The sequence below is a fragment of the Coenobita brevimanus genome, chromosome 1 (genome assembly GCF_032717465.1).
Source record: "Coenobita brevimanus isolate Jiangsu-jjx chromosome 1, ASM3271746v2, whole genome shotgun sequence".
NCBI lineage: Eukaryota > Metazoa > Arthropoda > Malacostraca > Decapoda > Coenobitidae > Coenobita > Coenobita brevimanus.
In genome coordinates, this window is record NC_136954.1 from 52,412,655 (window position 1) to 52,484,743 (window position 72,089).

General features: G+C 47.4%; 1 protein-coding gene across 1 annotated transcript; it reads left to right on the forward strand.

Annotated features, from left to right (window-relative positions):
- Window positions 1–44,815: 44,815 nt before the first annotated feature.
- Window positions 44,816–46,882, forward strand: LOC145397385 (uncharacterized). The gene has a single exon (XM_080270498.1). The coding sequence runs from the start codon at window positions 44,816–44,818 to the stop codon at window positions 46,880–46,882; it is 2,067 nt and encodes a 688-aa protein (XP_080126624.1).
- Window positions 46,883–72,089: the final 25,207 nt, after the last annotated feature.

A 72,089-nucleotide genomic window follows, 5' to 3' on the forward strand; every position in this document is an offset into this window, starting at 1 on the left:
GTGGGCCCCGGACCGACCTTCCATACACCAGTTCAAAGGGTGAGAATTTCAATGAATGCTGTGGGGCTTCTCAATAAGCAAACAGAAGAGGAGCAATGAACCGCGGCCATTCCTTTGGCTGTTCGGCGGTCATGCGCCTCAACATCTTCTTGAGAGTTCCATTGAACCTCTCACACAACCTGTTACACATGGGATGATACGGCGTAGTCCGTAAATCTCGGATGGACAGCAACCTGAATGCTTTGTTCATCATTGCTGAAGTGAACTGCGAACCCCGGTCGCTTAAGACCTCCTTAGGGATACCTACACGACAGAACACTTCAATTAATGCCTCAGCAACAGTGACGGCCTCTGTATTCTTAAGGGACACGGCTTCAGGCCACCGTGTGCTGAAATCAACAATAGTGAGGATATACTTTGATCCATCACTAGCCCTAGGGAAGATTGGCCCAACTCTGTCAACTGCTACTCTCTCGAATGGTTCAGAGATTATGGGCATTGGTTTCAATGGCGCAGGAGGGACACGTCCCTGGTCAGTGGTACGCTGACACACATCACAGGAACGTACGAGCCTTGTTATTTCCCGTCCCATTCCTGGCCAGAAAAAGTCAGCATGGATGCGGTCAGAGGTCTTCTTTTGACCCATGTGACCTCCCATCGCTGAACAATGACCTAATTCAAACACTGCTCGGCGATACTTTGCAGGAACGACAAACTGCAGTCGAACCTCACCCTGGGGTGTTCGTGACTCACGGTAGAGCCGTCCTTGTTTGCGAAGGAACTTGGCTCGACCTCCCTGTGAATACTTAATCACTCGACCCTTTTGTTTGTTCCGCACGGCAGCAAGTGTAAGGTCAGAATGTTGTTCTTGTAAAACAAGTTGACTACACATCAGATCTTGCGGCGATTCATTGATCACTGGGGTGACACAGTCTGGAGCCTCAACCATGGCTCGTGTTACCGCAGCAGCCGAAGTCTGAGTAGCGTCATCATCGGAGCAACTATCCTTGACACCGGAAATATTGCCGATGATGAGTTCAAATAAATGTTCTGGCATGACAACTGCGAGTGTCGTACCAGTATAAAATGGAGATGCCACCTGGATACATGCCTCAGGGAACGATCTCACTGATCCATCAATAAGGTTTGCATGGATCTGTCGACCTGTATACTGCTCAGGCCGAACTAAACTCTGCTTGACAGAGCAACCTGAGGAACCATTATCTCTCAGGACCATCACAGGAATGTCTCCCACAAACCCTGGCTGAACAAGAAAGGTACTGTCACCTGTGGGAGGGTCTGTGGAGGAAGCAGCTAGCCACTCATGAGGCTGCTGAATTGATGTGGCAAACATTGTGCCTTGTGAATTACATTGGGAAGCTGGAACATTGGCCATCTGTGGAGGGGGGTTCACTGTCACTGTGGGACTAGTGAACTGTGAGGAAGTACCCATACTGGTAGGGACGTGACCACCGTGCTGCTGCTGAGGAATGAAGGCTGCATTCGCTTCCTGCCTCTTTTGAGCTGTTGGTGAAAAACTTTGTCCCGACGGTCGGTTGTGTGGCTGATACTGCTGCTGATTAGGGTACCTGTTGTACCTCTTCCACTCAGGTTTCTGAGTGTTTTGCCCCTGGTCCTTCCACTGCGGTTTTGGACCTTGGCCATTATTCTGAGAATGGCCTTGTTGCTGGGATTCAGTCTGAGACAATTTCCCAGACTTATCAGGTTTTCTGTTCCAGGTGTTTTGTTTACGAGTTTGATATCCGTATGCAGTAAAGAATGTGTCGGCCTTTTCTACCATTTGGCTAGCATCTTTCACCTGGCAGATCTTAAGCTGTGCTATGAGCTCAGCAGGCCACGACCTCTCTAGCTGTGTACGCAGCATAAGGTCTATTATCCCCTCACGCGCGGAAGGAGTTTCATCCTTCTCCATCCACTCACCTAAGTAAGCAGTGAGACGGTCGTGGAACTGAACAGCTGTCTCCTTGTCTTGGAGACGAGCTCGCATGAACTGAACTTTGGCGTCGTCTACTGTGAGACCATACGCCTTAAAGAGTCCAGCTTTCATCACTTCATACATGAGATTGTCTCCACGAATTCTGTGGAGAATATCGAGGGCAGGGCCCTCAAACAGGCTAAGAAACTGAAGCAGCTTAGCTGCATCATCGAGCTGGTAAAGTTGACCCATGTCTTCAAATCGAGCTATGTATGGCTTGATTCGCTCGCCTTCCTTGTATGAAGGAAGCTTGATGCGTGGGGTCGCCAGGACATGTGCAGGGAGAACGCTCGTGGAGCTTTGACCAACTGCACCAGATGTGTCTGAAGCCAAGGAATCTCGCTTGAGCTTCAGCACTTCAAGTTCATGTTTTTCTCGTGCCTCTCGCTCGGCACGTTCGTATTCACGTTGTTCCCGCACGTGTTCTAAGTCGAGTTCTCGCTGTTTCTGCTCGTGTTCGCGCTGTTCTCGCTCGTATTCACGCTGTTCTCGCTCGTGTTCGCGTTGGATTCTACGCTCGTCACGAGCATCTTTCTCACGTTCCTGCTCGATATTAAACCGTGAGAGGACGTAGGTTTGTATTTTTTCTGGGTCAGTGAGGCCCATATCTTTGGCTTCCTGTACATAAGCACTGGCTGCCATCGTGCTAGCTCAATTTAGATAACTAGCGACTCAGTACTGACTGTTACTTCGCAAAAGAATGCTAATAAACACAAGTAAAGAGTACAGACACAAGATAGTGGTGACGAGTCTTATCTAGTTAAATGGATAAGAATAAAGCAAAAATGCAAATGACTGGGAAGACTCAATAATTAACACAATGGGTACGGCGACTTCCCAGAAGCGAATAAAATCGTCTGGCGTTACCAAGAATAAAGTACTAAATAATGTTAAGTACTCTGTGGATTAATAAAGCAAAAATTCACTTCGTAAATTAACGGTAAACACCAGTAAACTTGTGCCTATAAACTTTAATGATAAATATCTAAATCTGAAAGAGTGAGCACTATCTCGTGAATAGCTTTAAAGCTAGGAATTAATATCCTGGCAAGGTCGCCAATTGTCATGGGGTTTTTAAAATACAAGTAATTATTAAAGGATAATGATAATGATATTGAAGAGCAGGGACAATGATTGTCTTGCTAAATCAAGCAACGATTACTTTACGCTGGCCTGCTTCGCACGATTCTCTAACAACGAGAATTTATAAACTTTCTCAACAGTACACAGCAGAGACTAATCACTCAATTGCTGTTTTTTAGTACTGTTAGCCTCTGGAGAAAGTTACTTCACCCCTGACAATAAATAACTAATACTAATAATAGTATCAGGGTCTTGCTGATGCTTAACTCCTAGGAGGCACAACGGATTTTAAGTTTAATACAAGACTGGCCTAAGTACCAGTTATGAGTAGCAAAACGTTTATGCAAGCTAGGAGCTATATGGAAAATAAGCTTAATTGTGGAGAAATGAAACAAGAGTTTACATTACATTAAGCTCAAGGAAAAGAACTGGTAAATTTATTGATTACAAAAATAAATTGAACGTTACACTTCAAATGAATTCAAATAAAGAGATCGTACTCACTCACACAAGAGCTAAATTCTTACGCCTAGGAAAACACCTTAATTAAACTCTTAAGTCTAGGAAAATACAAAAGGGAAATACTGGTCGATGAATGCGGTGTATCACCAACCAGGTGGGAGCACTGGGGAACAGTTCTAGCGGAGCTTGGGTGCTAGCTGACCTCTCCTCTCACACTTCTGGAGCACAGGACCTCTCTCCGTCACAACAAACACTCGACTGAATAAGTTGTGGGAAAGAAAAGCAGAGCACTAGGCCGCATTTTTCTAACGGTTGAGTGAGCGAAACGTGCTCAAAACAAATCGCTCAGCGGAAGCGCCAATGTCTCACACAATGACGATCACTTATGACACTAACAAATTTATTTGAAAGGACTCCCGCCGATGAGCGGTTAACTGAACGATAAACAGTGAGTTTTCCACTAATAGTTCGTGGCTTCTCACAAAAGGGAAATGTCGCGAATTTGATTTGTGACATAAGGGTGCGTGAGTTAGAAGTAAGTGCCAAAACCTCTCCAGACGATACTGCAATTTCGCCGCAGACTGAACTGATAAAGCTGCCTAAGTTACCTGTTTTTCATGAGAAACATGATAATATCGACGCATATTTCTCTGGTATAAATGCTTTGCAACGAACGCAGAGTGGCCTAAGGACTTATGGGCAATAAGTCTTGCTTCACTTTTGCAGGTCAAAACCTTAGACTTATATCACCACTTAGCTCCATCGCAGGCTGAGAAGTACAGTGAAGTGAAAGCAGCTTTGCTAAAGGGGTTTGACTGTTCTGCAGAGGGTTTTCAGATGAAGTTTCGACAGTGCATATTTAGTAAAGGTGAAAATGCTAGACAGTTGGCTGCTAGATTACGGAAATTACTTGAAAGGTGGCTAGAGTTAGCAGAGTGCCCAAAGGATTGTAAGAGTTTGGAGGATATTTTGTTGAGAGAACAATTTCTAGAGGCTTGTGATAAGTGGTTGTGTATTTTTCTGAGGTCGAGATCTTTTAAGAATCTCGACGAAATGGTTGAAGCAGATGACCGGTATATTGAAGCACACGGTGGACTTATGAACAAACCTTACCACAGAGTTCGTCAAACCAGCATACTTCGGATAACCGAGAAACTTCCAGTGTTCCTAAAGCTGCCACTAGAATTCAAGGATCCTGTTTCATGAAGAGAGAACCTCTCACCTGAGAGTCCCGGGTTCGATTCCCGGCATATTGGTAATTTATCTGATGATTTATCCTGTTTCATATGCCACAAGTCAGGGCATAAAGCGAAGGACTGCTACTCTAGACATAATGAACAAGTTAAGCAATACAAGAAGGAACCAGCAGCTGCATCAATGAGCAGCAGTGACCATTGCCAGAGTAGTCGGAATTTGCAGTCATCGAAGAAAGCCGCAGCCTTTGTTCCAGTCGACCCTAAAGAATTAATGGATAAGCAGGGGTGGACTGTAAAGGACGGCAAAAGGTTTTAGGGTTGTGTGTGGAGGATCACATACTGATGGAAGGTGCTTATTGAATACGGGATTAGGAACGGTTGAAGGAACAACTGTGGAGGTTATGAGAGATCCAGGGTGCACTACTGTTTTAGTGAAGAAATCATTGGTGCCTGAAAAGAACTTTACTGGGAAATATATGTGATAATGGCTAATTCCGAGGTGTATGCTTACCCCGAGGCAGAAATATACGTGGACACTCCATATTATGTGGGAAGGACAGTAGCATCGTGCTTGGAAAACCCACTGTATGATCTTATCATTGGAGAAATACCGGGAGCCACTCTTGGAGAAAAACATGAGATAGTAGAACCTGCAGTAAATTGTGCCGTGGCAACTAGAAGTCAGGCTACTAGACAAAAAAAGAGTACCTAAACTAAAAGTGGCTGAAGTGACTAACCTGATGAAAAATACGACTCTGAAACAGGCTCAGGAAGAAGACATCTTATTAGGAAGGCTTAGGAGATATGCTGAGGAAGGAAGAATATTCAGGAGAGAAAAGAGAAACGAAATGTCCAGATACGTACAGAAACTGGGAATATTGTACAGGATAGTAGAAGTTAATGGTAATGTTTTTTGAGTTGGTAGTTCCGGTATCCAGTTTCCTGCTATACTTTAATTGGCTCACTCGGGTATTATGGGAGGTCATTTAGGTATTGGGAAAACTCGTGACAGAGTAAAGGACAAGTTCTTCTGGACGAGAATTTCTAGGGATGTGGAAAGGTATTGCAGATCGTCTGATGTATGCCAACACACCACCGATAAGCGACGAGATAGTAGGGCCACGTTAGGAGAAATGCCTCTTATTGGTGAACAATTTGCTCGTGTGGCCGTAGACCTGGTAGGACCCATTGAACCTCACTCTTCTAACGGCTCACGGTATATTTTGACGGTGGTGGATTTTGCAACCAGGTATCCGGAGGCAGTGGCATTAAAAAACATCGATACCAGTAGTGTGGCAGAAGGCTTGGTCAGTATATTCAGCCGAATAGGTATCCCAAGGGAAGTATTGTCAGACAGAGGGACTCAGTTCACCTCCGAAATCATTAAGGAAGTGTTTAAACTCTTCTCCATACAACAATTCACAACGACTTCTTATCACGCAATGTGCAATGGACTCGTTGAAAAATTCAACGGAACATTTAAGATGTTGAGGAGGATGTGCAATGAACAACCCAGGGAATGGCATAGATATATTGACCCACTACTTTTCGCCTGCAGGGAGGTACCCCAGAAGAGTACAAAGTTCTCTCCGTTCGAACTAGTCTATGGACATACAGTACGAGGACCTTAATCTTTGCTGTATGATCTTTGGGAGGAGAGAGTTACTGAGCCAGAGATGAGGTCAGTGTATGAGTATGTGATTAACCTATGGGAAAGGTTGGAAGAAACCTGCAAGATGGCACTATCTGAACTAAGGTATGCAATGGAGACGGCGAAACACTACTATGATGTCAAAACTAGGGACAAACGCTTGAAAGTAGGGGATGATGTTTTACTGTTATTGCTCACAGACAGTAACAAGTTACCCCTACAGTGGAAAGGGCCATATAAAGTGGTGGAATGTTCCAACAAGTTGAATTATATCATTGATGTAAATGGGATCCACAGGAAATTCCATATTAATATGCTTAAAAGATACATCCAAAGGACACCCGAACTCCTGCAGCAGGCCGCTGTTGCTGTGTTGGAGTGTGAGGATGACAGACAGGGGGATTTCAGTGTGTTGCCAAGTACGTGCCAGAAGGAGAGTTGGCGTGATGCTACAGTCAATGCGGAGCTAAATCCAAAGAGGCAAACTACAGTGAGAGAAATTCCGCAGTTGTATTCAGACGTGCTTACGGTCATCCCAGGTAAAACCAGTGTTCAGCATAACATTATCTTCGTGTCCAGAGATTGCACGATTAAGGTCTTACCCTATACCTTAAAACTTAGAGAGCAGAGGATGAAATTAAGACTAACGGCAAGGTCCACCAAATGTGAGTTTGATAAGGCGACTGTATAGTACCTAGGGCATGTTATTGGACAAGGGTACATGAAACCAATACCGGGAAAGATTAAATCCATATTGGAAGCACCTCCACCTACCGCTAAAAAAGAAGTCCGTTCTTTCCTAGGCTTATCGGGCTATTACCGCAGGTCACCTTGACGTGGTGGTGGGGCTTGAAGCATGGTTGGCAGTGCCTCCTACTTGGGAGGCAAGCCTACCTTTGTAGGGTTTGGCATTTGTCAGCCTTGTGGACCAAGCACCCCCTACATCACTGGTAGAGGAGGCCTACTGGTGATGTCAGTCCCTGCCCATCTGTCATCTAGGGCAGGACTGTTGCCTCCCCACGTGTTTGCCGTGCGTGGCGTTCCGTAATGCTGGGAGATTGGAGTCCTGGTGGTTGAGCAATGATGCATGGTGCGCCCTGCAGCTAGCAATACACCTCTTTGGTCCCTTATTCTGGCTAGACGGGTGGCCTGGTTGGGCCCGACCAGGTCAATCGGCTGGTCACTGGCTAGCCATCCAGGCTAGTCACCTAGTGGCTTTTGGGTCAAGCGGGCACTGGGGGACCTGGTGGCTCCTATCGTCCTGGAGTCACCCTTGTCAGGGTCCCTTGGTGGTTACCTGCGTATACTTCCCCACTACCTATGGGGTCGCCAGTGGTGCTTTCCCTGGCATATGGCCTCCACTTGTTGGGCTCCATGGTGGGTGGAGGGGTGGGGGAATGAAGGTAGTTTTTTTGATTATGGCTTGTAAAATTTCATCAGCTGACGACCCTGGTTCCGTCCCTGACCATCCTTTTCAGTCTCCCTCCTGTGCGCCTCCTGTGCCTCTGGCCGGTAAGGCCCATATTGCCACCCTGGAACCATACCTGCCTGGTTCCAGTGGTTTACGGTCAGTGGCCACTACAAAGAGGAGCCGGCAACAGACAATAACATATAGTGGACATGCCCGTGAGGTCCTGCCGGGTGTGTTTGAGAGGGTTGATTTTGCAAGGTACTACACCATTCGTACTTTGGATGGTCAGCCCATTGGGAATTTGGATATTTTTACGGTTCATCGGCGCATTATGTCAATCTGTGGGAGAGAGCCGAAGATTTCATCTCAGGGGGATGGTAGCCTACTAGTGGAGGTTACATCCCCTGAAGAGGGTTCCCGGCTGGCTGCCCAGTGTAAGGACCCGGATGGGCTATTTACTTGTGTCCCTCATGCTTTTTTCAATCAGAGTCGAGGTGTTGTTTTCTCAAAAGACTTACTCCGCTACAGTGAAGAGAAGCTGCTTGAAGAACTCCAGGTCCACAGGGTGGTTAAAGTGGAGAGGTTTCAGAAGAAGGTTGATGGTGTACTTACCCCAACTCCATCCTTGTTGCTGACGTTCGACCGTAATGTTCTCCCTTCATCCATCAAGGTGGCTTGGTTGTCCCTTAGGGTCAAACCCTTTGTACCAAACCCACGACGCTACTACCACTGTCAGATGTACGGGCATGTTGGGCGAGTCTGTCGTCGTTTGCAACAGGGCCTCCCAGTGGTGTGTGTCAGTTGTGGAGAATCCACTCATGCAGGACAGGACTGTCCTGGACCTGTTTCTTGTTTGCACTGTGGCGAGGTACATCCTGCTTCATCTAAAGATTGTGCCCGGTTTTGCTTGGAGAAGGAGATCCTCCTCATCCGTAATCGTGATAAAATAAGCTTTTCTGAGGCCAGGAGTAGAGCCATGTCATTTGTTTTCCGTAACGGAGTGTCTTATGCGTCAGTTTTGTCCGGTCATAGCCGTCCTCATCGTCCTGTCCAGCAGCAGACTAGAGTTCCTCCTGTTGTGTCAGCTCCTATGCCTTCATCTGTTGATCCCATGCCAGTGCAACAATCTCCCACACTTGCGACGGTTGCCGCTACAATTCAAGACTCGACCTCTACATCTATGGTATCCCCTAGTAGTCATGGTGCACATTGTTCATTTGCTAAACGTCATCGTGGTTCCTCAGAGTCTTTGAGTCTTGAAGATCCTCCAAGCAATGTGTCGGTCGTGGAGTCCACATCCTCTGTAGTTAGTCCATCTGTGCAACAGCCCTCGGACCCTGCTTCTGGGTCTTCGGGGGCTTCTGGGGTGTCAGGTCAGTCTGGCACCTCTTCCTCCGGGGAATCGTATGTTCTTCCTCTGGTTACCTCGGAGGATCCTGTCCTGCCCCCTCCACGTTTGGAGGCCAGGACCCCAATCCCTCCTGCTCGACCTCTTGGTTCACTGGGGGCCCCGGTCAGGGTTCGGAGTTGCTCTTCCTCTCCTGCTGGGCAGCGACGGGTGTCTGTGAAGTCTCCCAACACTTCGCAGACCCCAGGCCCTCGTTCTAGCCATGCTGCTGCCCGTGGCAAGCCCCTTAGTGGGCGTATCCACATTCCCAAGAAGATTGTCTCCCAGGGTCGCTCAGTGGTTTCCACTAAGTGACCCTTTCTTTTGTGTATATAGTTCCTCGATTTTAATATTTTTAGTATTTTTTTATGAATTTCTGTTTATCCCTCTCCCCTGCCCCTTTTTATTTCAATAGTTTTAATGGCTAATATTATTCAAGGGAACTGCCGTGGTTTACGAGCCAACTGGGAGGAACTCCGTTGGCTTCTGGCTGAGTATTCACCTGTATGTGTTTGCCTACAAGAGACAATGGTTGGTGATGCTGCGCCTCCCAGTCCACCTGGTTACCAGGTTTTTTATTCAGATCCTCTTCCTGGACAGGGTTATGGTGGGGGTGTGGTTATTCTAGTACGCAGTGACATACCTTTCACTGCTGTGAATCTTAACACTCCACTGCAGGCTGTTGCTCTGCAGATTTTCCTTCCCCGTCATTATACTGTGTGCTCTTTCTACCTCCCTCCTAGTGCCTCTATTGAGAGGGTTGATCTTGAAAATCTTATTCGTGCACTTCCCTCACCCTATTTCTTGCTGGCTGACATGAACAGTCATCATCCCCTGTGGGGTGGCTCCACAGCTGATGCTAGAGGCACTATGTTACCCTCCATTGTGGATGATGTGGACCTGCACATTTTAAATTCTGGTGAAGTTACTTACTTCCATAGTCAAACGGGTATTTTTACTTCTATTGATTTGTCTCTGTGCTCTGCAGGGGTAGCCCTGAATTTTACATGGTCTGTGTTACCAGACATACATGGCAGTGACCACTTCCCTATTTTATTAAGATCGACACAGAGTGCGCCTCGGCGTCGTCTTTCCCGCTGGCGCTTGGATAGGGCGGTCTCCGGTTTTTGAGGAGCCGTGTTCCCTGAACCGATGTGTGGAGGATTTTGTCAGCACTGATGCTGCTGTTGAGTATTTCACAGACTTACTACACTCGGCGGCACTGCAGAGTATTCCGAGAACAGCTGGTCACTTTCCTTGCCGTCCAGTTCCCTGGTGGACTGATGAGTGTGCTTGTGCTGTTCGGGCTAAACGTGCTGCTTTCTCCCGACTTCGTCGTCACCGAGGTGACCTTGGTTACTTAGCGGCATACAGGAGGGCCCGAGCTCATGCCCGGCGGGTTATGAAGGAGGCTAGGAGGAAGTCTTGGGCATCAATTTCTTCACAGACTCCTCTCACAAAAGTGTGGAAACGGGTGAGGAAGATTTCAGGGAAATTTCCTGTTCCCTCTCCTCCTGTTTTATCTCATGCAGGTGTGGTGGTGGCTCATTCTTCGTCTGTTGCAGAGATATTTTCAGCTCATTTTGCTAATGTCTCTAGGAAGGACACCTCATCCCCGTCGGCACGCCGCCGACGGCACCTGGAATCTTTGGGCATTCCATCTACTGCGGAGGAGTCGTATAATGTTGCTTTTTCTGCTTTTGAACTTCAGACGGCATTGTCGCAGTGTCGCGACTCATCTCCAGGATTGGAGGATGTCCCATATGCCTTCTTACACCACTTGCCTGATGCAGCCCTTCATTTTCTGTTGTCACTGTATAACAGAATTTGGTGCAATGGTGGGTTTCCGACCTCATAGGGTGTTGCTGTGGTTCTCCCCATCCCTAAGCCAGGTAAGAATCACTTGCAGGCCACTAATTATCGCCCTATCTCGCTGACATCTTGCCTTTGTAAGGTCCTCGAAAAGATGGTGAATAGTCGGCTCATGTGGTACTTGGAGAAGGATGGTTACTTGTCTCCAGTCCAGTGTGGGTTTCGGAAGATGCGGTCGACCACAGATGCTCTCCTTTCTTTAGAATCTTCCATCTGCCAGGCTTTTGCAACTAACCAGCATCATATCACACTGTTCTTTGATTTGGAGAAGGCGTACGACACTTCCTGGCGTCATGGTATATTGCAATCTCTTTATGAGTTTGGTCTCCGTGGGCAACTCCCCACTTTTATCAGGGAGTTTTTATCTAATCGTTTTATTCGGGTACGAGTCGGGAGTGAGCTGTCTACTGCACGTCCCCTTGAGGATGGTGTACCACAAGGGAGCATACTAAGTGTTACCCTTTTTGCAGTGGCAATTAACAGCGTTATTTCTGTGCTCCCTGATGGTGTTCGTGGCTCTCTCTATGTTGACGATTTATCAATCTCTGTCACTGCCTCACGGATGTCAATGGCAGAAAGGAGGATGCAGATGGCCCTCAACCATGTCTCTAGATGGGCTGATGAACGAGGTTTTCGATTTTCTTTCAAGAAGACCGTCGCCATGCATTTTTGCCGCGTTCGTGGAGTCCACCCTGACCCAAACCTTTTTTTAGATGGGCGTCGTATTTCGTGTTTAAAGAAAACCCGGTTTTTAGGGCTGATTTTTGACAGCCGGTTGACTTGGGTCCCTCACTTGAAATACGTAAAAGCTGAGTGTCTTGGAGCATTGGGTCTCTTGAAAGTTTTAGCGCATTACTGGGGAGCTGATCGCATGACCCTCCTCCTCTTGCATCAGTCTCTGATTTTATCCAAACTTCATTATGGATGTGAAGCTTATTCCTCTGCCTCAGAAGCCCAGCTTCGTATTTTAGATTCCATACATCATGCTGGTGTTCGTCTCGCCACTGGGGCATTCCGATCTTCCTCGATTTCGAGTTTGTTGGCTGATGCTGGTGTCCTTCCTCTAGACTTGCTCCGCTCTTCCCTTTTGATGAGATGTTCGTATCGCTTATCTCGTCTCCCAGACTCTGTGCCCTTTCTCAAAGTCTCTCAAGATTCTCGGTCACCTATTTTTGCCACTCTGCCATCCTTTCCAAAATCCTTTGGTTTCAGGGTGCAGTCGATTATGTCTAGCTTCTCTGTTCCTTCTGTGCCAATCACTCCCCACCGTGTCCCAAGGGTGGGCTACTGGCTTCTCCCCAGGGTGACATTTTGTTGTTTCTTCTCATCCAGTAAGGCCTCCCTTCCTTCTCAGGTTTTATTTTCTCCGTTTTTAGAGCATGCCTCTTCTTATGGGGACTCCATACCAGTTTATACTGATGGATCTAAGTCTGATGCGGGTGTGGGCTTTGGTGTGGTGTTTCCCACCTTCTGTCGAGGTGGGAGCCTCCCTTTGACTGCTTCTGTTTTTACGGCTGAGCTGACTGCTATTTTATTTGCCCTTCAGATTCTCTTCACTCTCCCCCATACTGCTTTTACTGTTTTTAGTGACTCATGAAATGCTCTTTCTGCAATGGAGTCTTTTAATCCCTCTCATCCTTTGGTTTTATCCATTTTAGAGTGGCTTTTCCTTTTAGGGCGTCGTGGACGTCGTGTAGATTTCTGTTGGGTTCCAGCTCATGTAGGAGTGGCAGGGAATGAATGAGCTGATCAGCTGGCCAAGGCGGCAGCGGCTCGTCCCCCTCTTGCACAGTCCCCTCTGTATCGTCTGCCTGCTGCAGATATGCGCTCCTTTATTGCCTTCAGGGTTTGGTGCTGTTGGCAGGAGCATTGGGATGCTGTGGGTGCCAATAAGTTGCGCTCAATTTGCCAGAAGGTGAGCTCATTCAGTTACCAGGGCTTCCCTCGTCAATGGGAGACTGCTTTGTGCCGCCTCCACATTGGCCACACCCGTTTCTCTCACGGTTTTTTAATGGAGAGGGCTCCTCCTCCATTCTGTGATGACTGTCTGGTTCCCTTAACTGTTCGGCACTGTTGGTGGAGTGTCCTAGTCTTGAGGATTTGCGGCGTCGGTTCCTCTCTGACCACCAAACGGATGGAGGTGTGTATCATCTTTCCTCCGTGCTTGGGGAGGATGCCTGTGCCTTGGGAGGGGCAACCCTCTCCATTGTGAAGGAGGCAAGACTTCTTAAGGATATTTAGAATTTCTTCTTTTTTATTGTGTGGCGTATCCTTTATTTTTTGTTTTTTGCTTTTTACTTCTTTGTTATACGGCGGCATATGACCCTGGCAGTTGCGCCGCCATGATCATTATAAAAAAAAAAAAAATTACCGCAGATTTATCCCCGATTATGCTACAATAGCAACCCCATTAACAGAACTCACTAAGAAGACCGCGATGAACAAAGTAAAGTTGGAGAGGAAGCATCAAGAAGCATTCGATAAACTTAAGGGAGCACTCACAAGTGAACCTATACTTAAACTAGTGGACTCTTCGCTCAGATGCATCTGACACAGGACTGGGAGCAGTTCTTCTCCAAAAGCGTGACGGAGTGAAGTGGCCTGTGTGCTATGTCAGTAAGGATTTGTCTCAAGCCGAGCAGAGATACTCTGTAGTAGAGAAGGAGTTGCTGGCAGTCGTCTGGTCAACGAAGAAGTTTTATCAGTATCTCTATGTAAGAGAGTTTATACTGGAGACGGATCATCGCCCTCTTGCATATTTGGATACTGCAAAGGATTTAAACAGACGACTGATGAGATGGGTTCTTAAACTCCAGGAATTTACCTTTACAGTAAACTACATCAAGGGAATTGATAATGTTGACGCGGATTTTTTAAGCTGCAGAAGTTGAGAAAAAAAAAATATTTTTTTTTTCTTAAAGTTGCGTGGCATTGTTAGGAAACAAAATTGCCTGTTAATTAACAAGGTTTAGTAAGGAAAGTGTAATAAGATTGCCTAATAATTCCGAGATCTGAGACACGGATCAAACTTTGTTCATAGCAGCTCTGACTTCTCGAAAAGTGTGTTCCGGAGGTATCGTCGGGATCTTTGATAGAGACGAGGGCAGACGAGGACCAGCCGCAATCAGGGTGAGACTAGCAGCAGATCACCACGCCCTCGGCTGCACCTCCCAGCCAGCCTTCCACCCCGGTTGACCTCAGTGTAGGAGGACTGGGAACCAGTGGATAAGGCCTATAGTGCATTGTGCTGGGGCACCCGGCGTGTGTGGGTGTGCGTTCGCGAGTGGTGACGGGGTGAATGCCGCCATGGGTTCGAACTGTGTGGAGCCCTGAGCATTGTCTGGAAGCCCCGAGGATGGTGTGGAGGCCCCGAGGATGGTGTGGAGGCCCCGAGGATGGTGTGGAGCGCAAGGATAGAACTCCGAGAATTTAAGTGTTTGCCTAGGGGTGGTGTATTATTTAGGGTATTGGGTATTTTGTTTCCAGTGACATAAATGTGTAAAATGTAAATTAACTCATTAATATGTAAATACATTTATGTATCAAAGGTGCTTGACACTCTATTACCTGCTCGTAGTAAGGTCGTATCCCCAAGAACCCTACAATTTGGCGCCCAAACAGGGACTAGCTTATTCAGTGTTGGGTAATGAGTGATTTTGAGCAATGGAAGTGCAGCGTAAAGTGGATGTTGGCCGTGAACTTGGAATTAACGATGAACAATTACGTAAGTTTGTCACTGACAGACTGTAATGGGAGAGAGAAAAAGAAACAAGCAGAACGTGAAGAAAGGAGGCAAGAAAGAGAACTGAAACGGGAGGAACTAAGGGTGCGTGAGTTAGTAGTAAGTGCCAAAACCTCTCCAGACGATACTGCAATTTCGCCGCAGTCCGAACTGATAAAGCTGCCTAAGTTGGTGTTTTTGATGAGAAACACGATAATATCGACGCATATTTCTCTGGTATGAACTCTTTGCAACGAACGCAAAGTGGCCTAAGGACATATGGGCAATAAGTCTTGCTTCACTTTTGCAGGTCAAAACCTTATACTTATATCACCACTTAGCTCCATCAGAGGCTGAGAAGTACAATGAAGTGAAAGCAGCTTTGCTAAAGGGGTTTGACTGTTCTGCAGAGGGTTTTCGGATGAAGTTTCGACAGTGCACATTTAGTAAAGGTGAAAATGCTAGACAGTTTGCTTCTAGATTACGGAAATTACTTGAAAGGTGGCTAGATTTAGCAGAGTGCCCGAAGGATTATAAGAGTTTGGAGGACATTTTGTTGAGAGAACAATTTCTAGAGGCTTGTGATAAGGGGTTGTGTATTTTTCTGAGGTCGAGATCTTTTAAGAATCTCGACGAAATGGTTGAAGCAGGTGACTGGTGTATTGAAGCACACAGTGGACTTATGAACAAACCTTACCACAGAGTTCGTCAAACCAGCATACTTCGGATAACCGAGAAACTTCCAGTGTTCCTAAAGCTGCCACTAGAATTCAAGGATCCTGTTACATATGCCACAAGTCAGGGCATAAAGCGAAGGACTGCTACTCTCGACATAATGTACAAGTTAAGCAATACAAGAAGGAACCACCAGCTGCATCAATGCCCCACTGTAGGGGGTCACCTTGACGTGGTGGTGGGGCTTGAAGCATGGTTCGCAGTGCCACCTACTTGGGAGGCAAGCCTACCTTTGTAGGGTTCGGCATTTGTCGGCCTTGTGGACCAAGCACCCCCTACATCACTGGTAGAGGAGGCCTACTGGTGATGTCAGTCCCTGCCCATTTCCCATCTAGGGCGGGACTGTTGCCTCTCCACGTGTTTGCCGTGCGTGGCATCCCGTAATGCTGGGAGACGGGAGTCCTGGAGGTTGAGCGATGCTGCATGGTGCGCCCTGCAGCTAGTATACACCTCTTTGGTCCCTTATTCTGGCTAGACGGGTGGCCTGGTTGCGCCCGACCAGGTCAATCGGCTGGTCACTGGCTAGCCATCCAGGCTAGCCACCTATTGGCTTTAGGGTCAAGCGGGCACTGGGGGACCTGGTGGCTCCTAATGTCCTGGAGTCACCCTTGTCAGGGTCCCTTGGTGGTTACCTGCGTATACTTTCCCACTACCTCTGGGGTCGCCAGTGGTGCTTTCCTTGGCATATGGCCTCCCCTTGTTGGGCTCCATGGTGGGTGGAGGGGTGGGGGAATGAAGGTAGTTTATTTTGAATATGGCTTCGTATAAATCTTTTCCAGCTGATGACCCTGGTTCCGTCCCTGACCATCCATTACAGTCTCCCTCCTGTGTGCGTTCTGTGCCTCTGGCTGGTGAGGCCCATATTGCCACCCTGGAACCATACCTTCCTGGTTCCAGTGGTTTACGGTCAGTGGCCACTACAAAGAAGAGCCGGCAACAGACAACATCTTGTAGACATGCCCGTGAGGTCCTGCCGGGTGTCTTTGAGAGGGTTGATTTCGCAAAATACTACACCATTCGTACTTTGGATGGTCAGCCTATTGGTAATCTGGACATATTTACTATTCATCGGCGCATGTGTCAATCTGTGGGAGAGAGCCGAAGATCCCACCTCAGGGGGATGGTAGCCTCCTAGTGGAGGTTACATCCCCTGAGGAGGGTTCCCGGCTGGCTGCCCAGTGTAAGGACCCGGATGCACTGTTCACTTGTGTTCCCCATGCCTTTTTTAATCATAGTCGAGGTGTTGTTTTCTCAAAAGACTTATTGCGTTACAGTGAAGAGAAGCTGCTTGAATAACTCCAGATCCACAGGGTGGTTAAAGTGGAGAGGTTTCAGAAGAAGGTTGATGGTGTTCTTACCCCAACTCCATCCTTGTTGCTGACGTTCGACTGTACTGTTCTGCCTTCATCCATCAAGGTGGCTTGGTTGTCCCTTAGGGTCAAACCCTTTTGTCCCAAATCCATGACGCTGCTACCACTGTCAGATGTACGGGCATATTGGGCGAGTCTATCATCATTTGCAACAGGGCCTCCCAGTGGTGTGCTTCAGTTGTGGAGGATCCACTCATGCAGGATAGGACTGTCCTGGACCTGTTTGTTGTTTGCACTGTGGCGAGGCACATCCTGCTTCATCTAAAGACTGTGCCCGGTTTTGCTTGGAGAAGGAGATCCTCCTCATCCGTAATCGGGATAAAATAAGCTTTCCTGAGGCCAGGAGTAGAGCCATGTCATCTGTTTTCCGTAACGGAGTGTCTTATGCGTCAGTTTTGTCCGGTCATAGACTTCTTCGTCGTCCTGTCCAGCAGCAGACTTGAGTTCCTCCTGTTGTGTCAGCTCCTATGCCTTCATCTGCTGATTCCATGTCGGTGCAACACTCTCCCGCACTTGAGATGGTTGCCGCTACAGTTCAAGACTCGACCTCTACATCTATGGTATCCCTGGTAGTCATGGTGCACATTGTTCATTTGCTAAAAGTCATCGTGGTTCCTCAAAGTCTTTGAGTCTTGAAGATCCTCCAAGCAAGGTGTTGGTCGTGGAGTCCACATCCTCTGTAGTTAGTCCATCTGTGCAACAGCCCTCGGACCCTGCTTCTGGGTCTTCGGGGGCTTCTGGGGTGTCAGGTCAGTCTGGCACCTCTTCCTCCGGGGTATCGGATGTTCCTCCTCCGGTTACCTCGGAGGATCCTGTCCTGCCCCCTCCACGTTTGGAGGCCAGGACTAATCCCTCCTGCTCGACCTCTTGGTTCACTGGGGGCCCCAGGCAGAGTTCGGAGTAGCTTTTCCTCTCCTGCTGGGCAGCGACGGGTGTCTGTGAAGTCTCCCAACACTTTGCAGACTCCAGGCCCTCGTTTTAGCCATGCTGCTGCCCGTGACAAGCCCCTTAGTGGGCGTATCCGCATTCCCAAGAAGATTGTCTCCCAGGGTCGCTCAGTGGTTTCCACTAAGTGACCCTTTCTTTTGTGTATATAGTTCCTCCATTTTAATATTTTTAGTATTTTTTTATGGTTTTCTGTTTGTCCCTCTCCCCTGCCCCTTTTTATTTCAATAGTTTTAATGGCTAATATTATTCAATGGAACTGCCGTGGTTTACGAGCCAACTGGGAGGAACTCCGTTGGCTTCTGGCTGAGTATTCACCTGTGTGTGTTTGCCTACAAGAGACAATGGTTGGTGATGCTGTGCCTCCCAGTCCACCTGGTTACCAGGTTTTTTATTCAGATCCTCTTCCTGGACAGGGTCATGGTGGGGGTGTGGCTATTCTAGTATGCAGTGACATACCTTTCACTGCTGTGAGTCTTAACACTCCACTGCAGGCTTGCTCTCCAGATTTTCCTTCCCCGTCGTTATACTGTGTGTTCTTTGTACCTCCCTCCTAGTGCAACTATTGACAGGGTTGATCTTGAAAATCTTATTCGTGCACTTCCCTCATCCTATTTCTTGCTGGCCGACATGAACAGTCATCATCCCCTGTGGGGTGGCTCCACAGCTGATGCTAGAGATACTATGTTAGCCTCCATTGTGAAGGATGTGGACCTGTACATTTTAAATTCTCGTGAAGTTACTTACTTCCATAGTCAAACGGGTATTTTTACTTCTAATGATTTGTCTCTGTGCTCTGCAGGGGTAACCCTGAATTTTACATGGGCTGTGTTACCGGACTTGCATGGCAGTGACCACTTCCCTATTTTATTAAGATCGACACAGAGTGCGCCTCAGCGTCGTCTTCCCCGCTGGCGCTTGGATAGGGCGGTCTGGCCGGTTTTTGAGGAGCTGTGTTCCCCGAACCGATGTGTGGAGGATTTTGTCAAGCACTGATGCTGCTGTTGACTATTTCACAGACTTACTACACTCGGCGGCACTGCAGAGTATTCCGAGAACAGCTGGTCACTTTCCTTGCCGTCCAGTTCCCTGATGGACTGATGAGTGTCCTTCTCCTGTTCGGGCTAAACGTGCTGCTTTCTCCCGACTTCGTTGTCACCGAGGTGACCCTGGTTACTTAGCGGCATATAGGAGGGCCCAAGCTCATGCCCGGCGGGTTATGAAGGAGGCTAGGAGGAAGTCTTGAGCATCATTTGTTTCTTCAATTTCTTCACAGACTCCTCTCACAAAAGTGTGGAAACGGGTGAGGAAGATTTCAGGGAAATTTCCCGTTTCCTCTCCTCCTGTTTTATCTCGTGCAGGTGTGGTGGTGGCTCATTCTTCGTCTGTTGCCGAGATATTTGCAGCTCATTTTGCTAATGTCTCTAGGAAGGACACCTCATCCCCGTCGGCACGCCGCCGACGGCACCTGGAATCTTTGGGCATTCCATCTACTGCGGAGGAGTCGTATAATGTTGCTTTTTCTGTTTCTGAACTTCAGACGGCATTGTCGCAGTGTCGCGACTCATCTCCAGGATTGGAGGATGTCCCATATGCCTTCTTACACCACTTGCCTGATGCAGCCCTTCATTTTCTGTTGTCACTGTATAACAGAATTTGGTGCAATGGTGGGTTTCCGACCTCATAGGGTGTTGCTGTGGTTCTCCCCATCCCTAAGCCGGGTAAGAATCACTTGCAGGCCACTAATTATCGCCCTATCTCGCTGACATCTTGCCTTTGTAAGGTCCTCGAAAAGATGGTGAATAGTCGGCTCATGTGGTACTTGGAGAAGGATGGTTACTTGTCTCCAGTCCAGTGTGGGTTTCGGAAGATGCGGTCGACCACAGATGCTCTCCTTTCTTTAGAATCTTCCATCTGCCAGGCTTTTGCAACTAACCAGCATCATATCACACTGTTCTTTGATTTGGAGAAGGCGTACGACACTTCCTGGCGTCATGGTATATTGCAATCTCTTTATGAGTTTGGTCTCCGTGGGCAACTCCCCACTTTTATCAGGGAGTTTTATCTAATCGTTTTATTCGGGTACGAGTCGGGAGTGAGCTGTCTACTGCACGTCCCCTTGAGGATGGTGTACCACAAGGGAGCATACTAAGTGTTACCCTTTTTGCAGTGGCAATTAACAGCGTTATTTCTGTGCTCCCTGATGGTGTTCGTGGCTCTCTCTATGTTGACGATTTATCAATCTCTGTCACTGCCTCACGGATGTCAATGGCAGAAAGGAGGATGCAGATGGCCCTCAACCATGTCTCTAGATGGGCTGATGAACGAGGTTTTCGATTTTCTTTCAAGAAGACCGTCGCCATGCATTTTTGCCGCGTTCGTGGAGTCCACCCTGACCCAAACCTTTTTTTAGATGGGCGTCGTATTTCGTGTTTAAAGAAAACCCGGTTTTTAGGGCTGATTTTTGACAGCCGGTTGACTTGGGTCCCTCACTTGAAATACGTAAAAGCTGAGTGTCTTGGAGCATTGGGTCTCTTGAAAGTTTTAGCGCATTACTGGGGAGCTGATCGCATGACCCTCCTCCTCTTGCATCAGTCTCTGATTTTATCCAAACTTCATTATGGATGTGAAGCTTATTCCTCTGCCTCAGAAGCCCAGCTTCGTATTTTAGATTCCATACATCATGCTGGTGTTCGTCTCGCCACTGGGGCATTCCGATCTTCCTCGATTTCGAGTTTGTTGGCTGATGCTGGTGTCCTTCCTCTAGACTTGCTCCGCTCTTCCCTTTTGATGAGATGTTCGTATCGCTTATCTCGTCTCCCAGACTCTGTGCCCTTTCTCAAAGTCTCTCAAGATTCTCGGTCACCTATTTTTGCCACTCTGCCATCCTTTCCAAAATCCTTTGGTTTCAGGGTGCAGTCGATTATGTCTAGCTTCTCTGTTCCTTCTGTGCCAATCACTCCCCACCGTGTCCCAAGGGTGGGCTACTGGCTTCTCCCCAGGGTGACATTTTGTTGTTTCTTCTCATCCAGTAAGGCCTCCCTTCCTTCTCAGGTTTTATTTTCTCCGTTTTTAGAGCATGCCTCTTCTTATGGGGACTCCATACCAGTTTATACTGATGGATCTAAGTCTGATGCGGGTGTGGGCTTTGGTGTGGTGTTTCCCACCTTCTGTCGAGGTGGGAGCCTCCCTTTGACTGCTTCTGTTTTTACGGCTGAGCTGACTGCTATTTTATTTGCCCTTCAGATTCTCTTCACTCTCCCCCATACTGCTTTTACTGTTTTTAGTGACTCATGAAATGCTCTTTCTGCAATGGAGTCTTTTAATCCCTCTCATCCTTTGGTTTTATCCATTTTAGAGTGGCTTTTCCTTTTAGGGCGTCGTGGACGTCGTGTAGATTTCTGTTGGGTTCCAGCTCATGTAGGAGTGGCAGGGAATGAATGAGCTGATCAGCTGGCCAAGGCGGCAGCGGCTCGTCCCCCTCTTGCACAGTCCCCTCTGTATCGTCTGCCTGCTGCAGATATGCGCTCCTTTATTGCCTTCAGGGTTTGGTGCTGTTGGCAGGAGCATTGGGATGCTGTGGGTGCCAATAAGTTGCGCTCAATTTGCCAGAAGGTGAGCTCATTCAGTTACCAGGGCTTCCCTCGTCAATGGGAGACTGCTTTGTGCCGCCTCCACATTGGCCACACCCGTTTCTCTCACGGTTTTTTAATGGAGAGGGCTCCTCCTCCATTCTGTGATGACTGTCTGGTTCCCTTAACTGTTCGGCACTGTTGGTGGAGTGTCCTAGTCTTGAGGATTTGCGGCGTCGGTTCCTCTCTGACCACCAAACGGATGGAGGTGTGTATCATCTTTCCTCCGTGCTTGGGGAGGATGCCTGTGCCTTGGGAGGGGCAACCCTCTCCTTTGTGAAGGAGGCAAGACTTCTTAAGGATATTTAGAATTTCTTCTTTTTTATTGTGTGGCTTATCCTTTATTTTTTGTTTTTTGCTTTTTACTTCTTTGTTATACGGCGGCATATGACCCTGGCAGTTGCGCCGCCATGATCATTATAAAAAAAAAAAAATTACCGCAGGTTTATCCCTGATTATGCTACAATAGCAACCCCATTAACAGAACTCACTAAGAAGACCGCCATGAACAAAGTAAAGATGGAGAGGAAGGATCAAGAAGCATTCGATAAACTTAATGGAGCACACACAAGTGAACCTATACTTAAACTAGTGGACTGTACTAATCCATTTATTCTTCGCTCAGATGCATCTGACACAGGACTGGGAGCAGTTCTTCTCCAAAAGCGTGACGGAGTGAAGTGGCCTGTGTGCTATGTCAGTAAGGATTTGTCTCAAGCCGAGCAGAGATACTCTGTAGTAGAGAAGGAGTTGTTGGCAGTCGTCTGGTCAACGAAGAAGTTTTATCAGTATCTCTATGTAAGAGAGTTTATACTGGAGACGGATCATCGCCCTCTTGCATATTTGGATACTGCGAAGGATTTAAACAGACGACTGATGAGATGGGTTCTTAAACTCCAGGAATTTACCTTTACAGTAAACTACATCAAGGGAATTGATAATGTTGGTGAGGATTTTTTAAGCCGCAGTAGTTGAGAAAAAAAAATTATTTTTTTTTTCTTAAAGTTGCGTGGCATTGTTAGGAAACAAAATTGCCTGTTAATTAACAAGGTTTAGTAAGGAAAGTGTAATAAGATTGCCTAATAATTCCGAGATCTGAGACACGGATCAAACTTTGTTCATAGCAGCTCTGACTTCTCGAAAAGTGTGTTCCGGAGGTATCGTCGGGATCTTTGATAGAGACGAGGGCAGACGAGGACCAGCCGCAATCAGGGTGAGACTAGCAGCAGATCACCACGCCCTCGGCTGCACCTCCCAGCCAGCCTTCCACCCCGGTTGACCTCAGTGTAGGAGGACTGGGAACCAGTGGATAAGGCCTATAGTGCATTGTGCTGGGGCACCCGGCGTGTGAGGGTGTGCGTTCGCGAGTGGTGACGGGGTGAATGCCGCCATGGGTTCGAACTGTGTGGAGCCCTGAGCATTGTCTGGAAGCCCCGAGGATGGTGTGGAGGCCCCGAGGATGGTGTGGAGGCCCCGAGGATGGTGTGGAGGCCCCGAGGATGGTGTGGAGCGCAAGGATAGAACTCCGAGAATTTAAGTGTTTGCCTAGGGGTGGTGTATTATTTGGGGTATTGGGTATTTTGTTTCCAGTGACATAAATGTGTAAAATGTAAATTAACTCATTAATATGTAAATACATTTATGTATCAAAGGTGCTTGACACTCTATTGCATGCTGGTAGTAAGGTCGTATCCCCAAGAACCCTACAATTTGGCGCCCAAACAGGGACTAGCTTATTCAGTGTTGGGTAATGAGTGATTTTGAGCAATGGAAGTGCAGCGTAAAGTGGATGTTAGCCGTGAACTTGGAATTAACGATGAACAATTACGTAAGTTTGTCACTTAGAGACTGTAATGGGAGAGAGAAAAAGAAACAAGCAGAACGTGAAGAAAGGAGGCAAGAAAGAGAACTGAAACGGGAGGAACTAAGGGTGCGTGAGTTAGTAGTAAGTGCCAAAACCTCTCCAGACGATACTGCAATTTTGCCGCAGTCCGAACTGATAAAGCTGCCTAAGTTGGTGTTTTTGATGAGAAACACGATACTATCGACGCATATTTCTCTGGTATGAACTCTTTGCAACGAATGCAAAGTGGCCTAAGGACATATGGGCAATAAGTCTTGCTTCACTTTTGCAGGTCAAAACCTTAAACTTATATCACCAGTTAGCTCCATCAGAGGCTGAGAAGTACAATGAAGTGAAAGCAGCTTTGCTAAAGGGGTTTGACTGTTCTGCAGAGGGTTTTCGGATGAAGTTTCGACAGTGCATATTTAGTAAAGGTGAAAATGCTAGACAGTTGGCTGCTAGATTACGGAAATTACTTGAAAGGTGGCTAGAGTTAGCAGAGTGCCCAAAGGATCATAAGAGTTTGAAGGATATTTTGTTGAGAGAACAATTTCTAGAGGCTTGTGATAAGGGGTTCTGTATTTTTCTGAGGTCGAGATCTTTTAAGAATCTCGACGAAATGGTTGAAGCAGGTGACCGGTATATTGAAGCACACAGTGGACTTATGAACAAACCATACCACAGAGTTCGTCAAACCAGCATACTTCGGATAACCGAGAAACTTCCAGTGTTCCTAAAGCTGCCACTAGAATTCAAGGATCCTGTTACATATGCCACAAGTCAGGGCATAAAGCGAAGGACTGCTACTCTCGACATAATGTACAAGTTAAGCAATACAAGAAGGAACCACCAGCTGCATCAATGCCCCACTGTAGGGGGTCACCTTGACGTGGTGGTGGGGCTTGAAGCATGGTTCGCAGTGCCACCTACTTGGGAGGCAAGCCTACCTTTGTAGGGTTCGGCATTTGTCGGCCTTGTGGACCAAGCACCCCTACATCACTGGTAGAGGAGGCCTACTGGTGATGTCAGTCCCTGCCCATTTCCCATCTAGGGCGGGACTGTTGCCTCTCCACGTGTTTGCCGTGCGTGGCATCCCGTAATGCTGGGAGACGGGAGTCCTGGAGGTTGAGCGATGCTGCATGGTGCGCCCTGCAGCTAGTATACACCTCTTTGGTCCCTTATTCTGGCTAGACGGGTGGCCTGGTTGCGCCCGACCAGGTCAATCGGCTGGTCACTGGCTAGCCATCCAGGCTAGCCACCTATTGGCTTTAGGGTCAAGCGGGCACTGGGGGACCTGGTGGCTCCTAATGTCCTGGAGTCACCCTTGTCAGGGTCCCTTGGTGGTTACCTGCGTATACTTTCCCACTACCTCTGGGGTCGCCAGTGGTGCTTTCCTTGGCATATGGCCTCCCCTTGTTGGGCTCCATGGTGGGTGGAGGGGTGGGGGAATGAAGGTAGTTTATTTTGAATATGGCTTCGTATAAATCTTTTCCAGCTGATGACCCTGGTTCCGTCCCTGACCATCCATTACAGTCTCCCTCCTGTGTGCGTTCTGTGCCTCTGGCTGGTGAGGCCCATATTGCCACCCTGGAACCATACCTTCCTGGTTCCAGTGGTTTACGGTCAGTGGCCACTACAAAGAAGAGCCGGCAACAGACAACATCTTGTAGACATGCCCGTGAGGTCCTGCCGGGTGTCTTTGAGAGGGTTGATTTCGCAAAGTACTACACCATTCGTACTTTGGATGGTCAGCCTATTGGTAATCTGGACATATTTACTATTCATCGGCGCATTGTGTCAATCTGTGGGAGAGAGCCGAAGATCCCACCTCAGGGGGATGGTAGCCTCCTAGTGGAGGTTACATCCCCTGAGGAGGGTTCCCGGCTGGCTGCCCAGTGTAAGGACCCGGATGCACTGTTCACTTGTGTTCCCCATGCCTTTTTTAATCATAGTCGAGGTGTTGTTTTCTCAAAAGACTTATTGCGTTACAGTGAAGAGAAGCTGCTTGAATAACTCCAGATCCACAGGGTGGTTAAAGTGGAGAGGTTTCAGAAGAAGGTTGATGGTGTTCTTACCCCAACTCCATCCTTGTTGCTGACGTTCGACTGTACTGTTCTGCCTTCATCCATCAAGGTGGCTTGGTTGTCCCTTAGGGTCAAACCCTTTTGTCCCAAATCCATGACGCTGCTACCACTGTCAGATGTACGGGCATATTGGGCGAGTCTATCATCATTTGCAACAGGGCCTCCCAGTGGTGTGCTTCAGTTGTGGAGGATCCACTCATGCAGGATAGGACTGTCCTGGACCTGTTTGTTGTTTGCACTGTGGCGAGGCACATCCTGCTTCATCTAAAGACTGTGCCCGGTTTTGCTTGGAGAAGGAGATCCTCCTCATCCGTAATCGGGATAAAATAAGCTTTCCTGAGGCCAGGAGTAGAGCCATGTCATCTGTTTTCCGTAACGGAGTGTCTTATGCGTCAGTTTTGTCCGGTCATAGACTTCTTCGTCGTCCTGTCCAGCAGCAGACTTGAGTTCCTCCTGTTGTGTCAGCTCCTATGCCTTCATCTGCTGATTCCATGTCGGTGCAACACTCTCCCGCACTTGAGATGGTTGCCGCTACAGTTCAAGACTCGACCTCTACATCTATGGTATCCCCTGGTAGTCATGGTGCACATTGTTCATTTGCTAAAAGTCATCGTGGTTCCTCAAAGTCTTTGAGTCTTGAAGATCCTCCAAGCAAGGTGTTGGTCGTGGAGTCCACATCCTCTGTAGTTAGTCCATCTGTGCAACAGCCCTCGGACCCTGCTTCTGGGTCTTCGGGGGCTTCTGGGGTGTCAGGTCAGTCTGGCACCTCTTCCTCCGGGGTATCGGATGTTCCTCCTCCGGTTACCTCGGAGGATCCTGTCCTGCCCCCTCCACGTTTGGAGGCCAGGACCCCAATCCCTCCTGCTCGACCTCTTGGTTCACTGGGGGCCCCAGGCAGAGTTCGGAGTAGCTTTTCCTCTCCTGCTGGGCAGCGACGGGTGTCTGTGAAGTCTCCCAACACTTTGCAGACTCCAGGCCCTCGTTTTAGCCATGCTGCTGCCCGTGACAAGCCCCTTAGTGGGCGTATCCGCATTCCCAAGAAGATTGTCTCCCAGGGTCGCTCAGTGGTTTCCACTAAGTGACCCTTTCTTTTGTGTATATAGTTCCTCCATTTTAATATTTTTAGTATTTTTTTATGGTTTTCTGTTTGTCCCTCTCCCCTGCCCCTTTTTATTTCAATAGTTTTAATGGCTAATATTATTCAATGGAACTGCCGTGGTTTACGAGCCAACTGGGAGGAACTCCGTTGGCTTCTGGCTGAGTATTCACCTGTGTGTGTTTGCCTACAAGAGACAATGGTTGGTGATGCTGTGCCTCCCAGTCCACCTGGTTACCAGGTTTTTTATTCAGATCCTCTTCCTGGACAGGGTCATGGTGGGGGTGTGGCTATTCTAGTATGCAGTGACATACCTTTCACTGCTGTGAGTCTTAACACTCCACTGCAGGCTTGCTCTCCAGATTTTCCTTCCCCGTCGTTATACTGTGTGTTCTTTGTACCTCCCTCCTAGTGCAACTATTGAGAGGGTTGATCTTGAAAATCTTATTCGTGCACTTCCCTCATCCTATTTCTTGCTGGCCGACATGAACAGTCATCATCCCCTGTGGGGTGGCTCCACAGCTGATGCTAGAGATACTATGTTAGCCTCCATTGTGAAGGATGTGGACCTGTACATTTTAAATTCTCGTGAAGTTACTTACTTCCATAGTCAAACGGGTATTTTTACTTCTAATGATTTGTCTCTGTGCTCTGCAGGGGTAACCCTGAATTTTACATGGGCTGTGTTACCGGACTTGCATGGCAGTGACCACTTCCCTATTTTATTAAGATCGACACAGAGTGCGCCTCAGCGTCGTCTTCCCCGCTGGCGCTTGGATAGGGCGGTCTGGCCGGTTTTTGAGGAGCTGTGTTCCCCGAACCGATGTGTGGAGGATTTTGTCAAGCACTGATGCTGCTGTTGACTATTTCACAGACTTACTACACTCGGCGGCACTGCAGAGTATTCCGAGAACAGCTGGTCACTTTCCTTGCCGTCCAGTTCCCTGATGGACTGATGAGTGTCCTTCTCCTGTTCGGGCTAAACGTGCTGCTTTCTCCCGACTTCGTTGTCACCGAGGTGACCCTGGTTACTTAGCGGCATATAGGAGGGCCCAAGCTCATGCCCGGCGGGTTATGAAGGAGGCTAGGAGGAAGTCTTGAGCATCATTTGTTTCTTCAATTTCTTCACAGACTCCTCTCACAAAAGTGTGGAAACGGGTGAGGAAGATTTCAGGGAAATTTCCCGTTTCCTCTCCTCCTGTTTTATCTCGTGCAGGTGTGGTGGTGGCTCATTCTTCGTCTGTTGCCGAGATATTTGCAGCTCATTTTGCTAATGTCTCTAGGAAGGACACCTCATCCCCGTCGGCACGCCGCCGACGGCACCTGGAATCTCTGGGAATTAGTTTTCCATCTACTGCGGAGGAGTCATATAATGTTGCTTTTTCTGCTTCTGAACTTCAGACGGCATTGTCGCAGTGTCGCAACTCGTCTCCAGGCTTGGATGATGTCCCATGTGCCTTCTTACACCACTTGCCTGATGCAGCCCTTCATTTTCTGTTGTCACTGTATAACAGAATTTGGTGCAATGGTGGGTTTCCGACCTCATGGGGTGTTGCTGTGGATCTTCCCATCCCTAAGCCGGGTAACGATCACTTGCAGGCCACTAATTATCGCCCTATCTCGCTAACAACTTGCCTTTGTAAGGTCCTCGAAAACATGGTGAATAGTCGGCTCGTGTGGTACTTAGAGAAGGATGGTTACTTGTCTCCAGTCCAGTGTGGGTTTCGGAAGATGCGGTCGACCACAGATGCTCTCCTTTCTTTAGAATCTTCCATCTGCCAGGCTTTTGCAACTAACCAGCATCATATCACACTGTTCTTTGATTTGGAGAAGGCGTACGACACTTCCTGGCGTCATGGTATATTGCAATCTCTTTATGAGTTTGGTCTCCGTGGGCAACTCCCCACTTTTATCAGGGAGTTTTTATCTAATCGTTTTATTTGGGTCCGAGTTGGGAGTGAGCTGTCTACTGCACGTCCCCTTGAAGATGGTGTGCCACAAGGGAGCATACTAAGTGTTACCCTTTTCGCAGTGGCAATTAACAGCGTTATTTCTGTGCTCCCTGATGGTGTTCGTGGCTCTCTCTATGTTGACGATTTATCAATCTCTGTCACTGCCTCACGGATGTCAATGGCAGAAAGGAGGATGCAGATGGCTCTCAACCGTGTCTCTAGATGGGCTGATGAACGAGGTTTTCGATTTTCCTTCAAGAAGACCGTTGCCATGCATTTTTGCCGCGTTCGTGGAGTCCACCCTGACCCAAACCTTTTTTTAGATGGGCGTCGTATTTCGTGTTTAAAGGAAACCAGATTTTTAGGGCTGATTTTTGACAGCCGGTTGACTTGGGTCCCTCACTTGAGGTACGTAAAAGCTGAGTGTCTCAGAGCATTGGCTCTCTTGAAAGTTTTAGCACACACATACTGGGGAGCTGATCGTAAGACCCTCCTCCCCTTGCATCAGTCTCTGATTTTATCCAAGCTTCATTATGGATGTGAAGTTTATTCCTCTGCCTCAGAAGCCCGGCTTCGTATTTTAGATTCCATACATCATGCTGGTGTTCGTCTCGCCACTGGGGCATTCCGATCTTCCCCGATTTCGTGTTTGTTGGCTGATGCTGGTGTCCTTCCTCTGGACTTGCTCCGCTCTTCCCTTGTGATGAGATGTTGGTATCGCTTATCTCGTCTCCCAGACTCTGTGCCCTTTGTCAAGGTCTCTCAAGATTCTCGGTCACCTATTTTTGTCACTCGGCCATCCTTTCCAAAGCTTTTTGGTTTCAGGGTGCAGTCAATTATGTCTAGCTTCTCTGTTCCTTCTGTGCCAATCACTCCCCACCGTGTCCCGAGGGTGGGCTACTGGCTTCTCCCCAGGGTGACATTTTGTCGTTTCTTCTCATCCAGTAAGGCCTCCCTTCCTTCTCAGGTTTTATTTTCTCTGTTTTTAGAGCATGCCTCTTCTCATGGGGACTCCATACCAGTTTACACTGATGGCTCTAAGTCTGATGCGGGTGTGGGCTTTGGTGTGGTGTTTCCCACCTTCTGTCGAGGTGGGAGCCTCCCTGTGACTGCTTCTGTTTTTACGGCTGAGCTGACTGCTATTTTATTTGCCCTTCAGATTCTCTTCACTCTCCCCCACACTGCTTTTACTGTTTTTAGTGACTCACGAAGTGCTCTTTCTGCAATGGAGTCTTTTAATCTCTCTCATCCTTTGGTTTTATCCATTTTAGAGTGGCTTTTCCTTTTAGGGCGTCGTGGACGTCGTGTAGATTTCTGTTGGGTTCCAGCTCATGTAGGAGTGGCAGGGAATGAACGAGCTGATCAGCTGGCCAAGGCAACAGCGGCTCGTCCCCCTCTTGCACAGTCCCCTCTGTATCGTCTGCCTGCTGCAGATATGCGCTCCTTTATTGCCTTCAGGGTTTGGTGCTGTTGGCAGGAGCATTGGGATGCTGTGGGTGCCAATAAGTTGGGCTCGATTTGCCAGAAGGTGGGCTCATTCAGTTATCAGGGCTTCCATCGTCAATAGGAGACTGCTTTGTGCCACCTCCGCATTGGCCACACCCGTTTCTCTCACGGTTTTTTAATGGAGAGGGCTCCTCCTCAATTCTGTGATGACTGTCTGATTCCCTTGACTGTTCGGCACCTGTTGGTGGAGTGCCCTAGTCTTGAGGATTTGCGGCGTCGGTTCCTCTCTGACCACCAAACGGATGGTGGTGTGTATCATCTTTCCTCCGTGCTTGGGGAGGATACCTGTGTCTTGGGAGGGGCAACCCTCTCCTTTGTGAAGGAGGCAGGACTTCTTAAGGATATTTAGAATTTCTCCTTTTTGATTGTGTGGCTTATCCTCTGTTTTTTGTTTTTTTGTTTTTTTTGCTTTTTACTTCTTTGTTATACGACGGCATATGACCCTGGCAGTTGCGCCGCCATGATTATTATGAAAAAAAAAAAAAAAAAGGCTGCATCAATGAGCAGCAGTGACCAGTGCTAGAGTAGTAGGGATTTGCAGTCATCGAAGAAAGCCGCAGCCTTAGTTTCAGTCGACCCTAAAGAAATAATGGATGAGCACGGGTGGACTGTAAAGGACGGCAAACGTTTTAAGGTTGTGTGTGGAGGATCACATCTTGATGGAAGGTGCACATTGAATACGGGATTAGGAACGGTTGAAGGAACAACTGTGGAGGTTATGAGAGATCCAGGGTGCACTACTGTTTTAGTGAAGAAATCCTTCGTGCCTGAAAAGAACTTTACTAGGAAATATGTGATAATGGCTAATTCCGAGGTGTATGAGTACCCCGAGGCAGAAATATACTTGGACACTCCATATTATGTGGGAAGGACAGTAGCAGCGTGCTTAGAAAACCCACTGTATGATCTTATCATTGGAGAAATACCGGGAGCCACTCTTGGAGAAAAACATGAGATAGTAGAATCTGCAGAAAATTGTGCCGTGGCAACTAGAAGTCAGGCTACTAGACAAAAAAGAGTACCTAAACTAAAAGTGGCTGAAATGATTAACCTGCTGAAAAATACGACTCCGAAACAGGCTCAGGAAGAAGACATCTCATTAGGAAGGCTAAGGAGATATGCTGAGGAAGGAAGAATATTCAGGAGAGAAAAGAGAAACGAAATGTCCAGATACGTACAGAAACTGGGAATATTGTACAGGATAGTAGAAGTTAATGGTAATGTTTTTTGAGTTGGTAGTTCCGGTATCCTGTTGTCCTGCTATACTTTAATTGGCTCACTCGGGTATTATGGGAGGTCATTTAGGTATTGGGAAAACTCGTGACAGAGTAAAGGACAAGTTCTTCTGGACGAGAATTTCTAGGGATGTGGAAAGGTATTGCAGATCGTCTGATGTATGCCAACGCACCACCGATAAGTGACGAGTTGGTAGGGCCTGGTTAGGCAAAATGCCTCTTATTGGTTAACCCTTTCCTCGTGTGGCCGTAGACCTGGTAGGACCCATTGAACCTCATTCTTCTAACGGCTCACGGTATATTTTGACGGTGGTGGATTTTGCAACCAGGTATCCGGAGGCAGTGGCATTAAAAAACATCGATACCAGTAGTGTGGCAGAAGGCTTGGTCATTATATTCAGCCGAATAGGTATCCCAAGGGAAGTATTGTCAGACAGAGGGACTCAGTTCACCTCCGAAATGATTAAGGAAGTGTTTAAACTCGTCTCCATACAACAAATCACAACGACTTTTCATCACGCAACGTGCAATGGACTCGTTGAAAAATTCAATGGAACATTTAAGATGATGTTGAGGAGGATGTGCAGTGAACAACCCAGGGAATGGCATAGATATATTGACCAACTACTTTTCGCCTACAGGGAGGTACCCCAGAAGAGTACAAAGTTCTCTCCTTTCGAACTAGTCTATGGACATACAGTACAAGGACCTTAATCTTTGCTGTATGATCTATGGGAGGAGAAAGTTACTGAGCCAGAGATAAGGTCAGTGTATGAGTATGTGATTAACCTATGGGAGAGGTTTGAAGAAACCTACAAGATGGCACTATTTGAACTAAGGTATGCAATGAAGACAGCGAAACACTACTATGATGTCAAAACTAGGGACAAACGCCTGAAAGTAGGGGATGATGTTTTACTGTTATTGCCCACAGACAGTAACAAGTTACTGCTACAGTGGAAAGGGCCATATAAAGTGGTGGAATGTTCCAACAAGTTGAATTATATCATTGATGTAAATGGGATCCACAGGAAATTCCATATTAATATGCTTAAAAGATACATCCAGAGGACACCCGAACTCTTGCAGCAGGCCGCTGTTGCTGTGTTGGAGTGTGAGGATGACAGACAGGGGGATTTCAGTGTGCTGCCAAGTACGTGCCAGAAGGAGAGTTGGCGTGATGCTACAGTCAATGCGGAGCTAAATCCAGAGAGAAAATCTCCAGTTGTATTCAGACGTGTTTACGGATATCCCAGGTAAAACCAGTGTTCAGTATAACATGAACTTGCTCTGTCCAGAGATTTTACGATGAAGGTCTTACCCTGTACCTTAAAACTTAGAGAGCAAAGTAGAGGATGAAATTAAGACTAACGACAAGGCCCACCAAATGTGAGTTTGGTAAGGCGACTGTAGAGTACCTAGGGCATGTTATTGGACAAGGGTGCATGAAACCAATACCGGGAAAGATTAAATCCATATTGGAACCATCTCCATCTACCGCTAAAAAAAAAAAAGTCCGTTCTTTCCTAGGCTTATCGGGCTATTACCGCAGGTTTATCCCTGATTATGCTACAATAGCAGCCCCATTAACAGAACTCACTAAGAAGACCGCCATGAACAAAGTAAAGTGGGAGAGGAAGCATCAAGAAGCATTCGATAAACTTAAGGGAGCACTCACAAGTGAACCTATACTTAAAATAGCGGACTGTACTAATCCATTTGCTCTTCGCACACATGCATCTGACACAGGACTGGGAGCAGTTCTCCAAGAGCGTGACGGAGTGAAGTGGCCTGTGTGCTATGCCAGTAAGAATTTGCCTCAAGCCGAGCAGAGATACTCTGTAGTAGAGAAGGAGTTGCTGGCAGTCGTCTGCTCAACGAAGAAGTTTTATCAGTATCTCAACGGAAGAGAGTTTATACTGGAGATGGATCATCGCCCTTTTGCATATTTGGATACTGCGAAGGATTTAAACAGATGACTGATGAGATGGGCTTTTAAAATCCAGGAATTTACCTTTACAGTAAACTACATCAAGGGAATTGATAATGTTGGTGCGGATTTTTTAAGCAGCAGTATTTAATTCAGAAAAAAAAAAAAAATCTTAAAGTTGGGTGGCATTTTTAGGAAACAAAATTGCCTGTTAATTAACAAGGTTTAGTAAGGAAAGTGTAATAAGATTGCCTAATAATTCTGAGATCTGAGACACTGACGAAACTTTGTTCATAGCAGCTCTGACTCCTCGAAAACTGTGTTCCGGAGGTATCGTCGGGATCTTGGCTCGAGACGAGGGCAGACGAGCACCAGCCGCAATCAGGGTGAGACTAGCAGCAGATCACCACGCCCTCGGCTGCACCTCCTAGCCAGCCTTCCACCCCGGTTTACCCCAGTGTAGGAGGACTGGGAACCAGTGGATAAGGCCTATAGTGCATTGTGCTGGGGCACCCGGCGTGTGTGGGTGTGCGTTCGTGAGTGGTGACGGGGTGAATGCCGCCATGAGTTCATACTGTGTGGAGCCCTGAGCATTGTGTGGAGGCCCCGAGGATGGTGTGGAGGCCCCGAGGATGGTGTGGAGCCCGAGGACAGAACTCCGAGAATTTAAGTGTTTGCCTAGGAGTTGTGTATTGTTTGGGGTATTGGGTATTTTGGGTCCAGTGACATAAATGTTTAATATGTAATTTAACTCATTAATATGTAAATACATTTATGTATCAAAGTTGCTTGACACTCTATTGCCTGCTGGTAGTAAGGTCGTATCCCCAAGAACCCTACAATTTGGCGCCCGAACAGGGACTAGCTTATTCAGTGTTGGGTAATGAGTGATTTTGAGCAATGGAAGTGCAGCGTAAAGTGGATGTTGGCCGTGAACTTGGACTTGACGATGAACAATTACGTAAGTTTGTCACTGAGAGACTGCAGTGGGAGTGAGAAAAAGAAACCACAGAACGTGAAGAAAGGAGGCAAGAAAGAGAACTGAAACGGGAGGAACTAAGAATGCGTGAGTTAGAAGTAATGCCAAAACCACTCCAGACGATACTGCAATTTCGCCGCAGTCTGAACTGATAAAGCTGCCTAAGTTGCCTGTTTTTGATGAGAAACACGATAATATCGACGCATATTTCTCTGGTATGAACGCTTTGCAACGAGCGCAAAGTGGCCTAAGGACTTATGGGCAATAAGTCTTGCTTCACTTTTGCAGGGCTAAGCCTTAGACTTATATCACCACTTAGCTCCATCAGAGGCTGAGAAGTACAGTGAAGTGAAAGCAGCTTTGCTAAAGGGGTTTGACTGTTCTGCAGAGGGTTTTCGGAAGAAGTTTCGACAGTGCATATTTAGTAAAGGTGAAAATGCTAGACAGTTGGCTGCTAGATTACGGAAATTACTTGAAAGGTGGCTAGAGTTAGCAGAGTGCCCAAAGGATTATAAGAGTTTGGAGGATATTTTGTTGAGAGAACAATTTCTAGAGGCTTGTGATAAGGGGTTGTGTATTTTTTTGAGGGAGAGATCTTTTAAGAATCTCGACGAAATGGTTGAAGCAGGTGACCGGTATATTGAAGCACACGGTGGACTTATGAACAAACCTTACCACAGAGTTCGTCAAACCAGCATACTTCGGATAACCGAGAAACTTCCAGTGTTCCTAAAGCTGCCACTAGAATTCACGGATCCTGTTTCATATGCCACAAGTCAGGGTATAAAGCGAAGGACTGCTACTCTTGACGTAATGTACAAGTTAAGCAATACAAGAAGGAACCAGCAGCTGCATCAATGAGCAGCAGTGACCAGTGCTAGCGTAGTCGGGATTTGCAGTCATCGAAGAAAGCCGCAGCCTTTGTTGCAGTCGACCCTAAACAATTAATGAATGAGCAGGGGTGGACTGTAAAGGACGGCAAAGGTTTTAAGGTTGTGTGTGGAGGATCACATCCTGATGGAAGGTGCACATTGAATACGGGATTAAGAACGGTTGAAGGAACAACTGTGGAGGTTATGAGAGATCCAGGGTGCACTACTGTTTTAGTGAAGAAATCCTTGGTGCCTGAAAATAATTTTACTGGGAAATATATGTGATAATGGTTAATTCCGAGGTGTATGCTTACCCCGAGGCAGAGATATACATGGACACTCCATATTATGTGGGAAGGACAATAGCAGCGTGCTTGGAAAACCCACTGTATGATCTTATCATTGGAGAAATACCGGAAGCCACTCTTGGAGAAAAACATGAGATAGTAGAACCTGCAGTAAATTGTGCCGTGGCAACTAGAAGTCAGGCTACTAGACAAAAAAGAGTACCTAAACTAAAAGTGGCTGAAGTGACTAACCTGATGAAAAATACGACTCTGAAACAGGTTCAGGAAGAAGACATCTCATTAGGAAGGCTAAGGAGATATGCTGAGGAAGGAAGAATATTCAGGAGAGAAAAGAGAAACGAAATGTCCAGATACGTACAGAAACTGGGAATATTGTACAGGATAGTAGAAGTTAATGGTAATGTTTTTTGAGTTGGTAGTTCCGGTATCCTGTTGTCCTGCTATACTTTAATTGGCTCACTCGGGTATTATGGGAGGTCATTTAGGTATTGGGAAAACTCGTGACAGAGTAAAGGACAAGTTCTTCTGGCCGAGAATTTCTAGGGATGTGGAAAGGTATTGCAGATCGTGTGATGTATGCCAAAGCACCACCGATAAGGGACGAGTTGGTAGGGCCTGGTTAGGCAAAATGCCTCTTATTGGTGAACCCTTTGCTCGTGTGGCCGTAGACCTGGTAGGACCCATTGAACCTCACTCTTCTAACGGCTCACGGTATATTTTGACGGTGGTGGATTTTGCAACCAGGTATCCGGAGGCAGTGGCATTAAAAAACATCGATACCAGTAGTGTGGCAGAAGGCTTGGTCAGTATATTCAGCCGAATAGGTATCCCAAGGGAAGTATTGTCAGACAGAGGGACTCGGGTCACCTCCGAAATGATTAAGGAAGTGTTTAAACTCTTCTCCATACAACAATTCACAACGACTTCTTATCATGCAATGTGCAATGGACTCGTTGAAAAATTCAATGGAATATTTAAGAAGATGTTGAGGAGGATGTGCAGTGAACAACCCAGGGAATGGCATAGATATATTGACCCACTACTTTTCGCCTACAGGGAGGTACCCCAGAAGAGTACAAAGTTCTCTCCGTTCGAACTAGTCTATGGACATACAGTACCAGGACCTTAATCTTTGCTGTATGATCTTTGGGAGGAGAGAGTTACTAAGCCAGAGATGAGGTCAGTGTATGAGTATGTGATTAACCTATGGGAAAGGTTGGAAGAAACCTGCAAGATGGCACTATCTGAACTAAGGTATGCAATGGAGATGGCGAAACACTACTATGATGTCAAAACTAGGGACAAACGCCTTAAAGTAGGGGATTATGTTTTACTGTTATGGGCCACAGACAGTAATAAGTTACTCCTACAGTGGAAGGGGCCATATAAAGTGGTGGAATGTTCCAACAAGTTGAATTATATCATTGATATAAATGGGATCCACAGGAAATTCCATATTAATATGCTTAAAAGATACTTCCAGAGGACACCCAAACTCCTGCAGCAGGCCGCTGTTGCTGTGTTGGAGTGTGAGGATGACAGACAGGGGGATTTCAGTGTGTTGCCAAGTACGTGCCAGAAGGAGTGTTGGCGTGATGCTACAGTAAATGCGGAGCTAAATCCGGAGAGGCAAACTACAGTGAGTTGTATTCAGACGTGCTTACGGATATCCCAGGTAAAACCAGTGTTCAGCATAACATTAACTTGCTCTGTCCAGAGATTGTACGATTGAGGTCTTACCCTATACCTTAAAACTTAGGGAGCAAAGTAGAGGATGAAATTAAGACTAACCGCAAGGCCCACCAAATGTGAGTTTGGTAAGGCGACTGTAGAGTACCTAGGGCATGTTATTGGACAAGGGTGCATGAAACCAATACCGGGAAAGATTAAATCCATATTGGAAGCACCTCCACCTACCGCTAAAAAAGAAGTCCGTTCTTTCCTAGGCTTATCGGGCTATTACCGCAGGTTTATCCCTGATTATGCTACAATAGCAGCCCCATTAACAGAACTCACTAAGAAGACCGCCATGAACAAAGTAAAGTATGAGAGGAAGCATCAAGAAGCATTCGATAACCCTGCTGCAAGGGGTCACCTTGACGTGGTGGCGGGGCTTGAAGCGTGGTTGGCGGTGCCACCTACTTTGGAGGCATGCCTACCTTTGCAGGGTTCGGTATTTGTCAGCCACATTGACCAAGCACCCCCTACATCACTGGTGGAGGAGGCCTATTGGTGATGTTAGTCCCTGCCCATTTGCCATCTAGGGCGGGACTGTTGTCTCCCCACGTGTTTGCCATGCGTGGCGTCCCGTAATGCTGGGAGACGGGAGTCCTGGAGGTTAAGCGACGCTGTGTACACTGCGCCCTGCAGCTAGCAATACACCTCTTTCTGCAGCTAGCAATACACCCCTTATTCTGGCTAGACGGGTGGCCTGGTTGGGCCTGACCAGGTCAATCGGCTGGTCACTGGCTAACCACCTAGGCTAGTCACCTAGTGGCTTTAGGGTCAAGTGGGCACTGGAGGACCTGGTGGCTCCTATCGTCCTGGAGTCACCCTTGCCAGGGTCCCTTGGTGGATACCTGTGTATACTCTCGTGCTACCTCTGGGGTCGCCAGTGGTGTTTATCCCTGGCATATGACCTCCCCTTGTTGGACTCCGTGGTGGGTGGAGGGGTGGGGGAATGAAGTTGATGCAAAATAATATGGGTGACAAACAAAAAAATGTTGATGACACTGCCACTGTCCCAGGAAGTTCTCCAGACTGCTCCACCCTCATAGCCACTCTACAGCCTTTCCAGGCCACTGGTGACTTTCCTCCTTTGCCCCAGCGTTCAACTGGGACTAGGAGGAGGCCACGTCTGGTTGGTTCGGCTGTCGAGTTCGGCTCAGATGATACTATGCCTGAGCATTTTGCCAAGTATCTGGTGCTCAGATCCTCCACAGGTGGATCTGTGCTGGATACTGATATATTTGAGTTACACTGTAACATTATTTCGGCATGTGGCAGAGGACCCCGAATAACCTCACAGGGCGATGGAAGCATCCTTATAGAAGTATCGTCTCCTGAAGAGAGCTTAAGATTATTGAATTTGACCTCAGCTTCTGGATCAGAGGTTTCCTGCACTCCACACAGTACATTTAATCAAAGTAAAGGAGTGATTTTTTCGCGTGATCTCCTTCGATTCTCGTAGGTCAGGTTGTTGGAGGAACTGCAGGCTTCAGGCATGGTGAAAGTTGAACGCCTCCAGAAGAAGATCGACGGTATTTTAACCCGACTCCTACATTGTTCCTAACATTCGACAGATTGACACTGCCTACATCTGTGAAGCTCGCTTGGCTGTCACTTCCTGTGAAGCCATATGTGCTGACCCCAAGGCGGTGTTTCCACTGTCAGGGATATGGCCATGTCAGCAAATTTTGCCGCCGTGCACAGGCTGGACTTCCTGGTATTTGTGTTTCTTGTGGTGGATCAAGCCATTCCAACGACTGTACAGGACCAATTAAATGCTATCACTGTGGAGGTCCTCATGCTGTCTCATCAAAAAATTGCCCAAGATTCTGCCTTGAAAAGGAGATCTTATTCATTCGTACACGTGAGAGGGTTTCATTTCCTGTAGCCAAAAGGAGAGCCCACACACTCCTCTTTCAGCCGGGAATTACCTATGCTTCTGCCCTTTCTAGAACATCAATGCGACTCCCTGTATCTCGGAGGCAGCCTCGACCCACTCCAGTACCCACAACTTCCACTCACTATATGCAGAATGCTGTCCCCAAGGTTAGTACTGCAGGTAAGAATGATGTTTTCCCAACTGCTACTCTGACTGTTTCCGCTCCCACTTCGGTGACTGACGACTTGCACACTTCTGTGGTGGTGGCAGATGTCCACGTTGATCGGACTTCTCCCGTTGTAGCCACTATGCCCGAGACTCCATCTGCACCTGGTAAACGTCACCGTTGCTCGTCAGAGTCCTCTGATTCTGAAGACCGGCCACCTAAGGTCTCTGTTGTTGACCCTTCTGTTAACACCTCTCCTGTTCCCTCTCTTCCTAAGGTTACAGTTAGGGAGCCCACTCCTCCACCTGCTTCGAAGCCTTTGGCTTCGGCTTAGGTGAGTTCTGGGGCGGGCTCCTCGTCGGCTGTCCGGCCCTCACTGAGTGGGGAGGGCAGGAAGCCATCACCCTCTCGGTCTTCAGAGTCTTTAGATCCTGAGAGGGCTCGGTCGCTTGCTGCTGAGAGGTCTGACAAGGCAGAAACTGGAGCTCATGGTCCGCCTGTGAACCAGTCCCAGCCCGAAGAGGATATTGGGCGGACCCTTAGTGCTTCGGATCCAACACTCACGATGTCACCTTCACAGGGTTCTGACCCTGTACAGTCCACTTCCACATCTGGAACTTCTAGTGGTGCCACTGGCCGCCCTGCACTACCAAGGGCTCCATCCAGGCCACCTTCCAAGCAGGCTGGTGCACCACCTCGAAAGAGGAGTACTCGCACTCCAAATGAAGCGCCAAAGCTGGGTGCAGTGCAGTTGGCTGATCCTGCTACTTCCTCTCGTCACGATGAGGGGGGGACGATAGCGGGGATTGCGGGGAAGAGGAAGCAGCATTTGGCTGCTTCACCTCCCTCAAATCAAAAGAAGCAGTCAACTACTATCACTAAGACGCCATTAGTATCCTATGCTGGTGGCTCTAGGCAAGTGTCCCGTCTTCCAAAGCCGAAAGCTGGCCCTGTAGCCAGCCCTAAGAAGACATAACGTTCTTAATCCTGCAGTGGAACTGTAGGGGTTTGCGAGGGAACTGGGAGGAGCTACAGCTGCTCCTTAAGGAGATGCAGCCATCCTGCATCTGTTTGCAGGAGACTATGTTAGGTGACAGTTATATTTCCCTACCAAGGGGCTATGCCGGTATCTTTTCTCTCTCTGACCCTGCAGGAGGCCATCGGGGTGGTTGTGCCATCTTCTGCCATTCTGATGTGCCCTTCACTTCAATTCCCCTGCGGTCCCCCTTGCAGGCTGTGGCCATTCGGCTGCACCTGGGAAGGAGGTACACTGTGTGCAATGTATATTTGCCCCCTAGTGCTGTGATTGTTCGTGAGGATCTTGAGGGTCTGATTCGCCAGCTACCTCGACCTTTTCTCCTCCTTGGTGATCTGAATGGACGACATCCCTTGTGGGGGGATGTTCTTTCTGATGCTCGGGGAAATATGTTGGTATCGGTAGTGGAGGATATGGATCTTTGTGTCCTCAACACAGGGGACCCTACCCACCTGTATGTTCAGACGGGTACTCTGTCGGTTATCGACCTTACTCTGTCCTCCCCTGACTGTGCCTTGGATTTTTTGTGGAGTGTCTGTAATGATCTCCATGGTAGTGATCATTACCCAGTCTGTGTTTCGACTACTGATGATCCTCCAGTCCCTCGGGTTCCCCGTTGGCGCTTAGACAGGGCAGATTGGGATCTTTTCAGTGACCTTAGTGCTACACATTTGCCAGTGGCTTCTTTTATGTGTGTTGATAGTGCAGTGTCATATTTTACCTCCGTTCTTTACCAGGTTTGAGGGCAATTCCAAAAACGACTGGTTCGTTTGCTCGTAGGCCAGTGCCCTGGTGGAACAGTGAGTGTGCTGCAGCCCGCAAGGCCTGCAGGGCTGCGTACTCCCGATATCGAGCTCACAGGCAGAGTAATTTTTTAAAATTACAATTTCAACGGGCTCGTGCAAAGTACCGATGGACCTTAAAGAATGCCCGACGTACTTCTTGGGCAAGATATGTATCTTCCATCAATTCCTCCACTCCTATATCCCAGGTCTGGAAATGGGTACGTAAGATTCAGGGGAAATATTCTCCATCTTCCCCTCCTGTGCTCAAAGTTAGAGATGCCTTGGTGTCAGAAGCTAAGGAATTAGCCATAGCCTTTGCTGTTCAGTTTTCTTCTGTCTCCGGGCGAGATCCATCTGCACCATATTTTGATGATCGTGCACGTCAGGAGAGGAGTGGGCTAAATTTTCAATCTCAGGGAGGAGAGGTATATAATGCTTTGTTTTCTCAGCGGGAGCTACAGGCTGCTTTGGCATCTTGTAAGGACACTGTTCCAGGACATGATGGCATCCATTATGCTATGATTCGTCATCTAAAGGAGGGAGCCTTGGGTTTTCTGTTAGATCTATCTATCTATCTATAGCCCGACGCCCTAATCCCGCAAAGGGTGGCCGCAGACAAAACGCCTCCAAGTCACTCTGTCACCCACCATTTGACTCCCCTCCCCCCAACTCACCCCTCCCTCCCTCATATACCTCTCAACTCCATCCCTCCACCTCATCCTCGGTCTACCCCTCCCTCTCCCTCCCTCCACCTCACCTACATACACCCTCTTAGTCAGTCTTTCATTCTCCATTCTCTCCACATGTCCAAACCACCTCAGTGTATTTCTCCTAATCTTTTCAACCACATCCACATCTACTCCACAACGTTCCTTCACTTCTTCATTCGTCAACCTGTCCCTCCACGTCACTCCACATGCTCCTCTCAAATAACTCATTTCCACTGCTCTCACTCTTGACTTGTTCCCCTCTTGCAATGTCCATGCCTCGCTTCCATACGTCAGGGTAGGGATCACAATACCATCATGCAGTGACTTCTTAACTTCCATACTCACCTCCCTATTTCTCATCATTGCTTTCAGTGTACCAACAACCTTTCTTCCCTGCTGTACCCTTTCACGTACTTCATCCCCCAAAGTTCCATCCTTACTCATCACACTACCCAAGTACTTGAATGCACTCGCATTCTCCATATCCTCACCATCCAACCTCACTGCACACTCTGTGACTTCATTCCTCTCAAACACCATAACTTTACTTTTGTTTACATTAACTTTCAGCTTCCTCCTACCGCACACTGTCCCAAATTCATTCACCAAACCTTGCAACTCCCATTCATCTTCACTCAACAATACTGTATCATCAGCAAACAGCAACACCGGAAGCTTCCAAATCTCACCCTCATTCATTAGGGCCACCCCCACATCCACTGCCCTACCTTGTACCTCCTTTACAACCCCATCCATATATATATTAAACAGCCATGGAGACATTACACACCCCTGTTTCAGTCCCACATTGAGATCAAAGAACTCACTCAGCTCACCATCCACTCGCACCGTAGCCCTAGCTCCCTCGTACATACTCTTCACAGCACTCAACAATTTCCCCTCCACTCCATATATTCTTAATACCTTCCACATACCTTGTCTATCTATTCTGTCATAAGCTTTCTCCAAGTCCATGAAGGCAGCATACACTTTCCTTCCCTTCTCTAGATACTTCTCCACTAAACATCTTAGAACAAATATCTGATCTACACACCCTTTTCCCTTCCTAAATCCCCCTTGTTCTTCTCCAACTAGCTCCTCTGTCATATGCCTAACCCTATCAATGAGTATTCTACCATATATTTTACCAGTCACACTAAGAAGGCAAATACCCCTATGGTTACCACATACTTCTCTCTCCCTTTTCCTTTGTACAGAGGAACAATTATACCTGATTTCCAGTCCTCTGGAACCCTTCCCTCTTCCCAAGCCAATCTACACAACTTCCATATCCACTCCACAACAATCTCACCCCCATACCTAAGCATTTCACCACACACTCCATCAATTCCTGGGGCCTTTCCCAGCTTAATCTTCTTCATCGCTTCCACTACTTCCGACCTACTGATCTCTTCCTCCCTCCTCTCAACTCTTCTTCTCCCAGCCATTCCCCAACCACTTATACTCACACTGCTCTCACTCTCTACATTCAACAAATCCTCAAAGTGCTCCTTCCATCTCCTCAATTTCTCTCTCTTCTCCACCAACAATCTATTATTCCTATCTTTCACTCCCCTACTATTTCCCCTTTCACACTGCCTTACTTTCTTTACCTCCTTCCAAAACAATTTCTTACTCTCCCTCCATTTCACACTCAGATTCCTCCCAAACTCTTCATCCACTTTCTTCTTACTCTCCTTCACCAGTCTCTTAACCTCCCTTCTCCTGCTCACATATACCTCTCTCTTCTCTCTCTCATCTTCTCCTCTACCTCTACTCGCCAACCATTCACCATATGCCTTCTTCTTTTGTTCCACAGCTCGTTTCACCTCATCATTCCACCATGCTGTCCCTTGCACACCCTTGCATCTCCTCCTCACTCCACAAACCGACTCACACGCTGCGCTTATCTCTTCCATGAATATCTTACATACGTCTTCCACCCCTTCCATCTGCTCTAGCTCATACCTTCCCAATCTTTCTTCCACTATGCTCTTATACTCTGTCCTTTTCTCACTATCTTGCAATTTCTCCACTCTTCTCACAGGAGCTGCTTCCTCCTGTCTTCCCCTTCGCCTCCTCAACCACTTTCTTTGCAACTCTACCTTGGCCATCACTAAGTGATGGTCCGAGACTCCATTCCCCCACCCTCTCCACACCCTTGCATCCAACACTTGTCTTCTCATTCGCTCATCCACACACACGTAGTCTATCATTGCCTTTCGTTCAACAAGTTCACCATCCATCCTCCTCATTACTCTCCATGTATACCGGTGGATCATCTTATGACGAAAGTAGGTGTTGGCTATTGCCAACCCCTTACCAGCACATATGTCCACCAAAGCACTACCATTCCCATCTACTTCAGCTGGCACACCCCACTGACCAACCACTCCATCCACTCGTACATTCCCAACTTTGCCATTCATGTCTCCAATCAACAGCACTCTCTCGCTCCTCTCAAACTTGTCCATACATGCTTCTACTCTCGCCCAAAACTCATCTTTCACTCTTGCCACTCGATCCTCTGTTGGAGCATACACACATACAATCGGCCATGCTTGTATACCTACTTCCATCCTCACCCATACAATCCTTGCACCCACTGTTCCATACTCTCTTATATTCTCCTTCCACTTCTTGCTTATCATCAGACATACTCCCTCTCTTGCCCTCTCATTCTCACTGACTCCCGCACATATACCTACACCGTATTCCCATTCTCTCATCCTTTCACCTTTCCATTTAGTTTCAGTCAATCCACATATATCCACTTTTGCATCCTCAAGCACCTGGACAATCTCTCTCTCTTTCACTTCATCATTCACTCCTCTCACATTCCACGTTTCTACCCTCAGAATGTCCTTTGTCCGTTCCTTAGTCGTCAACGTATGGTCCGTCCAGGTCCGAGGCGCTTTATTAGTTCTTTTTTATGGGGTGGGGCACTAGCCCACCACCAACCCTTTTAGCCGCCTCGTACGACAAGCAGGGATACTGGGGAGTATTCTTGAAACTCCCCTACCCCCAGAATTTGGGAGGAGGGTGTGGTGCCTGCTAGCTGGCGTCTGGCGATAGTCCTCCCTATCCCAAAGCCTGGGAAGGACTTGAGTGTAGTTTCTGACTATCGCCCGATATCCCTGACTTCCTGTTTGTGCAAATTGTTTGAGAAGATGGTTAACGTCCGCCTTGTTTGGTTTTTGGAGAATGGGTTTTTTTTAACTCGGTCTCAATGCGGATTTAGAAAGATGAGATCGACAGTTGATAGTCTTCTACGTCTTGAGTCCTCCATTTGCTATGCTTTTGCTTCGAAGCAGCACCATTTCACGGTATTCTTTGACCTCGAGAAGGCATATGATACAGCTTGGAGGTATGGGATTATGTCATCCCTATACCGTTTTGGTCTCCGTGGTCAGCTACCCCTCTTGCTCAAGAGTTTCTTATCAGAGAGGAAGTTTCAATTGAGAGTGGGGTGTGAGCTTTCTCAAATATACACCCAAGAGGAGGGTGTGCCTCAGGGTAGCGTTTTGAGTGTTACATTGTTTGCTGTTGCTATCAATGGTATAGTTGGGGTTCTACCTCGAGAAGTACAAGGCTCCCTTTTTGTGGACGACTTCTCAATCTCCTTTGCTGCGTCCCGCATGTCTGTGGCAGAGCGTCGACTGCAGCTGGCCATAGATAAAGTCTCGGCTTGGGCTCAGGAGCGTGGCTTTCGTTTCTCTCCCTCTAAGACGACGGTTATGCATTTCTGCCGTGTTCGTGGGATGCACCCTGACCCAGATCTGTTTTTGAATGGCCAGAGGATTGCCTGTTCAGAGAAGGTTAAGTTTCTGGGCCTCATCTTTGATCCCCACCTCACCTGGGTCCCACACCTTCGAAGGGTTAAGACGTCTTGCCTTAAGGCATTAAATCTTATTAAGGTTTTAGCTCATACGACCTGGGGTGCAGACAGCCACTCCCTTCTCTTGCTCCATAAGGCTCTGGTGTTGTCCAAACTTGAGTATGGATGTGAGGTGTACTCATCAGCCACCCCTGCCCGGCTCTGTGTCTTGGATTCTGTGCATCACGCGGGCCTTCGTTTGGCTACTGGAGCATTCCGTACCTCCCCTATCCCAAGCTTACTTGTGACTGCGGAGGAGATGGGACTGGAGCTTCGACGTCAAGCCCATGTTGCTCGCTGCTGGTACAGGACCCAGCGTCTTCCACAGACACCCACTACTGCATGTATTTTGAGTCACACTCACTCCTCTTTTTTTACTCTCCATCTTCGATTCCCCCGTCCTTTTGGCTACAGGGCGAGGGATATTTTATCTTCCTTGGATCTCCGGCGGGGCCCAGTGCAGAGCATTGAGGTAAGTGAGATCCCTCCCTGGATGTTGCCTGAGGTGGAGGTTTGTTGCTTTCCAACCGCTCATAAGACTGTGACATCTGATCTGGTACTTCACACCCAGTTTTTTGCCCATGCCACTGTGCATTCAGGATCAGTGCCAGTTTTTACTGACGGTTCCAAGTCTGATGCTGGCGTTGGATATGGGGTCGTCTTCCCTGATTTTAGCCAATGGGGCAGTCTTACTTCATCTGCCTCTATTTTTACAGCAGAGCTGTCTGCAATCTTGATGGCTCTGCACATTATTTTACTGCATGAGGCTATGAATTTTACTATTTTTAGTGACTCCAGGGCAGCTTTGTCTGCCCTCGAAAATTTTAACTCTCCCCACCCCTTGGTTCTGAAGATTTTACATAAGCTCTATTATCATAAGTGTCGTGGCCGGAGGATTTCTTTTTGTTGGGTGCCAGCTCATGTGGATGTTTCGGGTAATGAGCGTGCTGATGAGGTGGCAAGGTTCGCGGCATCTCTTGTTGCTTCCCGCACACCTCTCCCTTTCAGAGATTATTTCCCACTAGTTAGGTCTGCTCTCCAAGCCTCCTGGCAGCGGGTTTGGGATTCTCTTCCTGTTCCCAACAAGCTCAGGGAGGTGCAGAAAGAGGTGGGCCCCCGGACATTTATGCCATCACCACGCTCGTGGGAGGTTATCGTTTCTCGTCTCAGAATCGGCCACACACGACTGACACATAGGCATCTTTTGGTGGGGGACCCTCCCCCTTTTTGTGATGATTGTCTTGTGCCTCTGACTGTGAGGCATCTTATGGTTGAGTGCCCCAGTCTGGGGGATGCTCGCCGTCGGTGTTTCTCCAGGTTTCGCTCAGGAGACGGGTTCTACCATCTCTCCTCCCTGTTGGAAGACGAAGCATGTGTGATGGGGGGTGCAAATTTCTCCTTTCTTGAGGAGGCTGGCTTCCTCAAGATGTTGTAGTTTTACTTTAATTTGTTTTAGTTTTGGTTGTTTTATGTCAGCATCTTTTATATTCTTATTTTATTTGTTTTATCGTTTTCTTTATCTTGCATCAAGACTTCACCTTTATTGATATTTCAATTATAATTCTTTTACGGCGGCAATGACCTTAGTTGTTAAGCCGCCACGCTCAATTTCTTCAATCAATCAATCAATCAACCAAGCATTCGATAAACTTAAAGGAGCACTCACAAGTGAACCTATACTTAAACTAGCGGACTGTACTAATCCATTTATTCTTTGCATAGATGCATCTGACACAGGACTGGGAGCAGTTCTTCTCCAAGAGCGTCACGAAGTGAAGTGGCCTGTGTGCTATGCCAGTAAGAATTTGTCTCGAGCCGAGCAGAGATACTGTGTAGTAGAGAAGGAGTTGCTGGCAGTCGTCTGCTCAACGAAGAAGTTTTATCAGTATCTCTACGGAAGAGAGTTTATACTGGAGACAGATCATCGCCCTCTTGCATATTTGGATACTGCAAAGGATTTAAACAGACGACTGATAAGATGCACTCTTAAACTCCAGGAATTTATCTTTACAGTAAACTACATCAAGGGAATTGATAAGGTTGGTGCAGATTTTTTAAGCCGCAGTATTTAATTGAGAAAAAAAAAAATCTTAAAGTTGGGTGGCATTGTTAGGAAACAAAATTGCCTGTTAATTAACAAGGTTTAGTAAGGAAAGTGTAATAAGATTGCCTAATAATTCTGAGACCTGAGACACTGACGGAACTTTGTTCATAGCAGCTCTGACTCCTCGAAAACTGTGTTCCGGAGGTATCGTCGGGATCTTAGCTCGAGACGAGGGCAGACGAGCACCAGCCAAAATCAGGGTGAGACTAGCAGCAGATCACAACGCCCTCGGATGCACCTCCCAGCCAGCCTTTCACCCTGGTTGACCCCAGTGTAGGAGGACTGGGAACCAGTGGATAAGGCCTATAGTGCATTGTGCTGGGGCACCCGGCGTGTGTGGGTGTGCGTTAGCGAGTGGTGACGGGGTGAATGCCACCATGAGTTTGAACTGTGTGGAGCCCTGGGCATTGTGTGGAAGCCCCGAGGATTGTGTGGAGGCCCCGAGGATGGTGTGGAGGCCCCGAGGATGGTGTGGAGGCCCCGAGGATGGTGTGGAGCCCAAAAACAGAACTCCGAGAATTTAAGTGTTTGCCTGGGAGTTGTGTATTGTTTGGGGTATTGAGTATTTTGGGTCCAGAAACATAAATGTTTAATATGTAAATTAACTCATTAATATATAAATACATTTATGTATCAAAGTTGCTTGACACTCTATTGCCTGCTGGTAGTAAGGTCGTATCCCCAAGAACCCTACTATTTGGCGCCCGAACAGGGACTAGCTTATTCAGTGTTGGGTAATGAGTGATTCTGAGCAATGGAAGTGCAGCGTAAAGTGGATGTTGGCCGTGAACTTGGACTTGACGATGAATAATTACATAAGTTTGTCACTGAGAGACTGCAGTGGGAGTGAGAAAAAGAAACAGCAGAACGTGAAGAAAGGAGGCAAGAAAGAGAACTGAAATGGGAGGAATTAAGGGTGCGTGAGTTAGAAGTAAGAGCCAAAACCTCTCCAGACGATACTGCAATTTCGTCGCAGTCTGAACTGATAAAGCTGCCTAAGTTGATTGTTTTTGATGAGAAACACGATAATATCGACGCATATTTCTCTGCTATGAACGCTTTGCAACGAGCGCAAAGTGGCCTAAGGACTTATGGGCAATAAGTCTTGCTTCACTTTTGCAGGGCAAAGCCTTAGACTTATATCACCACTTAGCTCCATCAGAGGCTGAGAAGTACAGTGAAGTGAAAGCAGCTTTGCTAAAGGGGTTTGACTGTTCTGCAGAGGGTTTTCGGATGAAGTTTCGACAGTGCATATTTAGTAAAGGTGAAAATGCTAGACAGTTGGCTGCTAGATTACGGAAATTACTTGAAAGGTGGCTAGAGTTAGCAGAGTGCCCAAAGGATTATAAGAATTTGGAGGATATTTTGTTGAGAGAACAATTTCTAGAGGCTTGTGATAAGGGATTGTGTATTTTTCGAGGAAGAGATCTTTTACGAATCTCGACAAAATGCTTGAAGCAGGTGACCGGTATATTGAAGCACACAGTGGACTTATGAACAAACCTTACCACAGAGTTCGTTAAACCAGCATACTTCGGATAACCGAGAAACTTCCAGTGTTCCTAAAGCTGCCACTAGAATTCAAGGATCCTGTTTCATATGCAACAAGTCAGGGCATAAAGCGAAGGACTGCTCTTCTTGACGTAATGTACAAGTTAAGCAATACAAGAAGGAACCAGCAGCTGCATCAGTGAGCAGCAGTGACCAGTGCCAGAGAGGTCGGGATTTCCAGTCATCGAAGAAAGCCGCAGCCTTTGTTGCAGTCGACCCTAAAGAATTAATGGATGAACAGGGGTGGACTGTACAGGATGGCGAAGGTTTTAAGGTTGTGTGTGGAGGTCCTGATGGAAGGTGCACATTGAATACGAGATTAGGAACGGTTGAAGGAACAACTGTGGAGGTTATGAGAGATCCAGGGTGCACTACTGTTTTAGTGAAGAAATCCTTGGTCCCTGAAAAGAACTTTACTGGGAAATATATGTGATAATGGCTAATTCCGAGGTGTATGCTTACCCCAAGGCAGAAATATACGTGGACACTCCATATTATGTGGGAAGGACAATAGCAGCGTGCTTGGAAAACCCACTGTATGATCTTATCATTGGAGAAATACCGGAAGCCACTCTTGGAGAAAAACATGAGATAGTAGAACCAGTAGTAAATTGTGCCGTGGCAACTTGAAGTCAGGCTACTAGACAAAAAAGAGTACCTAAAATAAAAGTGGCTGAAGTGACTAACCTGATGAAAAATACGACTCTGAAACAGGCTCAGGAAGAAGACATCTCATTAGGAAGGCTAAGGAGATATGCTGAGGAAGGAAGAATATTCAGGAGAGAAAAGAGAAACGAAATGTCCAGATACGTACAGAAACTGGGAATATTGTACAGGATAGTAGAAGTTAATGGTAATGTTTTTTGAGTTGGTAGTTCTGGTATCCTGTTGTCCTGCTATACTTTAATTGGCTCACTCGGGTATTATGGGAGGTCATTTAGGTATTGGGAAAACTCGTGACAGAGTAAAGGACAAGTTCTTCTGGCCGAGGATTTCTAGGGATGTGGAAAGGTATTGCAGATCGTGTGATGTATGCCAACGCACCACCGATAAGGGACGAGTTGGTAGAGCCAGGTTAGGAAAAATGCCTCTTTTTGGAGAACCCTTTGCTCGTGTGGCAGTAGACCTGGTAAGACCCATTGAACCTCACTCTTCTAACGGCTCACGGTATATTTTGACGGTGGTGGATTTTGCAACCAGGTATCCGGAGGCAGTGGCATTAAAAAACATCGATACCAGTAGTGTGGCAGAAGGCTTGGTCAGTATATTCAGCCGAATAGGTATCCCAAGGGAAGTATTGTCAGACAGAGAAACTCAGTTCACCTCCAAAATGATTAAGGAAGTGTTTAAACTCTTCTCCATACAACAATTCACAACGACTTCTTATCACGCAATGTGCAATGGACTCGTTGAAAAATTCAATGGAACATTTAAGATGTTGAGGAGGATGTGCAGTGAACAACCCAGGGAATGGCATAGATATATTGACCCACTACTTTTCGCCTACAGGGAGGTACCCCAGAAGAGTACAAAGTTCTCTCCGTTCGAACTAGTCTATGGACATACAGTACAAGGACTTTAATCTTTGCTGTATGATCTTTGGGAGGAGAGAGTTACTGAGCCAGAGATGAGGTCAGTGTATGAGTATGTGATTAACCTATGGGAAAGGTTGGAAAAAACCTGGAAGATGGCACTATCTGAACAAAAGTATGCAAAGGAGACGGCGAAACACTACTATGAAGTCACAACTTGGGACAAACGCCTGAAAGTAGGGGATGATGTTTTACTGTTATTGGCCACAGACAGTAACAAGTTACTCCTACAGTGGAAAGGGCCATATAAAGTGGTGGAATGTTCCAACAAGTTGAATTATATCATTGATGTAAATGGGATCTACGGGAAATTCCATATTAATATGCTTAAAAGACACTTCCAGAGGACACCCGAACTCCTGCAGCAGGCCGCTGTTGCTGTGTTGGAGTGTGAGGATGACAGACAGGGGGATTTCAGTGTGTTGCCAAGTACGTGCCAGAAGGAGAGTTGGCGTGATGCTACAGTCAATGCGGAGCTAGATCCAGAGAGAAATTCTGCAGTTGTATTCAGACGTGCTTACGGATATCCCAAGTAAAACCGGTGTTCAGCATAACATTAACTTGCTCTGTCCAGAGATTGTACGATTAAGGTCATACCCAATACCTTAAAACTTATAGATCACAGTAGAGGATGAAATTAAGACTAATGGCAAGGCCCACCAAATGCGAGTTTGGTAAGGCGACTGTAGAGTACCTAGGGCATGTTATTGGACAAGGGTGCATGAAACCAATACTGGGAAAGATTAAATCCATAGTGGAAGCATCTCCACCTACCGCTAAAAAAGAAGTCCGTTCTTTCCTAGGCTTATCGGGCTATTCCCCACTGTAGGGGGTCACCTTGACGTTGTGGTGGGGCTTGAAGCATGGTTGGCAGTGCCACCTACTTGGGAGGCAAGCCTACCTTTGTAGGGTTTGGCATTTGTCGGCCTTGTGGACCAAGCACCCCCTACATCACTGGTAGAGGAGGCCTATTGGTGATGTCAGTCCCTGCCCATTTCCCATCTAGGGCGGGACTGTTGCCTCTCCACGTGTTTCCCGTGCGTGGCGTCCCGTAATGCTGGGAGACGGGAGTCCTGGAGGTTGAGAGATGCTGCATGGTGCGCCCTGCTCCTAGCAATACACCTCTTTGGCCCCTTATTCTGGCTAGACGGGTGGCCTGGTTGGGTCGGACCATGTCAATCGGCTGGTCACTGGCTAGCCATCCAGGCTAGTCACGTAGTGGCATTAGGGTCAAGCAGGCACTGGGAGACCTGGTGGCTCCTATCGTCCTGGAGTCACCCTTGTCAGGGTCCCTTGGTGGTTACCTGCGTATACTTTCCCACTACCTCTGGGGTCGCCAGTGGTGCTTTCCCTGGCATATGGCCTCCCCTTGTTGGGCTCCATGGTGGGTGGAGGGGTGGGGGAATGAAGGTGGTTTATTTTGAATATGGCTTCGTATAAATCTTTTGCAGCTGACGACCCTGGTTCCGTCCCTGACCATCCATTACAGTCTCCCTCCTGTGTGCCTCCTGTGCCTCTGGCTGGTGAGGCCCATATTGCCACCCTGGAACCATACCTTCCTGGTTCCAGTGGTTTACGGTCAGTAGCCACTACAAAGAAGAGCCGGCAACAGACAACATCTTGTGGACATGCCCGTGAGGTCCTGCCGGGTGCCTTTGAGGGGGTTGATTTCCCAAGGTACTACACCATTCGTACTTTGGATGGTCAACCTATTGGTAATCTGGACATATTTACTATTCATCGGCACATTGTGTCAATCTGTGGGAGAGAGCCGAAGATCTCACCTCGGGGGGATGGTAGCCTCCTAGTGGAGGTTACATCCCCTGAGGAGGGTTCCCGGCTGGCTACCCAGTGTAAGGACCCGGATGCACTGTTCACTTGTGTTCTCCATGCCTTTTTTAATCATAGTCGAGGTGTTGTTTTCTCAAAAGACTTATTGCGTTACAGTGAAGAGAAGCTGCTTGAAGAACTCCAGGTCCACAGGGTAGTTAAAGTGGAGAGGTTTCAGAAGAAGGTTGATGGTGTTCTTACCCCAACTCCATCCTTGTTGCTGACGTTCGACTGTACTGTTCTGCCTTCATCCATCAAGGTGGCTTGGTTCTCCCTCAGGGTCAAACCCTTTGTTCCAAATCCACGACGCTGCTACCACTGTCAGATGTACGGGCATGTTGGGCGAGTCTGTCGTCGTTTCCAACAGGGCCTCCCAGTGGTGTGTGTCAGTTGTGGAGCATCCACTCATGTAGGACAGGACTGTCCTGGACCTGTTTGTTATTTGCACTGTGGTGAGGCACATCCTCCTTCATCTAAAGACTGTGCCCGGTTTTGCTTGGAGGAGATCCTCCTCATCCGTAATCGGGATAAAATAAGCTTTCCTGAGGCCAGGAGTAGAGCCATGTCATCTGTTTTCCGTAATGGAGTGTCTTATGCGTCAGTTTTGTCCGGTCATAGCCGTCCTCGTCGTCCTGTCCAGCAGCAGACCCGAGTTCCTCCTGTTGTGTCAGCTCCTATGCCTTCATCTGCTGATTCCATGTCGGTGCAACACTCTCCCGCACTTGAGATGGTTGCCGCTACAGTTCAAGACTCGACCTCTACATCTATGGTATCCCCTGGTAGTCATGGTGCACATTCTTCATTTGCTAAAAGTCATCGTGGTTCCTCAGAGTCTTTGAGTCTTGAAGATCCTCCAAGCAAGGTGTCGGTCGTGGAGTCCACATCCTCTGTAGTTAGTCCATCTGTGCAACAGCCCTCGGACCCTGCTTCTGGGTCTTCGGGGGCTTCTGGGGTGTCAGGTCAGTCTGGCACCTCTTCCTCCGGGATATCGGATGTTCCTCCTCCGGTTACCTCGGAGGATCCTGTCCTGCCCCCTCCACGTTTGGAGGCCAGGACCCCAATCCCTCCTGCTCGACCTCTTGGTTCACTGGGCGCCCCGGGCAGAGTTCGGGGTAGCTCTTCCTATCCTGCTGGGCAGCGACGGGTGTCTGTGAAGTCTCCCAACATTTTGCAGACCCCAGGCCCTCGTTCTAGCCATGCTGCTGCCCGTGACAAGCCCCTTAGTGGGCGTATCCGCATTCCCAAGAAGATTGTCTCCCAGGGTCGCTCAGAGGTTTCCACTAAGTGACCCTTTCTTTTGTGTATATAGTTCCTCCATTTTAATATTTTTAGTATTTTTTGTATGGTTTTCCGTTTATCCCTCTCCCCTGCCCCTTTTTCTTTCAATAGTTTTAATGGCTAATATTATTCAATGGAACTGCCGTTGTTTACGAGCCAACTGGGAGGAAAGCCGTTGGCTTCTGGCTGAGTATTCACCTGTGTGTGTTTGCCTACAAAAGACAATGGTTGGTGATGCTGTGCCTCCCAGTCCACCTGGTTACCAGGTTTTTTATTCAGATCCTCTTCCTGGACAGGGTCATGGTGGGGGTGTGGCTATTCTAGTGCGCAGTGACATACCTTTCACTGCTGTGAGTCTTAACACTCCACTGCAGGCTGTTGGTCTCCAGATTTTCCTTCCTCGTCATTATACTGTGTGCTCTTTGTACCTCCCTCCTAGTGCCACTATTGAGAGGGTTGATCTTGAAAATCTTATTCGTGCACTTCCCTCATCCTATTTCTTGCTGGCCGACATGAACAGTCATCATCCCCTGTGGGGTGGCTCCACAGCTGATGCTAGAGGTACTATGTTAGCCTCCATTGTGGAGGATGTGGACCTGTACATTTTAAATTCTCGTGAAGTTACTTCCTTCCATAGTCAAACGGGTATTTTTACTTCTATTGATTTGTCTCTGTGCTCTGCAGGGGTAGCCCTGAATTTTACATGGGCTGTGTTCGGACTTGCATGGCAGTGACCACTTCCCTATTTTATTAAGATCGACACAGAGTGCGCCTCAGCATCGTCTTCCCCGCTGGCGCTTGGATAAGGCGGTATGGCCGGTTTTTGAGGAGCTATGTTCCCCGAACCGATGTGTGGAGGATTTTGTCAGCACTGATGCTGCTGTTGAGTATTTCACAGACTTACTACACTCGGCGGAACTGCAGAGTATTCCGAGAACAGCTGGTCACTTTCCTTGCCGTCCAGTTCCCTGGTGGACTGATGAGTGTGCTTCTGCTGTTCGGGCTAAACGTGCTGCTTTCTCCCGACTTCGTCGTCACCGAGGTGACCCTGGTTACTTAGCGGCATATAGTAGGGCCCGAGCTCATGCCCGGCGGGTTATGAAGGAGGCTAGGAGGAAGTCTTGGGCATCATGCGTTTCTTCAATTTCTTCACAGATTCCTCTCACAAAAGTGTGGAAACGGGTGAGGAAGATTTCAGGGAAATTTCCCGTTCCCTCTCCTCCTGTTTTATCTCATACAGGTGTGGTGGTGGCTCATTCGTCGTCTGTTGCCGAGATATTTGCAGCTCATTTTGCTAATGTCTCTAGGAAGGACACCTCATCCCCGTCGGCACGCCGCCGAGGGCACCTGGAATCTTTGGGCATTAGTTTTCCATCTACTGCGGAGGAGTCATATAATGTTGCTTTTTCTGCTGCTGAACTTCAGAAGGTATTGTCGCAGTGTTGCGACTCATCTCCAGGCTTCGATTATGTCCCATATGCCTTCTTACACCACTTGCCTGATGCAGCCCTTCATTTTCTGTTGTCACTGTATAACAGAATTTGGTGCAATGGTGGGTTTCCGACCTCATGGGGTGTTGCTGTGGTTCTTCCCATCCCTAAGCCGGGTAAGGATCATTTGCAGGCCACTAATTATCGCCCTATCTCGCTGACATCTTGCCTTTGTAAAGTCCTCGAAAAGATGGTGAATAGTTGGCTCGTGTGGTACTTAGAGAAGGGTGGTTACTTGCCTCCAGTCCAGTGTGGGTTTCGGAAGATGCAGTCGACCACAGATGCTCTCCTTTCTTTAGAATCTTCCATCTGCCAGGCTTTTCCAATTAACCAGCATCATATCACAGTGTTCTTTGATTTGGAGAAGGCGTACGACACTTCCTGGCGTCATGGTATATTGCAATCTCTTTATGAGTTTGGTCTCCGTGGGCAACTCCCCACTTTTATCAGGGAGTTTTTATCTAATCGTTTTATTCGGGTCCGAGTTGGGCGTGAGCTGTCTACTGCACGTCCCCTTGAGGATGGTGTGCCACAAGGGAGCATACTAAATGTTACCCTTTTCGCAGTGGCAATTAACAGCGTTATTTCTGTGCTCCCTGATGGTGTTCGTGGCTCTCTCTATGTTGACGATTTATCAATCTCTGTCACTGCCTCACGGATGTCAATGGCAGAAAGGAGGATGCAGATGGCTCTCAACCGTGTCTCTAGATGGGCTGATAAACGAGGTTTTCGATTTTCCTTCAAGAAGACCGTTGCCATGCCTTTTTTCCCGCATTCGTGGAGTCCACCCTGACCCAAAACTTTTTTTAGATGGGTGTCGTATTTCGTATTTAAAGGAAACCTGGTTTTTAGGGCTGATTTTTGACAGCCGGTTGACTTGGGTCCCTCGCTTGAGGTACGTAAAAGCTGAGTGTCTCAGAGCATTGGGTCTCTTGAAAGTTTTAGCACACACATACTGGGGAGCTGATCGCAAGACCCTCCTCCTCTTGCATCAGTCTCTGATTTTATCCAAACTTCATTATGGATGTGAAGTTTATTCCTCTGCCTCAGAAGCCCGGCTTCGTATTTTAGATTCCATACATCATGCTGGTGTTCGTCTCGCCACTGGGGCATTCCGATCTTCCCCGATTTCAAGTTTGTTGGCTGATGCTCGTGTCCTTCCTCTAGACTTGCTCCGCTCTTCCCTTGTGATGAGATGTTGGTATCGCTTATCTCGTCTCCCAGACTCTGTGCCCTTTGTCAAGGTCTCTCAAGATTCTCGGTCACCTATTTTTGTCACTCGGCCATCCTTTCCAAAGCCCTTTGGTTTCAGGGTGCAGTCAATTATGTCTAGCTTCTCTGTTCCTTATGTGCCGATCACTCCCCACCGTGTCCCGAGGGTGAGCTACTGGCTTCTCCCCAGGGTGACATTTTGTCGTTTCTTCTCATCCAGTAAGGCCTCCCTTCCTTCTCAGGTTTTATTTTCTCTGTTTTTAGAGCATGCCTCTTCTCATGGGGACTCCATACCAGTTTATACTGATGGATCTAAGTCTGATGCGGGTGTGGGCTTTGGTGTGGTGTTTCCCACCTTCTGTCGAGGTGGGAGCCTCCCTGTGACTGCTTCTGTTTTTACGGCTGAGCTGACTGCTATTTTATTTGCCCTTCAGATTCTCTTCACTCTGCCCCACACTGCTTTTACTGTTTTTAGTGACTCACGAAGTGCTCTTTCGCAATGGAGTCTTTTAATCCCTCTCATCCTTTGGTTTTATCCATTTTAGAGTGGGTTTTCCTTTTAGGGCGTCTTGGACGTCGTGTAGATTTCTGTTGGGTTCCAGCTCATGTAGGAGTGGCAGGGAATGAACGAGCTGATCAGCTGGCCAAGGCGGCAGCGGCTCGTCCCCCTCTTGCACAGTCCTCTCTGTATCGTCTGCCTGCAGTAGATATGCGCTCCTTTATTGCCTTCAGGGTTTGGTGCTGTTGGCAGGAGCATTGGGATGCTGTGGGTGCCAATAAGTTGCGCTCGATTTGCCAGAAGGTGGGCTCATTCAGTTACCAGGGCTTCCATCGTCAATGGGAGACTGCTTTGTGCCGCCTCCGCATTGGCCACACCCGTTTCTCTCACGGTTTTTTAATGGTGAGGGCTCCTCCTCAATTCTGTGATGACTGTCTGGTTCCCTTGACTGTTCGGCACCTGTTGGTGGAGTGCCCTAATCTTGAGGATTTGAGGCGTCAGTTCCTCTCTGACTACCAAACGGATGGTGGTGTGTATCATCTTTCCTCCGTGCTTGGGGAGAATGCCTGTGTCTTGCGAGGGGCAACCCTCTCCTTTGTGAAGGAGGCAGGACTTCTTAAGGATATTTAGAATTTCTCTTTTTTGATTGTGTGGCTTATCCTCTTTTTTTTTTTTTTTTTTTTTTTACGGCGCCATATGAACCTGGCAATTGCGCCGCCATGATTATTATGAAAAAAAAAAATTATCGGGCTATAACCGCAGGTTTATCTCTGATTATTCTACAATAGCAGCCCCATTAACAGAACTCACTAACAAGACCGCCATGAACAAAATAAAGTGGGAGAGGAAGCATCAAGAAGCATTCGATAAACTTAATGGAGCACTCACAAGTGAACCTATACTTAAACTAGCGGACTGTACTAATCCATTCATTCTTCGCACAGATGCATCTGACACAGGACTGGGAGCAGTTCTTCTCCAAGAGCGTGACGGAGTGAATTTGCCTGTGTGCTATGCCAGTAAGAATTTGTCTCAAGCCGAGCAGAGATACTCTGTAGTAGAGAAGGAGTTGCTGGCAGTCGTCTGGTCAACGAAGAAGTTTTATCAGTATCTCTACGGAAGAGAGTTTATACTGGAGACGGATCATTGCTCTCTTCCATATTTGGATACTGCGAAGGATTTAAACAGACGACTGATGAGATGGGCTCTTAAAATCCAGGAAATTACCTTTACAGAAAACTACATCAAGGGAATTGATAATGTTGGTGAGGATTTTTTAAGCCGCAGTATTTAATTGAGAAAAAAAAAAAATCTTAAAGTTGGGTGGCATTGTTAGGAAACAAAATTGCCTGTTACTTAACAAGGTTTAGTAAGGAAAGTGTAATAAGATTGCCTAATAAGTCTGAGATCTGAGACACTGATGAAACTTTGTTCATAGCAACTCTGACTCCTCAAAAACTGTTTCGGATGTATCGTCGGGATCTTGGTTCGAGACGAGGGCAGACGAGCACCAGCCGCAATCAGGGTGAGACTAGCAGCAGACCACCATGCCCTCGGCTGCACCTCCTAGCCAGCCTTCCACCCCGGTTGACCCCAGTGTAGGAGGACTAGGAACCAGTGGATAAGGCCTATAGTGCATCGTCTGGGGGCACCCGGCGTGTGTGGGTGTGCGTTTGCGAGTGGTGACGGGGTGAATGCCGTCATGAGTTCGAACTGTGTGGAGCCCTGAGCATTGTGTGGAGCCCTGAGCATGGTGTGGAGCCCTGAGCATGGTGTGGAGGCCCCGAGGATGGTGTGGAGGCCCCAAGGATGGTGTGGAGGCCCCGAGGATGGTGTGGAGGCCCCGAGGATGGTGTGGAGCCCAAGGACAGTGTTTACCTAGGAGTTGTGTATTGTTTGGGGTATTGGGTATTTTGGGTCCAGTGACATAAATGTTTAATATGTAAATGAACTCATTAACATGTAAATACATTTATGTATGAAAGTTGCTTGACACTTTATTGCCTGCTGGTAGTAAGGCGTATCCACAAGAACCCTACAATTTGGCGATCGAACAGGGACTAGCTTATTCAGTGTTGGGTAATGAGTGATTTTGAGCAATGGAAGTGCAGCGTAAAGTGGATGTCGGCCGTGAACTTCGACTTGACGATGAACAATTACATAAGTTTGTCACTTAGAGACTGCAGTGGGAGTGAGAAAAAGAAACGGCAGAACGTGAAGAAAGAAGGCTAGAAAGAACACTGAAACGGGAGGAACTAAGGATGCGTGAGTTAGAAATAAGTGCCAAAACCTCTCCAGACGATATTGCAATTTCGCCGCAGTATGAACTCATAAAGGTGCCTAAGTTGCCTGTTTTTCATGAGAAACACGATAATATCGACTCATATTTCTCTGGTATGAACGCTTTGCAACGAGCGCAAAGTGGCCTAAGGACTTATGGGCAATAAGTCTTGCTTCACTTTTGCAGGGCAAAGCATTAGACTTATATCACCACTTAGCTCCATCAGAGGCTGAGAAGTACAGTGAAGTGAAAGCAGCTTTGCTAAAGGGGATTGACTGTTCTGCATAGGGTTTTCGGATGAAGTTTCGACAGTGCATATTTAGTAAAGGTGAAAATACTAGACAGTTGGCTGCTAGATTACGGAAATTACTTGAAAGGTGGCTAGATTTAGCAGAGTGCCCGAAGGATTATAAGAGTTTGGAGGACATATTGTTGAGAGAACAATTTCTAGAGGCTTGTGATAAGGGGTTGTGTATTTTTCTGAGGAAGAGACTTTTAAGAATCTCGACGAAATGGTTGAAGTAGGTGACCGGTATATTGAGGCACAAAGTGGACTTATGAACAAACCTTACCACAGAATTCGTTAAACCAGAATATTTCGGATAACCGAGGAACTTCCAGTGTTCCTAAAGCTGCCACTAGAATTCAAGGATCCTGTTTCATATGCCACAAGTCGGGGCATAAAGCGAAGGACTGCTACTCTCGACGTAATGTACAAGTTAAGCAATACAAGAAGGAACCAGCAGCTGCATCAATGAGCAGCAGTGACCAGTGCCAGAGTAGTCGGGATTTGCAGTCATCGAAGAAAGCCGCAGCCTTTGTTGCAGTCGACCCTAAAGAAGTAATGGATGAGCAGACGTGGACTCCAAAGGACGGCAAAGGTTTTAAGGTTGTGTGTGGAGGATCACATCCTGATGGAAGGTGCACATTGAATACGGGATTAGGAAGGGTTGAAGGAACAACTGTGGAGGTTATGAGAGATCCAGGGTGCACTACTGTTTTAGTTATGAAATCCTTGGTGCCTGAAAAGAACTTTACTGGGAAATATATGTGATAATGGCTAATTCCGAGGTGTATGCTTACCCCGAGGCAGAAATATACGTGGACACTCCATATTATGTGGGAAGGACAGTAGCAGCGTGCTTGGAAAACCCACTGTATGATCTTATCATTGGAGAAATACCGGGAGCCACTCTTGGAGAAAAACATGAGATAGTAGAACCTGCAGTAAATTGTGCCGTGGTAACTAGAAGTCAGGCTACTAGACAAAAAAGAGTACCTAAACTAAAAGTGGCTGAAGTGACTAACCTGCTGAGAAATTCGACTCTGAAACAGGCTCAGGAAGAAGACATCTCATTAGGAAGGCTAAGGAGATATGCTGAGGAAGGAAGAATATTCAGGAGAGAAAAGAGAAACGAAATGTCCAGGTACGTACAGAAACTGGGAATATTGTACAGGATAGTAGAAGATAATGGTAATGTTTTTTGAGTTGGAGGTTCCGGTATCCTGTTGTCCAGCTATACTTTAATTGACTCACTCGGGTATTATTAGAGGTCATTTAGGTATTGAGAAAACTCGTGAAAGAGTAAAGGACAAGTTCTTCTGGACGAGATTTTCTAGGGATGTGGAAAGGTATTGCAGATCGTGTGATGTATGCCAACGCACCACCGATAAGGGACGAGTTGGTAGGGCCACGTTAGGCAAAATGCCTCTTACTGGTGAACCCTTTGCTCATGTGGCCGTAGACCTGGTAGGACCCATTAAACCTCACTCTTCCAACGGCTCACGGTATATTTTGACGGTGGTGGATTTTCCAACCAGGCATCCGGAGGCAAGTGGCATTAAAAAACATCGATACCAGTAGTATGGCAGAAGGCTTGGTCAGCATATTCAGTCGAATAGGTATCCCTAGGGAAGTATCATCAGACAGAGGTACTCAGTTCACCTCCGAAATGATTAAGGAAGTGTTTAAACTCTTCTCCATACAATAATTCACAACGATTTCTTACCATGCAATGTGCAATGGACTCGTTGAAAACTTCAATGGAACATTTAAGAAGACGTTGAGGAGGATGTGCAGTGAACAACCCAGGGAATGGCATACATATATTGACCAACTACTTTTCGCCTACAGGGAGGTACCCCAGAAGAGTACAAAGTTCTCTCCGTTCGAACTAGTCTATGGACATACAGTACGAGGACCTTAATCTTTCCTGTATGATCTTTGGGAGGAGAGAGTTAGTGAGCAAGAGATGAGGTCAGTGTATGAATATGTGATTAACCTATGGGAAAGGTTGGAAGAAACCTGGAAGATGGCACTATCTGAACTAAGGTATGCAAAGGAGACGGCGAAACACTACTATGATGTCAAAACTAGTGACAAATGCCTGAAAGTAGGGGATGATGTTTTACTGTTATTGCCCACAGACACTAACAAGTCACAACTACAGTGGAAAGGGCCATATAAAGTGGTGGAATGTTCCAACAAGTTGAATTATATAATTGATGTAAATTTGATCCACAGGAAATTCCATATTAATATGCTTAAAAGATACATCCATAGGACACCCGAACTCCTGCAGCAGGCCGCTGTTGCTGTGTTGGAGTGTGAGGATGACAGACAGGGGGATTTCAGTGTGTTGCCAAGTACGTGCCAGAAGGAGAGTTGGCGTGATGCTACAGTCAATGCTGAGCTAAATCCAGAGAGGCAAACTGCAGTGAGAGAAATTCTGTAGTTGTATTCAGACGTGCTTACGGATATCCCAGGTAAAACCAGTGTTCAGCATAACATTAACTTCCTGTGTCCAGAGATTGTACGATTAAGGTCTTACCCTATACCTTAAAACTTAGAGAGCAAAGTAGAGGATGAAATTAAGACTAACGACATGGCCCACCAAATGTGAGTTTGGTAATGCGACTGTAGAGTACCTAGGGCATGTTACTGGACAAGGGTGCATGAAATCAATACCGGGAAAGATTAAATCCATATTGGAAGCATCTCCACCTACCGCTAAAAAAGAAGTCCGTTCTTTCCTAGGCTTATCAGGTTATTACCGCAGGTTTATCCCTGATTATGCTACAATAGCAGCCCCATTAACAGAACTCGCTAAGAAGACCGCCATGAATAAAGTAAAGAGGGAGAGGAAGCATCAAGAAGCATTCAATAAACTTAAGGGAGCACTCACAAGTGAACCTATACATAAACTAGCGGACTGTACTAATCCGATTATTCTTCGCACAGATGCATCTGACACAGGACTGGGAGCATTTCTTCTCCAAGAGCATGACTGAGTGAAGTGTCCTGTGTGCTATGCCAGTAAGAATTTGTCTCAAGCCGAGCAGAGATACTCTGTAGTAGAGAAGGAGTTGCTGGCAGTCGTCTGGTCAACGAAGAAGTTTTATCAGTATCTCTACGGAAGAGAGTTTATACTGGAGATGGATCATCGCCCTCTTGCATATTTGGATACTTCGAAGAATTTAAACAGACGGCTGATGAGATGGACTCTTAAAATCTAGAAATTTACCTTTACAGTAAACTACATCAATGGAATTGATAATGTTGGTGCGGATTTTTTAAGCCGCAGTACTTAATTGAGAAAAAAAAAAATTCTTAAAGTTCGGTGGCATTGTTAGGAAACAAAATTGCCTGTTAATTAACAAGGTTTAGTAAGGAAAGTGTAATAACATTGCCTAATAATTCTGAGATCTGAGACACTGACGAAACTTTGTTCATAGCAGCTCTGACTCCTCGAAAACTGTGTTCCAGAGGTATCGTCGGGATCTTGGCTCGAGACGAGGGCAGGCGAGCACCAGCCGCAATCGGGATGAGACTAGCAATAGATCACCACGCCCTCGGCTGCACCTCCCAGCCAGCCTTCCACCCCGGTTGACCCCAATGTAGGAGGACTGGGAACCAGTGGATAAGGCCTATAGTGCATTGTGCTGGGGCACCCGGCGTGTGTGGGTGTGCGTTCGCGAGTGGTGACGAGGTGAATGCCGCCATGGGTTCGAACTGTGTGGAGCCCTGAGCATTGTGTGGAAGCCCCGAGGATGGTGTGGAGGCCCCGAGGATGGTGTGGACGCCCCGAGGATGGTGTGGAGGCCCCGAGGATGGTGTGGAGGCCCCGAGGATGGTATGGAGGCCCCGAGGATGGTGTGCAGGCCCTGAGGATGGTGTGCAGGCCCCGAGGATGATGTGGAGCCTAAGGACAGAACTCCGAGAATTTAAGTGTTTGCCTAGGAGTTGTGTATTGTTTGGGGTATTGGGTATTTTGGGTCCAGTGACATAAATGTTTAATATGTAAATGAACTCATTAATATGTAAATACATTTATGTATCAAAGTTGGTTGACACTCTATTGCCTGCTGGTAGTAAGGTAGTATCCCCAAGAACCCTACAATTTGGCGCCCGAACAGGGACTAGCTTATTCAGTGTTGGGTAATGAGTGATTTTGAGCAATGGAAGTGCAGCGTAAAGTGGATGTTGGCCGTGAACTTGGACTTGACGATGAACAATTACATAAGTTTGTCACTTAGAGATTGCAGTGGGAGTGAGAAAAAGAAACGGCAGAACGTGAAGAAAGGAGGCTGGAAAGAGAACTGAAACGGGAGGAACTAAGGGTGCGTGAGTTAGAAGTAAGTGCCAAAACCTCTCCAGACGATACTGCAATTTCGCCGCAGTCTGAACTGATAAAGCTGCCTAAGTTGCCTGTTTTTTATGAGAAACACTATAATATCGACTTAAATTTCTCTGGTATGAACGCTTTGCAACGAGCGCAAAGTGGCCTAAGGACGTATGGGCAATAAGTCTTGCTTCACTTTTGCAGGGCAAAGCCTTAGACTTATATCACCACTTAGCTCCATCAGAGGCTGAGAAGTACAGTGAAGTGAAAGCAGCTTTGCTAAAAAGGTTTGACTGTTCTGCAGAGGGTTTTCGGATGAAGTTTCGACAGTGCATATTTAGTAAAGGTGAAAATGCTAGACAGTTGGCTGCTAGATTACGGAAATTACTTGAAAGGTGGCTAGAGTTAGCAGAGTGCCCAAAGGATTATAAGAGTTTGGAGGATATTTTTTTGAGAGAACAATTTCTAAAGGTTTGTGATGAGGGGTTGTGAATTTTTCTCAGGGAGAGAGCTTTTAAGAATCTCGACGAAATGGTTGAAGCAGGTGACCGGTATATTGAAGCACACAATGGACTTATGAACAAACCTTACCACAGAGTTCCTTTAACCAGCATACTTCGGATAACCAAGAAACTTCCAGTGTTCCTAAAGCTGCCACTAGAAATCAAGGATCCTGTTTCATATGCCAAAAGTAAGCATAAAGCGAAGGACTGCTACTCTCGACGTAATGTACAAGTTAAGCAATACAAGAAGGAACCAGCAGCTGCATCAGTGAGCAGCAGTGACCAGTGCCAGAGAGGTCGGGATTTCCAGTCATCGAAGAAAGCCGCAGCCTTTGTTGCAGTCGACCCTAAAGAATTAATGGATGAGCAGGGGTGGACTGTAAAGGACGGCAAAGGTTTTAAGGTTGTGTGTGGAGGAACACATCCTGATGGAAGGTGCACATTGAATACGGGATTAGGAACGGTTGAAGGAACAACTGTGGAGGTTATGAGAGATCCAGGGTGCACTACTGTTTTAGTGAAGAAATCCTTGGTGCCTGAAAAGAATTTTACTGGGAAATATATGTGATAATGGCTAATTCCGAGGTGTATCCTTACCCCGAGGCAGAAATATACGTGGACACTCCATATTATGTGGGAAGGACAGTAGCAGAGTGCTTGGAAAACCCACTGTATGATCTTATCATTGGAGAAATACCGGGAGCCACTCTTGGAGAAAAACATGAGATAGTAGAACCTGCAGTAAATTGTGCCGTGGCAACTAGAAGTCAGGCTACTAGACAAAAAAAGAGTACCTAAACTAAAAGTGGCTGCAGTGACTAACCTGATGAAAAATACGACTCTGAAACAGGCTCGGGAAGAAGACATCTCATTAGGTAGGCTAAGGAGATATGCTGAGGAAGGAAGAATATTCAGGAGAGAAAAGAGAAATGAAATGTCCAGATACGTGCAGAAACTGGCAATATTGTACAGAATAGTAGAAGTTAATGGTAATGTTTTTTGAATTGGTAGTTCCGGTATCCTGTTGTCTTGCTATACTTTAATTGGCTCACTCGGGTATTATGGGAGGTCATTTAGGTAGTGGGAAAACTCGTGACAGAGTAAAGGACAAGTTCTTCTGGCCGAGAATCTCTAGGAATGTGGAAAGGTATTGCAGATCGTGTGATGTATGCCAACGCACCACCGATAAGGGACGAGTTGGTAGGGCCAGGTTAGGCAAAATGCCTCTTATTGGTGAACCCTTTGCTCATCTGGCCGTAGACCTGGTAGGACCCATTGAACCTCACTCTTCTAACGGCTCACGGTATATTTTGACGGTGGTGGATTTTGCAACCAGGTATCCGGAGGCAGTGGCATTAAAAAACATCGATACCAGTAGTGTGGCAGAAGGCTTGGTCAGTATATTCAGCCGAATAGGTATCCCAAGGGAAGCACTGTCAGACAGATGGACTCAGTTCACCTCCGAAATGATTAAGGAAGTGTTTAAACTCCTCTCTATACAACCCTCCCGTGGGCAGCCACCTTGTCGTGGTGGGGGGCTTGCGTGCCCCTGTGATCCCACAAGCCTGCCCATGGATGTAACGACATCCGGCAGGGTCTCCCACGCGGGTGGGGTTGTGGGTGAGGGGTCTGACTAAGCACTGCCCGAAACGTAGGTTACCCGTAAGGGTCATCGATGCTGCCCTCCAGAGGGATCGCCTCGGTGCTGTCCCAAGTTGGTTGGTTGTGTGTCTGGGCTGGGGGGTTTTGGGGAAGGGTGTCTTTTCACTGGTGGGAGCGAACTTTCGCATCACAGGGTGTCCTTTTGGGGACACCCTCTGGGGACGAGGTACCCCGCTCACATCAGACCACGCTCGGTCCCCTCACTCCCTGGTAGGCGGTTTCCCTTGGCTCCTGGTGCCAATTTTTTTACACCAATGTATTTATGGATACAAAGAACCATTCTATACCCACTCGTGTGGTCGGTGACCAGCCGCACGAGTCGGCATCAACTGGTCACTCTCTGGCCGACGACCCTATCCCCTCTGGGTCGTCTGCCAAAATGGTGAATTGCGATGCCTTTTCTATGGAGCTCTTACCTGGTGTTTTTGTTAATAACTCTTACACCAAATACGTAGTCATTAAAATGGATAATGGTACTTCTTTCTGGAACCTGAATTGTTTTCAGATTCACAGGGGTCTAGTTTCAGCATGTGGATTTACCCCCAAGGTCTCTTTACAGGGTGATGGTTCTCTATTGCTAGAAGCTAGGAATGAAGAAGAGAGTTCACGCATCCAGTCCCTAACTATGGTCGCTGGTTATCCTGTATCTGCCTCTCGTCACTTGGTCCTAAACCAGTCCCGAGGGGTTGTGTATTCTCGTGACTTGATATCATATTATGATTCTTCCCTCCTAGAGGGTCTGGCTCCTCAGGGTGTTGTAGGAGTACAGAGAATTATGAAGAAGGTTGATGGGGTTTTAACCCCCATGCCAACTCTTATCTAGACATTTGACCGTCTTACCTTGCCGGAGGTTATTACTGCTGCATGGTGGAAGCTAAAGGTTAAACCTTATGTTCCCCGACCTAGAAGATGCTATTATTGTCAAAGATTTGGTCACGTCCGCCGTTCTTGAAGGCAGGAAGCGTCTGGCCTTCCTGAGGTCTGTGGAAATTGTGGTGGAATTTCTCATGGTATAGATGATTGTTCTCAACCCTCTAAATGTTTGAACTGTGGAGGAGGACATGCAGCCTCCTCAAGGGATTGCGAAGTATACATATATGAATACGAGATCATTTCTGTCCAAACGAAGGAGAAAATTTCCTTTTCTGAGGCAAAGGCCAGGGTAAGGGAGCAGTTAATTCGCCCTGGGGTTACCTTTGCTGCTGCGTTGTCTCGCCATAAAGCTACCCGGCAGGTGCCCCTGCCATCACACAATGCCCCATCAAATTCTCGGGTTTCTACTTCCCGGCCTTCTCGCCCGGGGGGTTCCACTAAGGGAGTGCAGCCTGGAAGCAGCTGTGCTTCCTCCAGGGAGGTGCCTCCTGTCTCTGGGGGTATCCTCTCTGCGGTGGTTCTTCCGGCGTCTGGGAGTGCCTCCCCATCCCAGTTCCTCTGGTTTCTCCTGTGATGAACACCCATGTCGATGCTACACTTTGCTTTGACACATTCAAAACTCCCGATGTCCTTCCTGTGCATCCTTGTCCCGACATATAAAAAAAAAACAGCATCTCTCATACTTCTATATCAGCTGCTACTTCCGTACTGACTGCTGCTCCTGTACCATCTGCCCGCTCTACTACTGTTGCTCAATCTTCTTTACAGTGTGGTACTATAGTTTCTAATGCTTTAAGTTCTGGTGCAGAGGAGGAGGTTGCATCTGCCAACCTCAAACGAGTGAGGAGTGAGGAGTTTTGGGGTGACTCCCCTCCTTCTAAGGTTCAAACTTCTGTACCACACGAGGATTCTGAGGGGGCTCCGCTCAACAACCCAGCCAGTGGTCGCGTCTAAGTCTGTGGGTGTTCATGATGGCCCTTCTAGGATTCCCGTCCCTGCCTCTTCCTCAGGTGTGGTGGGGCCTGGGTCTTTAGATACTCGTAGAGCTCAGTCGCTTGCTCCCTCTGATCCGTCATCCAACGGCCAACCTTTGGATGATTTGGATGGGGGGGGGTTCGGTTGGCCCCGAGGTGCCAGCTAAACCCTCACATGGGTGTGCGGACGGGGCACGTGGGTCTTCCAAGAAGGTCTCTGTGCTTCGGACTCATTCTGGCGATGGGCGGGACATGTCTCGGGGTAAGGGTACTTCCACCCACGGAAACTCTAAATCTTCATTGTCTTCTCAGTTGGTGAGGCAGAGCTCCACGCCTAGGAAGAAGGGCTTTCACTCCCTTCCCAACGAGGTTGCTACTTGGCTTTCTAAGTTCATAATATTTAATACTAATCACTATGGCTCAATCGGTACCAATCTGTCTTCAGTGGAACTGTAGAGGTGCCATGGCAAATTGGGAGGAATTGCAGTTATTACTCTCTACTCTGAACCCACTATGTGTGTGTCTTCAGGAGACAATGGTGGGGGACAGACAGTTCCCTTCCATTAGGGGGTATAAGGCCTTCCATGCATCTCCTCCTGGTGGTCACAGCGGTGGATGTGCAATTTTGTGCCGTTCTGATGTCCCCTTTATTTCCTTTGAGATTCAGTCCCCCTTTCAAGTCCTAGCCGTACAGATGCACGTTGAGAGGTGCTATACCATCTGTTGTCTGTACCTTCCACCTTCAGTTCCTGTTATACGTGCTGATATAGAAACCCTTATCAGCCAACTTCCACCCCCTTTCCTACTCCTTGGTGACCTTAATGGCCGCCATCCTTTGTGGGGTGACTCACTTTCAAATCCCCGGGATGATGATCTTGCCTCTTTGGTTGGGGATTTAGATTTGGTTGTCCTAAATGATGGAAGGCCGACCCATTTTCATGTTCAGACTGGCACGTATTCTGTCATTGACCTTACCATCTCCTCCTCTAACTGTGCCCTTGATTTTTCTTGGAAGGTTTTGGGTGATCTACATGGTAGTGACCATTACCCTGTAGTGGTCCAGCCTACTTGCTCTGTTCCTGTAGCCCGTCTGCCACACTGGTGTCTGGACAGCTTCTGATTGGTCTCTCTTTGAGGAACTATGTGTATTTGCCAACAGGGTTACTGATTTTTCAACTATTCATGATGCCGAATGTTATTTTACTAAGACCATTTTCTCAGCAGGGGTTCATTCTATCCCACGGACTTCTGGTGATTTTTCCCGGAGACCTGTGCCATGGTGGAATGATGACTGCTCCATAGCAAAGGGAACTTACAAAGCAGCTGCTCGTCGGTATTTTGCCAATCGTAATGTTGTTTTCTAAAAATACAGTTTCGCAAAGCAAGTGCTCACTATAGATGGGTCATGAAGAATGCTCGCCGTAACTCGTGGAGGTCGTATGTTTCTACATCTTCAACTTCACTGTCTGTGGTGTGGAAAAAGGTGCGCAAGATATCTGGTAGGTTCTCGCCCCCCTACCCTCTGGTGTTGCGCCTTCACGGAGAACTTGTGTCTGCACCAGATGCAGTAGCCTCTGCTTTTGCAGATCAGTTTTACGCTGTCTCCACAAAGGATCCTTCTCAGCCATTTGCCACCTGTCGTAGGAATCAGGAGAGGCTGGGTCTTGACTTTCGCTCTCGTGGCGGAGAGCTATATAATTTAGATTTCAGCCTCCGTGAGTTACGTGCTGCCCTTTCAGAGTGTCATGACACTGCTCCTGGACCTGACGATATTCCATATGCTATGCTGTGTCATCTTCCGACTGATTCACTTCAGTTTTTATTGGACCTTTTTAACAGGGTTTGGAGTGAAGGCTCTATTCCGAGGAGTTGGAAGTTGGGTATTGTCCTCCCCTTTCCCAAGCCTGGTAAAGACCATTCCCAAGTCTCCAACTATCGCCCTATCACTTTAACATCATGTGTGTGCAAGCTGTTCGAAAAGATGGTCAGTGTCAGACTTATGTGGTTTCTGGAGAAGGGTTGCTTTCTCTCTCCGTCGCAGAGTGGTTTCCGTAAATTACGGTGCACTTCAGACAACCTTATCAGGCTGGAGGCATCAATCTGTGAAGCTTTTGCCTCCAAGCAACATCTTGTGGCTGTGTTTTTTGACCTTGATAAGGCTTATGACACTGCCTGGCACCATGGCATCCTCCAACAACTTCATGCCTTTGGTTTACGTGGTTGCCTGCCTGTGTTGCTTGGAGACTTCTTGACTGATCGTGTATTTCGGGTCCGTGTGGGTTCTACCCTCTCTGCGCCACTGTGCCAGGAGGAAGGTGTCCCGCAGGGGAGTGTCTTAAGTGTTTCCCTGTTTGCAGTGGCCATTAATGGTATCGTTGACACTGTGCCTGCTGGGGTATCCTCATCCCTTTATGTGGATGACTTAACTTTATGGTTTTCTGGCTCCCGCATGTCTGCTACTGAGCGGCGGATGCAACTTGCCTTGGACAAGATTTCTGCCTGGACCACTTCCAAGGGTTTTCGGCTTTCCCCTTCAAAGACTGTGGCTATGCACTTCTGTAGGATGAGAGGGGTACACCCGGACCCTGAACTCCAGCTTTGTGGCAGGAGACTCCGTTGTGTGACAGAGACGAAATTCTTGGGGCTGACTTTTGATTGTCGTTTGACATGGGTCTCACACTTGGCAAATCTTAAAACATCATGTATGAAGGCTCTCAATCTATTGAGGGTTTTGTCCCATACCTCTTGGGGTGCTGATCGAAGGACACTCTTGCATTTGTTTCAGGTATTTGTAACCTCTAAGCTGTCATATGGCTGTGAGGTATATTCCTCTGCCACAGAATCAAGACTAAAAACTCTAGATGCTGTCTATCATACTGGTCTTCGCCTTGCAACTGGGGCTTTTCGGTCCTCTCCAATTCCCAGCTTATTGGTGGAAGCTGGTGTGCCTCCCTTAGATCTACTGCGTCAGTCTGTTGCAGTGAGGTGCTGGCTCCGGATTCGTCACCCTCCAGACTCACTTGTCTGTGAGGGTGTGACGAAACAGTCTTGTCTTTTGTGTTATAGTAGACACCCTCGCATGCCTCGTCCATTTGGCTATAGCGTTCAGGATATAATGGAGGGGTTTGGTTTGTCGGCAGTACTTGTCAGTCCTGTTCGGATCCCGAGGGTTGGGCCTTGGATATTGGCCAAGGTAACTTTCTGCAGGCCTATTGCAGGTTCAAAGGATTTTGTCGCTCCTCAGTGTCTTTTAAGGTTATTTTTAGAACATTCTTCTAGTCATGGTGGTTCTGTGCCTGTGTATACTGATGGCTCTAAATCCGCATCAGGTGTTGGTTTTGGAGTGGTATTTCCCAATTTTAGCCGTGGAGGTAGTCTTCCTTTGGTTGCCTCGGTTTTTACTGCGAAGTTGCCAGCCATCATTTTAGCCTTGAAGTTTGTGTTTGTTCATCCTGACAATTATTTTACTATTTTTAGCGACTCTCAAGGGGCGCTTTTGGCCCTGGACTCTTTTAACTCTTCCCATCCCTTAGTTTTAGCTATTTTGGAGTGGCTGTTCCTCATTCGTCGTCAGGGGAAGAGAGTGGATTTTTGCTGGGTTCCCGCACATGTTGGTGTGGTGGGCAATGAGATTGCGGATGCATTGGCCAAGGCTGCGGCTACTCAACAGCCCCCAACAGAATATCCGCTTCCTGCATCTGATCTAACGCCTTACTTGCGGGACAGAATGCATGTGTGTTGGCAGAGACGTTGGGATGGTGTTGCTCATAATAAGCTGAAAGAGGTCTTCCAGAGAGTGGTTGTGCCAAGGGTTCTCCCTTCCATGCCTCGGCGATTGGAGGTAGCTCTTGCTAGGCTTCGCATTGGGCACTCTCGGCTAACACATGGTTTCCTGTTGAATGGCGAGACTCAACCGAACTGTGATGATTGCTTTCTTCCCCTTACTGTTCGTCACTTGCTGGTCGAGTGTCCAAGTTTGGGGGACCTGCGTCGGAGATTCCTCCATAGGCATACAGGGGTAGATGGTGCCTACTGTCTCTCCTCGATGCTTGGGGGAGTCCATAGTGTTTTTACTGATGTTTTTGTTTTTCTTCAGGAGGCGGGCCTCCTTCCACTTTTATAAGAAATTGTTTTCTCTTTTAACTATTCTTTTATTATTTTCAGTATATTA

What these genes read in the sequence shown, in the direction of transcription:
- LOC145397385 (XM_080270498.1), top strand. Translation starts at nt 44,816, where the DNA reads ATGAGATCGACAGTTGATAGTCTTCTACGTCTTGAGTCCTCCATTTGC.